The 72,089-nt window shown below is 45.4% G+C and overlaps 1 protein-coding gene across 1 annotated transcript; it reads right to left on the reverse strand.

Moving 5' to 3' along the window:
* Positions 1-377: 377 nt before the first annotated feature.
* On the reverse strand, positions 378-56,977 carry ABHD17C (abhydrolase domain containing 17C, depalmitoylase; the record flags this gene model as incomplete). The annotated part of the gene is given in 5 exon segments (XM_082648095.1): positions 378-1,833; positions 5,721-5,900; positions 56,391-56,772; positions 56,775-56,827; positions 56,829-56,977. Coding segments are annotated over 5 exon segments (984 nt in total). The 3' UTR covers positions 378-1,613.
* Positions 56,978-72,089: the final 15,112 nt, after the last annotated feature.

Below are 72,089 nucleotides of genomic sequence, written 5' to 3' on the forward strand. Positions count from 1 at the left end.
TTTACATCTTGGCTTCTTCAAAAGTTATCTATCGTCTTTTACAGAACAAAAACACACACCTTGAGACCTACTGCATAGCCCAGGGAATTCTGCTCGATATTACGTAACAACCTAAATGAGAAAAGAATTTGAAAAAGAATAGATCCATGTATATGTGTAACTGAATCACTTTGCTGTACACCTGAAGCTATCACAACACTGTTAACCAACTATACTCCAATATAAAATAAAAAGTTTAAAAAAACATATACACTTTGAGAAAGGTAGTGACGTTTGTAAGCTCCGAGGGTTTCTTCTTAAATCTGGACAGAATGTTTTCTTTGATGGAGAGATAAAGGGAAAAAACTGCACGAGCCCGCACATTCTGATCCATGCATCCTTTATTCCGTGACCAACCGCTGTGTCGTATCCAAGCAACAGTACACAAGCTGGCAATCAACCGCAATCCAGCTGTACAACAATCTGAGGCTTACAGTACATTTAAGGCTTTTAAATTTGGAAAAAAAAAATTTTTTTTAATAAAACCAAAGAACCCTCAAACCCAAACCCCCAACCAACACAAGTAGTGTAGCAGTTTTAAGCATCTTCCACTTCTGATGCTTACGGGCGCAACTCCAGTGTCAAAACCCAAATAACTCCTAAACTAAAAAGATTAGTTTAGTGGAATTTTAATTACATAAATTTTTCAAAGCATAAACTTGTCATTTTTTGTCTTGGAAATGTTATAAAATTTTTTTAATAGCAAAACCTAGGAATAAAAACGTATTAACAAAATGTATTCAATCATTTACATTACAAACAAGGAATCTGCAGTTCATTGTTGTAGCCTGACAAAAGAAAACTATCCATTAAGAATCTATGCACAAGGTAATTGCATATATGTACAGTACTTTAAAAAAGCCTACAAGGAGGGCTTTACAGAAGGAAGGTCGGCTAGGTTCTTTGTGAGACCAACCAGACGATCAAAATATTAAAACTCTGTGGACTAGTAATAAATTTACACTTAAAAAAAACCCCAGTTTCCTTTTAAGAATATTCCAGTTATATTCATATGGTTCCAGTTGATGAAGTCGTTCATGATCGTTCCAGTAAATTACCCTTTAATTGATTTGTTTGGGGGAAAGACCGAAGTGTGAACAAAAATTAACGAAGGGATTTTCATCACGATGGTTTCCAGTTACACTATCACAGCTTCACAAATGGATTGGACCCATGAATCTAGTGGCTGAAAGAGAGCTGCAGCTCACATAATGAGAACACGGGTGGAGAGAGGCTGAGTCCTGCGTAAATGAATCCTACGTGGTGGGTAAGGAATAGAAAGGGGTGTGAGCATCTTTTATAGCAGGAGAAAACGGTCCCCCCACTCAGCTCTCATTCCCATTCTGCAAGGCGATGAAGCTGGGAATCACAACTGTTCAGTTTAACATGATGTGTGAGTTAGTAGAACCTCTGGATGTGAAAGACCGAGATGCCCTCAGCTCTTTGAGTAGGACGCCTGAAAAGCTGGGCGCTTCCTCGTGGTTATCCCGCCATGACAGCTATCCAGTTAAAGCATGTGCAAAACCGAGGATTCCTGTGTTCACAGTAGATGAGGTAAAAGCAAGTCATCTTCTTCAGGAATTAGGAAGTTCGTGAGATATGAACTGTTTTAGCCTTTCTAGGTATTGTGCATAAAGCTCTATGTCATTATGGCCAGCCCCTTCGACCCAGAGGGGCTCCACGGCCCGGGGACAGCGCTCGTACATGGCCAGGCCATGGGAGAAATCGATGACCTCGTCCTCTGTGCCGTGAATGACCAACACGGGAGAGGTAACTTTAGATATCTTGTCAATGCTGCAAGACAGGAAAGGGGGAGGGGGAGAAAAAGGACTCCTTTAGTTATGCTCACAGACGACAGACATCACACTTCATGGAACCGAGGCGGTGTTCACAGGCAAGGGAGGTAAGCACGCGAGGGTGTTTTCCCCCCTCACTTTTCTAGTAATTCACTTTTTAAAAAATTAATTTTGCATTTTGCAGTAATTCTGGATTTACAGGAAAGGTACAAAGATAACACAGAGCTCCTATCCACCCCAACCCCTTTCCCATAAGGCCAACACCACGCGTTACCCATAGTACATTGCTCAAAACCGAAAACCAGCGTCGGTACATCACCAAACTCCAGACTTTATTTGGATTTCATGAGTTTTTCCACTGAAGTTTTTCCACTTTTTCCACTTTCCATGAAGTTTTTCTGTTCCAAGATCCAACTGAGAATACCACACTGCAGTTAGCCACATTGTGTTTCTGTTAAAGTATTTTATTAAAAACAGAACTCCTAAATGTCGTCAGACTAGCAATCCAGTAACTACTATTTCTGATATATTCATATTTTGGAGAGAGGATTTTTTTTTTAAATAAACAAGCTAGACCTTAACATAGCAGAATGAACGCCTCTTTTGAAATCTGAGCACTGACTCCACGGCCACTCAAGTTTTCAGGACTCTTTCCGTGTAAGCCACCTTCAGCATCGATTAACAAGATCCTCAGAAACCTCATTTCATAGAAACAAATAGCTCATTTTTAAATAAAAACCATACTATTTAGCTTGAAAACTTAATGTACAACATCTAGATTGAATTCTGAATGATTTCTGACTGTTTACAAAAATCAAAGCTACCCACAAAGGATGAATATTTGAGCATCTCCAAAAGAATGTGCTGCAGACTCTGAAAGCGTTTCCCAAAGAGGAATTAAGAAGACTGTAAACCTTGTTGGGCTGCGTGTGTAGGCAACTTCTCTGACAGAGGTAACTGTCATTTCACCTGCAAACACATGGAGACAGGCGACCCTCTGTCCATTCTGGCCTCCTGCCAGAGACCCCCTTACTGTTGACTTTCTGTATCTGATTCTAGCCAAAGTTACAGAGGGATCAAATTGGTACTAACCGTAGGGATCATTTTGTTAAAAGTCATAGCTAACGTTTACTCAGCACTGACCACAGCCAGGTGCTTTGCACTTTACATACAAAACCGCATTGCATCTCCAATGAGCCACAGTGAAAGAGGAAGGACCATCTCTGTTAAACCAAAGAGGTAAATTGAAGCTTGGAGAGATCATTAAAGGACAGACATGAGGCTGTGGTGATAGTACAGAGCTCTGACATCCATTACACATTCCAAAGATCTACAAACAGCTGTCACAGAGCCTTATTAACAACTCAGGAAGTTGCCAGCCACCTCAAGACATCCGGGAAGACAGCAAAATCTCATCAGCCATGTCATTTGCCAAGATCAGGGCCACTGTGGAAGGGGTCAACTTTGCAGATTAGGAATCTTGTTTAGAAATCTACTTTCCTTTCATATTTAAATTTTAAAGTGACTTCTTCTAAGAATGCAATAGTCCAGTTATATTCAATTTAAAAATCTATTTACTGACAGCTCCATGCTGCATGAGTTAGGAGACTCTCTGCAACCTGGAGGATGGGTGTACCTGAGGTTAAATGCCACCATCTGATTCTAAATGTAAAGGAGGTAAAAGAAAATAAACCACCAACCAAATACTGATCAGGACTCTTTATCTCTAATTTTTTAATACTAAAAAAGAAATGAGAAAGTGCCTTCCTTTGAAGACCGGGGCAGGGACTTCCCTGGTGGCGCAGTGGTTAAGAATCCGCCTGCCAATGCAGGGGACATGGGTTCGAGCCCTGCTCCGGGAAGATTCCAAATGTGGTGGAGAAACTAAGCCTATGAGCCACAACTACTGAGCCCGTGTGCCACAAACTACTGAAGCCCGTGTGCCTAGTGCCCACAACAAGAGAGGTCACTGCAATGAGAAGCCCACGCACCACAATGAAGAGCAGCCCCCACTCGCCGCAACTAGAGAAAGCCCACGCGCAGCAACGAAGACCCAACACAACCAGAAATAAATAAATAAAATTAATAAAATTTTTTTTAAAAAGAGAGAGAGAGGGACACAGACACAAGTGTGCATTTGGTAGCAATGGACACCGTAAGAAAACATTCCCCAAATTCAATTAATGATGAAAGTCCATGTGACTGTTAATGGTTTGAAATCTATCATATTAATACTTTATGGTACTGAATAGGATGAATGGCCTTTTCTGGCTGTTTCCACTCACCAACCTTAATTAAGCAGCTTAAACCGCTTAACTTTCTACGCCTCAGTTTCCTAACTATAAAATGAGTCTTGTGAGATAAGAGGCGTGAAATGTTTAGCCGTGGACTGGCAGATCAGACAAACCCAGTAAAGACTAGTGGCTGGTTTCCTATTAATGAATAAGCTATAATTAGTTGTCGTGGCTGTACTTTAAGGTATACGCTAATTTAAGAGTCAGGGGGGAAACCGATTCATTTTGTTGCCAGGGTAACTCCTAGCATAGCTTCCCGCAAACATGCTAAATATCTCCCTTTCAACAAACCGGCCTCTCAATACCCATTCAGCGCAAATAAGGCCACATTCGAGTCGCACATGGGCCCTACTTAGCATTCTCAGCCACGCCACTGGCAATTTGCAGTTCGTTCAACTTTCCCATGAAGCTGAACTTCCTTGAACCCGGTACAGGGTGCACAGAAATGAAGTTCACCCAAGGTGTTGAGAGAAAGTTTCTTCCTGTGAAACAGGCCAGTCTGTGGAACAGATGTTTATGCAACCAAATGATGTTCTTTTTCTCTCCCAGCAATAACAGAATGACAGCAATGAACAGGTCCATCAAAATCCGAAAACTGTACATTCTTCTGTTGAGGCTTTTTCTACAGTGTGGCCGTGTGAGTCCTGTTGTCAGAACCTCGGTCCGTTTAGCAACGTACCATGGGCAAATAGTTTTTAGCAAATACTGTCCTCAGCTCAGATTTTAAAAAACAAGCAGACGTTTTCAAAGAGAGGTATTCAAGAAAGCAGTGTGCTCGCTGCTTTTGCATGTATACACAGCTGCCCGTTTTTCTTCCTTCTATTAGGGGACTAGAAGACAGCAGGGACTGGGGCGGCAGGGGCTCTGCTGCCCCTGGGGCGCCGGCAGGAGGGGGCCCGGCTGTGGGCTCTCATGCACACGCTTCCAGCGGAGGGTGCCGGCCCCTCTGCAGGGGAGGGGGTCTTCAGGCACAAGTGGGCGGCAGGAGGAATGAGTGGTCGCACTGGTCTGGGGCGGTGGGGAGGGGAGGGAAGGACCATCCACTTACACGGTCCCTGCAGCCCATTACCAGCTTGCAAATAGCTCACGTCACTTTTTCTCTTACCTATCGGCCTGACTGAAAACGTAACAGAAATTTCAAAATTGGGGATGCTTGCGGTTTTTCTTTGAGTGTCTAGACCATGCTAATGGCCTCATCACAGATTTTGCACTTAGCTCTCGTGATTCAGCAATACATGTCCATCTGAGCGAATGAAAGAACACTGGACTAGATGTTCCTTTAAGACATGCGGGCACTTTTTTTTTATCCTGCACGTCCAGCTAAACCAATTAATCCTGGATATCGGTACAAGCAAGGTCCTTATACATCATCTGGTAGATTGTTTTACAAATGAGTCCAGCCCAGAGGACCAGGTTTCCGGCTGGTGTACATGTCATATCCACCTCCACGTTCCCTGAGGAGCGCAGCACAGGGGCTGACGTCCGGCTGCATTCAGGAGACATTTATTAGTAGCCCACAATTAACGGTGGCATCTGATGTGAAGCTGGGTCACCGGACGCCTTAGCACTTGTTGGGCAGGAGTGAGCTTACCTGGGGAAAGCATCAAAGCAGTACGTTTTCCTGGTATCGGGAAAAGCCACGCGCAATCCAGACATCAGAGGCGAATGGAGAATTACGGCTGCACACTCGTACCTGGAGGCCAGGTCTACCGTGGGGACAGTCCCAATGCTCTGACCATACAGGATGATGTTCTCGGGGCTTACGCCATACCTGGAGAAATCAGAGGGCACGGGCCGTTAGCTGATGTGTGAAAGAAAAAGAGAGTGAGACCAACACCACAGTGTCATGAACTCACAAAACTCCCACACCTGCCAGTTTAGAACCACATCATCTCACGGGTACCCTATAGCTGAAGATGGATGTGAACGCCACAAAAATGTTAGGGGCCTATCTCAGGACTAAGTGACTGAGATTCTGTCCTCCACAATTTTTGCAAAAATAATAAACATGCCATTTTTTTCTAGAAATTAACTACATGAATGCATCATAAACTTCACTTCAGTGTTCCCAGAGTCATTTCATTTCCTACTCTCCCCTCCTGAGTTTCTCTGACCATCCTAAATGTATTTCTGAAATAAAAACAGAAGCATGTTTGCTAGATCATAATATTATTAGAGTCCTTGAAATGAGGTTTTAATAAAATACAAAAGAAATGAACATTTATCATCAGGAAAAGGTACTGGGAGACAATTAATTTAAAGGCAAATATATTTTCTATAGCCTCTCCTTGGGGTTTAACCCTTCCGAGTCTTTCAATCCATCAATGGTCTCCTCCTCCACTGTCCGCCAAGGTTTAGCTGGGTAAACAGCTGAGTGGAATACAGGCTTCATTTCCTGGCCTGTCTGGCAGCCTGGTGTGCAGACGACTAAGCTTTGGGCGTGGGCTGTGAGCAAAAGTGACATGGACAACCTGCAGGCCATAACTTTAAACGGAAGGCTCCACGCCCTCCCCTTCCCGTCGGTGGGGAGGAGACGTGATGGTGAGCTACCCTGGCCCAAGCAGAAGGACGAGCATCCCATATGTGATGGAGGAACAAAACAGACGAATCCCAGGAATACAGGTACGCTACATATGAACCTACAAAGGATATCCAGAATATATTAAGGGTACGTAGAAATAAAGAAGAAAAAGACAGACCAAAGAAATGAAGACATATCGCAGAAAAGAAAACATGATGCCTAATAAACACGTAAAAAGGTGTGATGCTTGAGCTTCCCCGGTGGCGCAGTGGTTAAGAATCCGCCTGCCAATGGAGGGGACACAGGTTTGGACCCTGGTCCGGGAAGATCCCACATGCTGCGGAGCAGCTGGGCCCATGCGCCACAACTGCTGAGCCTGCGCTCTGGAGCCCACGAGCCACAACTACCAAGCCCGCCGTGCCACAACTGGTGAGGCCCACGCACGTGGAGCCCGTGCTCCGCAATAGGAGAGGCCACCGCAGTGAGAAGCCCGCGCACCTCAACAAAGAGTAGCCCCCGCTCGCCGCAACTGGAGAAAGCCCGTGCGCAGCAATGAAGACCCAACACAGCCAAAAATAAATAATGATAAATAAAAAAATTTTAAAAACTTAAAAAAAAAAGATGTGATGCTCAACCTCGTTAGTATGTGAACATGCAAATTAAATCCACAATTTATTTTTTTACACCTAAAAGGCAAAAACTAAAAAGTCAGACAATGTCAAGGGATATAGCAAGGACATGGAAAAGTGGAAGTCTGTGACATTGCTGCAGGAATATAAATTGGCATGAGCCCTTGGGAAGATAATGTGATATTATCTGCTGAAGTTGAAGGCTATAACCCAACGATTCCAACTTCTTTGCATAAATACCTACTGTAGTTTACAGGGCAGTAGGACGTGCTTTCTTTTCTTTCTTTTCTTTTTTTTTTGCTGGGTAATGTAGTTTTTTATTATTATTACATTATTATTTTTAATTGAAGTAGTTGATTTATAATGTGCCAACGTCTACTATACAGCAAAGTGACTCAGTTATACACATATACATTTTTTTTAATTTAAAAAAATATTTATTTATTTGTTTATTTTTGGCTGCATTGGGTCTTCGTTGCTGTGCTGGGGCTTTCTCTAGTTGCGGCGAGCGGGGGCTACTCTTCCTTGCAACGCACGTCCTTCTCATTGCAACAGCTTCTCTTGCTGCGGAGCACGGACTCTAGGTGCACGGGCTTCAGGAGTTGTGGCTCATGGGCTCTAGAGCACAGGCTCAAGTAGTCGTGGCGCATGGGCTTAGTTGCTCCGCGGCATGTGGGATCTTCCCAGACCAGGGCTCGAACCCGTGTCCCCTGCATTGGCAGGCAGATTCTCAACCACTGCACCACCAGGGAAGTCCTATACATTCTTTTTTTAAAATATACTTTTCCATTATGGTTTATCCCTAGGACATGCTTTCTGATAACAGCCTTCAGTGAAAAGAACTGTCAGTCTAGAGCTGAGGCGGGTGGCAGGATTTCACTGAGCTGCCTCCCCCTCAGGCTCCCTCAAACTTCACAGGAAAATGGGGGCCCTTAGGAAGGAATCTGGGGAGGGAATGGCTATTTCTGGCTGGTAAGTGCTGTTCTGTGCTTTATAGAGAGGCGACATCTGGGCTGTGCCGAGAGGGGCGGACAGGAGCTGAACACGTGGGGATAAAAAGGACCGTCAGTAAGCAGCATGAAGTCACACAGGGCCGGGGTGGAGTCCAGGGAGCAGCTTGGGGGGCTGGAGGGCTGAGGCGAGGCTGGGCAGGCCATCAGGGGGAAGATAAGGAGGTAGAGCTTGTCCTGGAGGAGGTGAGGGGCCACTGGAGACGTTCAGGTCAAGGGGACAGGAACAAGGCTGTGCTTCATGAAGATTCATCTTCCTGCAGCACGCAGGGCATGAAAGAGCATAAAAAGGGAGCAGGGAGATAGGTAAGGGACTATTAAGAATCCTACAGGGAAGGGGAAACAGGAATGTAAAAATTGAAGACAAACAAACCAACAAAAAAGAGATGCTCTCCTCCCCAGACGCAGGTAGGAAATCACCTGCTCAGAACGAGGATGCACCCTCTCTTTCTACAGGGAAGTTTCTGTGTGGCCCCAGCCCTTTGAACTTTGACACCATCTAATACAACTGTGCCTGTGGAGGGGGCTCCCAAGATGCACGTTTTGTCTGACGTTCTTGCCTGGGCTTCATTTCAGTTGGAAGAACAGGTTATTAAAAAACGGTTGGGCTTCCCTAGTGGCACAGTGGTTGAGAGTCCGCCTGCTGATGCAGGGGACACGGGTTCGTGCCCCGGTCCGGGAGGATCCCACATGCTGCGGAGCGGCTGGGCCTGTGAGCCATGGCCGCTGAGCCTGCGCGTCTGGAGCCTGTGCTCCGCAACAGGAGAGGCCCGCGTACCGCAAACAACAACAACAAAAAAATAAGATTAGGGGTCTCCTTCTCCCCCCACAATTTGCATCAAAAGTAGGCTATGACATCCCAAAGCACGAGGGCCATGGGATGCTGCATGTGGCGGGGTGTGGAGGTCAGAAGGCACCTGAAGGTAAGAGCACCTCCAAACCTCACATGTGAAGTGTAGGGTCTTTCCACAGTGGCCGTCCCGTGGCAGGATATTTTGCTATTAATGATAAACAAATAGATCATAAATCAAAAAAGGAAGAGGAAGAGGAAAATGAAAACTGAATGCAGTTACTGAAGGACAGAGGATTAAGAGATGATTAATACTAAAAATCAAAAATAAAGCAGAAGACTTCCGTATTGAAATGGCATCAGACTCGCCCATACCTTCTTTGATCAAATTTGTGGAATGATGAGAATCACAGGATAACCTATCCCAGTAATGAGTATTATCGTTATAGTCGAACCTATTTTCTCAGTATCTTTTTTTTTTTAACATCTTTATTGGAGTATAGTTGCTGTATAACAAAGTGAATCAGCTATGTGCATACATATATGCCCATATCCCCTCCCTCTTGCATCTCCCTCCCACCTCCCTATCCCACCCCTCTAGGTGGTCACAAAGCACCAAGCTGATCTCCCTGTGCTATGTGGCTGCTTCCCACTAGCTATCTATTTTACGTTTGGTAGTGTATATATGTCCATGCCACTCTCTCACTTCGTCTCAGCTTACCCTTCCCCCTCCCCGTGGCCTCAAATTCATTCCCTACGTCTGCATCTTTATTCCTGTCCTGCCCCTAGGTTCTTCAGAATCTTTTTTTTCAGATTCCATATATATGTGTTAGCATATGGTATTTGTTTTTCTCTTTCTGACTTCACTCTGTATGACAGACTCTAGGTCCATCCACCTCACTACAAATAACTCACTTTCATTTCTTATTATGGCTGAGTAATATTCCATTGTACATACGTGCCACATCTTCTTTATCCATTCATCTGTCAATGGACACTTAGGTTGCTTCCATGTCCTGGGCTATTGTAAATAGTGCTGCAATGAACATTGTGGTACATGACTCTTTTTGAATTATGGTTTTCTCAGGGTATATGCCCAGTAGTGGGATTGCTGGGTCATATGGTAGTTCTATTTTTAGTTTTTTAAGGAACCTCCATACTGTTCTCCATAGTGGCTGTATTAGTTTACATTCCCACCAACGGTGTAAGAGGGTTCCCTTTTCTCCACACCCTCTCCAGCATTGATTGTTTGTAGATTTTTTTTTTTTTTTTTTTTGCAGTACGCGGGCCTCTCACTGTTGTGGCCTCTCCCGTTGCGGAGCACAGGCTCCGGACGCGCAGGCTCAGCGGCCAGGGCTCACGGGCCCAGCTGCCCCGCGGCATGTGGGATCTTCCCAGACCGGGGCACGAACCCGCGTCCCCTGCATCAGCAGGCGGACTCTCAACCACTGAGCCACCAGGGAAGCCCCTGTTTGTAGATTTTTTTGATGATGGCCATTCTGACGGGTGTTTTTCTCAGTATCTTGATACTGTGTTTTATATCCTGCTCCATGGACCTTGGGGGCCACACTGAATAAGTAAAGGAGAAATGGGCACAGACTCAAGGAGCAGAGGTGGGTGTGTGGTTACTGGAACAGCCTTTTCTCTTGAGGGCCCTGAATCTGTCCATCCTCTGAGATCATGATCTTGAAACGCCTTATGGAGAAGCCTGAGTATTTCACTGAAGGACCCTCAGCTTTCAGCTTTCCACTCACAGGCACCAGGACACACCCAGTACCAATCTCAACAAATTCCACCTTTGACACACAGACATTCGTAGCCTTAATGACAACAAACACTTTGCAACTCAACGCTTTCACTGGAAAACTTCATCACGTAAAACAGTAGCCATTAAATAGGGGAAAACATGACAACTGGCATGACATTAAAATAAAGAACATCCGGTCATCAGAAGACATCAGTAAGAAAGTAAAAAGGCAAGTGGGAAAAGATATTTGCCACACGTATAACCAACAAAGGGCTCACATCTACAAAATATAAAGAACACATCAGTGGGGAAAAAAATGACCAAATACAGAAAAGCAGCATTTTACAAAATGGGCATTTCATAAAAGAAGAAATCTAAATGGCAGGGAGGGAAGAAAGGGAGGGAGGGAGGGAAACTCAACTTCATTAGTAAAAACGAAATGAAATTTCACCAATGAAAACCACAATGTGGTACTAACAAAAATCTAAAAGTTGACAATATCAAGTGTTGACAAAAATGTGACCACAGGAACTTTCATTCACTCCTGATGGGGTTGTTAAGTTGATAGAAGCCCTTTACAAAAAGTAAAGGTGAAGACATAATAACACGTACACAGTGACCTAGCAATTCTACTCCCAGGTATATTCACCACAGATTAGAAATGTCTTCAAGACCATTTGTGAGCGGTTGGAGACAACCCTAAGGGGTGTCAACAGGAGGGCGGATAAGTGGATGGGGGTGAAGTCGTGCCACAGAATATCACAGGGCAACGCTGATGAATCTTAAAGGCTTGCTGTTAATCAGAAGGGACAGACACAAAAGAACACATGCTGTACAACACCATGTGCAAAAAACTTAAACCCACCCGAATTAAACTTTACTGTCTAGGGATACTTAACTGAAAGAAAAGCAAGGACGTGAAGCCCTAAAAACCAGGATAGTGGTTAAGGATGGGGGAGGGGAACGGGTAATGGCTGGGAAGAAGCATGTCATTTTGGGGGGCTTATGAATCGCTGGTTATAGTCTATGTCTTTTTTTTTTTTTTTTTTTTTGCTACGCCACTCGGCATGCTGGATCCTAGTTCCCTGACCAGGGCTCGAACCCTCGCCCACTGCAGTGGAAGCATGGAGTCTTAACCACTGGACCGCCAGGGAAGTCCCTATAGTCTGTGTCTTGTCACGCGTGTTCCTTTTACAGTTCATTAATCCAGATATATACATCTTATGAACATTTCTATCTGGCTACTTCTATCTGTTATATTTCGCAACAAAAAATATTTTTAAAAAGTTCGCCAGATATTTCAGATATGGAGACAACCCTCCTCAAAACTGTTACAACTCATGATAGATTTTGTGCTAAAAACAAATCTCCTAAGGAAACATGAGGCCATTAAAAATTATGTCTCAAGAGCTAATGTGGGGAAAACTCACGTTGAAATGTTCCATAAAAAGCAGCCTACAGAAAACAGGGTCACAACTATGTTCCTTCCAACAAAATCTATATATGGAAAAGGGACTTGAAAGTAATATATTAAAATGATAATAATGGTAATGTTTCTTCTTTCAAAATTTCATTTCTAATTCGGGTAATTATTAGGTAGTGATTTGTTAAAATAAATAAATAAAGGAAACGGTATTGCCGGGCCTTTTTGCATGGAGTCAGCAAGCTTTCTTTACAGTGTCTGTATTTGAAAAGGCTTTGAAAACTGCAACATGCTAGTGTTGTGTTCAGACTCGTCAGTATTACATTGAGGACTTTTCCACTGTTCTTCCCTGTTTATTAGACTGTTTATGATACTGTCTGACAACACATGAGATGCCTGGGAGGTGGGGATGGGGGCTAATTCTTTGAAGGTATGGAAGATTTTCGGGAAAACTCTAAGAGGCCTCTGTTCCAACACCCGCCGCCTGCAGATGAGGATGTTGAAGTGGAGGGTCCTTTTCATGGTACCACTAGGGTGCTGTTTTTGACAAAAAAAAAAGCCAGAAGACTGATGACCTCTATACCAATGGTTCCAAAGTGAGAAGTATCTGAATTTCTTGGGACTTTTTAAAAATGTAAATTCCCCTTACTTAGAAATCTTCCATACGTAGAAATTCCAGCGGGTTTGTGGATTCCTCAAACTAACCATTGTTTGATACTGAGTAAAAAGGGTCAGACCAGATCCTATAGACCTTTTAGCTCTCAAATTCAATGAAAAGATAAAGGATAAAAAGAGAGATGGTAAAGGGAATCTATTACTAAGTCCGTGTGAAATACAGGGCATTTAAAGACCACAGCTTTTCACAAAAGAGCAGGATTTAAGTGCAAAGTATTTTCTTCAAAAACATCAACAATCCCAAAGTCCAAAACTTTTATCCTAAGGTAAAACAGATGTTAAACCCTCCCAACCTGGAACAGGACAGTTTTGTAGCAGGCAGACATGACACACAGGCAGGCAGGATTTTCTGCATTTTTACTTAGAATTTGCTATTTTCGGGTATGACGATAGCAAAACATTAAAAGTGATTTCTTCTCGCTCGTACCACCTTTGTGGGCAAGACACAGGGACGGGAGGAACAGCAGCAACGGCCTACAAACAATGTTTTCTTCAATGCGTCCAATCCCCAAGGCAGGCTTTTACAAGTGAACTTCTGCATTGCTCAGCTACAAACACACTAGTCGCTGGGTGGGTGACTTCAATCAGGAGACAAGGACGCCGTCCCTCCCGTCCTACGCCTACCAGCTCTCCTTCCTCTGCTGTTTCCCCCTGCTCCCTGGCGTGTCTGGAAGAGGCACTGCTTTTCCATCCCAGGGCTAACCTTCCACCTGAGCGCTGGATTCCCACCCTCCCAGGACTTTGAGAATTTCATCCCCACCCACGCCGAATTCCAGTCTTATTCCCAACGCACCACACGTCTCCAAGTCTCTGAATCTAAGAAAGGGCCTGTCTTCACGGGTGCTTCATCCTTTAAGTGATGGCCCCATCTCTTGCCTCTGCTTCCCTACTGCATCCTCAACCCTAACAAAGGCCCCTGAAACCCACCCTCTCCTCCCACAATGTCCCGAAAGCTGCTATCAGAAATGCCGGGTCCAACCCGCTTTTTCCCCTTCCTCATCCAATTTTTTTTTTTTTTTTTTTGGTGGTACGCGGGCCTCTCACCGCTGCGGCCTTTCCCGTTGCGGAGCACAGGCTCCGGACGCGCAGGCTCAGCGGCCATGGCTCACGGGCCCAGCCACTCCGCGGCATGTGGGATCCTCCCGGACGGGGCACGAACCCGTGTGCCCTGCATCGGCAGGCGGACTCTCAACCACTGCGCCACCAGGGAAGCCCCCTCATCCAATTTGACTTCTCCTCGGCAGTTCACGCTAAGAATGATGCCTTTCTTCTTCAACTCCATTCCTGGGCCTCTGAGACATTGAGCCGCTCTTAGTTCCTCCCCCGTCCCCACCACCAGCGGGCTTGGTCCCTTCCCTGACTCCACTCCTCCTGCTGTAGACTTCCTACTGCATTCTTTTTTTTTTTCTTTTTTCTTTTGTTTTATTTTAAATTTTATGTGGCCGCACCACACAGCATGCGGGATCTTAGTTCCCCGACCAGGGATCGAACCCGTGCCCCCTGCAGTGGAAGCGCTGAGTCTTAACCACTGGACCGCTAGGGAAGTCCCCTTCCTATTGCACTCTTACATGTTGTCTCCAAATGATTTCACTGAATTCCAGGCCTCAACTATTAACTCTCTGCTGGCGATTCTCAAATATTTACTTCCAGCCCTGGCCTTTGTCCTGAGACAGAGCAGAATGCCCCCCTGCCTGAAGGGAAGGGAGGTGGATCAAATACAACGTCCCTTGTGCCCGCCTTGGTTCTCAGTGCTGGCCCTGACCTCACGCCTCATTCCATCTTCCAGTGATCCTGGGAGGGGGATATTCTTGTCCCCGTTTTATATCTGAGGAACTTGATAGTAAAAGTTAAGTAACTTGTCCAAGGTCAAGTGAGTGGGGAGGCTATGAATTTAATACTGTTATCTGTGATGGATAAATTCCAAACTCAACGTGTCTAAAACCAAATTCGTTACTTTCTCCCCTCAAAACCTTCTCAGTAACTCAGTCGTCAGGTAGAATTCTAAAAACTATATTCCCCTCTGTTGCCAATCCAGTGACCAAAGTCAGGATGAAGACAAATTATGAAAAGGAGTGGACGGTGACATGACAAATTCAGCTAAAGATCTAAACTTACTTCTGGCAGTGACCGATTAGCTTGTTGATTATGCAAACTGTGGATTCGTTTCTACACCTGGAAGATGTCACCTATTTTTTTTAAATAATGCATTCAAAAAAGTAGTTACTGAGCACCTCTTTTGGACTAGGCATGGAACCTCTGGGGGTGCAGAAGGAGCTTATAGTCCAGTTGGGGAGGCAAGGAATGTATACAAAAGTATGGGGAGACAAGCAGAAGCCAGGTCTAATTCTGAGTCATTAGGACACAGGATGTCACAGCAGATGAGGCAAGAGATTCAAGGTCAGGCCAGGGTAAAAGCCATGTGGACAAAGGCCTTCATTTGCTATGAGTCAACTACAGCTATATTTGCATGTCAGACAGACACACGTTCTAGGCAGACTCTCCCTGGACCTCCTCATGCAATCTGCAGGCCTGACTTAAATATGTAAGTAGGTGTTGTCTGCACATGGATCTCTAGGGAAAAGCCATTCTTAGCCAGTGAGATTCAATGCATTCATCTTATAGCAGAGTCTCAAGTTAGTGCATCATCGTCTCCTGCTGGGGTACGTCTAGGACTACCACAGCCGGCCCTGGGGACCCACGGCAGGTCCCGACACTCAGATCTGACCCTTGGCGTGCGGCTATATGGAACGGCTGAGACAGGTATCTATACAAGAGCTATAATTGGGTCTGGCGGTCCTGATACTAATGATCAGAATTCCAAGGCTGCCAATGAAGAGGCCCTAGTTTCACAGCATCTTAAACATCAATATCGTACAAAACAAAGGTCTCCATCTCTAAGAGTTTCCTCTTGAGTACCATTCCTTAGCCCTTCTTTGACTCGATCATAAGCTCTAATCCCTCAAATTTCTCCCAGGCTAGAATTCTGATTCTGTAAGTCCCATACCCAAGCACAGTCCATCTGGTCTTCAATTCCCAGTGTTACAACCCCCAGAATCCTGGACCTCCTGACCATCCTGCTTTTATCAATCCCCAGCCCCCAGACTTAGGTGAGAAGAACTGCCAGAGGAGAAGGGGTGGGGGTGGGGCAGGCGGTGGATGGATCCTCTTCCCACCACAGAGACCACGGCTCTACCCAAACGGCCAGAGCACCAAGTACCTTAAGTCCCCTACATATGAACCCTCAAGTTGCGAGCTTTCAAAGATGCGAACCAATCACATACGTTAGTTCACGTGTCTGGTGTATATTGTCACATGCGTGCATCCTTTGCAAGTGGCTGTGCTTCTGTGTACTTTACTGTAGGGTACTGTACAGATTCCAGTAGCACAGTTTCTTTATTTCAAGCCCAGGATGTCCAGAGTCAAGCGTCAAAGCAACGGTGATGTAGCTGGTACTACTGTACTTTTCAAGGTACTGTACTGTAAGATTAAAAAGGTTTATTTTTTGTTTGTCTTTTATGTATTATTTGCGTGAAAAGTATCATAAACCTATTCCAGTACAGTACTATAGAGCCGACTGTGTTAGTTGGGTACCTAGGCTAACCTTGTTGGACTTATGAACAAATTGGATTTATGAACGCACTCTCAGAACTGAACTCGTTTGTATGTAGGGGACTTACTTACAGCCTAGAAGATGGAATTCATGATGCTTCTCATCAGAGTCTACAGATGAGCCTGAGAGGGCTCAGAACCCATTAGGTCTCGGAACTAACATTTTTTCTCTCTAAGGAGCTCGAGACATAGCATATGGTGCTGCACAGGGAAGACCAGCAGGGAAGAGTCCCAGAGCTAAGTACTGAGGTCAGGATGAGCTACAGGTCTGAGGAGGTGGAGGGGGTGAAAGCTGTTGGACGCTGTATCTAGGGGTTGGTTAGGCAGCGGAATCAGGAAGTCTGCATGTGTGGGATAGGTAGGACCAGAAAACAAAATAAACAAAAGCAAACCTAGGCACAGACTGGGCAGCAGGGTTTCAGAAGTCAGACAGGGAGCTGGTAGAGCCCAAAGGTGTCATCTGCAGAGGCGCGGATGGACCTAGAGACTGTCACAAGAGTAAAGTAAGTCAGAAAGAGAAAAACAAATATCGTATAATATTGCTCACACGTGGAATCTAGAAAAATGGTACAGATGAACTTATTTCCAAGCAAAAATAGAGACAGGCACAGAGAACAAATGTATGGACTCCAAGGGGGGAAGGGGGGGGATGAATTGGGAGATTGGGATTGACATATACACACTACTATGTATAAAATAGATAACTAATGAGAACCTACTGTATAGCACAGGGAACTCTACTCAGTGCTCTGTGGTGACCTAAATGGGAAGGAAATTTAAAAAAAGAGGGGATATATATATATACGTAGAGCTGATTCACTTTGCTGTACAGCAGAAACTAACACAACATTGTAAAGCAACTACACTCCAATAAAAATTTAAAAAAAAAATCTGCAGAACACGTATGTGACACCAGCAGTTTAAAAAGGAGGAAGAAAACGCCCACAGAGGAAAAGACTTTAGTAAAGAGAAAACTCAAGCAACAGCTCACCTGTAAATTCGTAGAAATACTTGGATGACCCAGAGTGAAGGGGGCAAAAGTCAGGGTGGGTTCTGATAAACACATACTAGAAAACTCAAAATGCAGCGCAGTAACTAAGGCACGCCACGTGAGTTGTTATGTGGGACCCTGGGGGTCAGGATTAGAGAGGGCTCCCAGGTGGGTGGTGGGTTTGGTGGTCAGCGAAGGCTCTGCTGCCTTTCAAGGGATGGTGTGAAGGGTGAAGTGTTTCTGCGTCAGGGAGCGGTGCTCAGTCAACTTTAGCTATAGACGACCATGCCATTCTTTAAATGTTCTTCGCCTGTGGCTGCCCCAGTATCACACTGGCCAGATTCTTCTTCTCGCTCTTCTGTTTCCTTTGCTCACTCCTCTCTCTTCTCCCACACTTACCTGGGCATCCCTCAAAGGTCAGTCCTCACCCTCCTCTGGAATCTTTTCCTATGTAGGCCCTTGTTGAACTCTCCCAGTGCCAGACCCTAGCATAGCACAGCGTCTGTTCTATAGTAATCGTGCAATAAATACGTGTTAACGGAATACACGGGTGGCGAGGGTTTCTACAATGTGCTGATTCACTCCCGATATCTCGCCTCTGCTCCAGCCCCCGGCCCCTCTCCTTTCTGTTGATATTTCTCCCTGAGCATCCCAGCACTGCACACTCAACACCTCCCAGACTGGACTCTTCCTAGTCTCTCCCCACATCTTTCCATTTCTACCTATCGCTCTACCCTCTACCTCACAGGCTTAAGAGTTAGGATGAACTTCAGTCTTTGCCTCTCACACAGACTTTGTCACTAAGCCCTGTCACTTCTATCTTGGAGACGGTTTCCAGAGGATCACGTTTCTGACACCATTTTTGTTGCTCTGTGGTGGCATCTTGTGGTCAGTTGATCAGGAGCTGCCTGTCGGTTCCGTGTAAGAATGAGCACTGCCCCATGATGAACATCCCCACTGGTACCCAGGGTCTGTTCCTCAGAGGTCTTCCTGGAATCCTCACCACCACTGACTGTCCATCCCCATGGTGCGTACCTGCTCCAGTGGGTCCCTGACTGCTCAAACTACTCACCTCTCCTGTCCTATCCTTTTGGTGTCTGTGTATCATTTTATATGGCTGGTGAGGGGGTGGGTATCCTAGTTCCTGACCACTGACCTCGTTTCCACCCACCGCTCACTCTGACTCCTGCTAACTGCTTGCACTTAGCAGCTTCCATCCTGGCCTCTCCCTTCTTCCCAGGGCAGAACCTGGGAATCTCCAGGCCTAATCAAGTCCCATTTCTGACTTCTCCTCTGCTCTCCCAGACCTGCTTTCTCCCCGGTTCTATCTATACAAGCTGCCACACTCATGTCACTCCCCACGCCAATCCATCCTGTAACTTCCCATCAGGTAGATCTTCCAAAAACCTTTTGTTGTGTTACTTTGCTCATCAAACCCTTCGGCAAATCACCAGCCCTGGGATAAAAACCCATGTCCTTAGAGTAACCTCCACAACGTGGCCCCATCTTACTATTCCAACCCTTTCTTTTCTCTCCAAGTAAATCTTCCGCTCCTGCGATTAGACTCCCCACTGCCTCATCACAGCCCCTGAGCCCCTGTCTGGACTGTCCTCACTCCTCCCCACAACCTAGAAAACCCTGGGACCCTTCAGGTCCATTCAAGTCCTACCGCCTTCAGACAGTTTTCCCAACCACCCCAGTCTACCTGTGGGGTTTTCTTTCCTGAGCCATTCACTTGTGCACCAGGTCAACACGAGGTTGTATGTGATGAACCGTTTTGTGGCATGTCCTATGTTGTCAGTGAGATTCTGAGCTCCCCAAAGTAAGTAAAACTGTTTATCTCTTTGGGAACATTAACAATACCCAGGGGACTTCCCTGGCGGTCCAGTGGTTAAGACTTCGCCTTCCAATGCAGGGGGTGTGGGTTTGATCCCTGATCGGGGAGTTAAGATCCCACAAGCCTTGTGGCCCAAAAAAACAAAACATAAAACAGAAGCAATGTTCTAACAAATTCAATAAAGACTTTAAAAATGGTCGTTAAAAAAAAAAAAAAAAAAACTAAAACAATACCCAGGCTCAGGGATCTGGAGGCATATCTTGCTTTGAATGGAATGTGATTCTGGCCAAAGGCTGTTTCTGAACAAATTAAAACTAGATCTCAGATATAGTTATCATTCCAATGGATAGACAATCCACTCCAAGTTCATCATCTTCTTGGGGATCTGGACAGGAGCAGAAACGACCTCTTCACTGCAAACTAGCAAAAATGAGTCAGTCCCTGAAGGATGACAGTAATATTTAGTGAGCACTCATGTTGTTTTAGGCATTACGTAAGATTTACTTAAAACACGACACAAGGAACTGAAGTCTCCCAAATTTTGCTAGGGGAAAGCCACGACCCTGAATGATTACTTTCCATAACAGGCAACGCCGGGTGTATAGCTACCCCCTTGGAAACCCACAGTGTTTGCTCCCTGCCTCTTCCAAATGTCTAGCATCTTCCTGCAGTCACCAGCTATGCTGAGCTCAGGCTGACAACACAAATTTAGGCTTTGGTTCCCACTCAGCATATAGGACATGTCCCCAGGAGCCTCCACAGCCCGTACCCAAGGTACAGCAGCATCAGCTGCAAGAGCAGGCGCTGAGGTAGGAGGTGCCCACGGAGGAGGCCGGGAGCGCCCGGGGGACAGTGTCCAGCGGGAACGCTCCCTCCACTCATAAGGTAAAACCTGTTTGTTTTTGTTTGAACGTAAGGCTTGCTCTTCTGTCGACAAACACGGCCAAGCCGAGTCTCCCTAAGACACACTGCATCCTGTTTAAGTTAATGGGCCTTGACTTTGCCCTGTGTCAAGAGCATTTCCATTTATCTTCAGATGAAGCATGGCTGGCACGGTTCCACTGACTTTGAAGTCTATATTTTAAATATTTCAGAGCTAGAACTCCTAGTGGAAATATCTTTAGACAGAGAACGAAGATAAATACACAAGGTAACGTGAAAGTTAATTGAAGGATGAGGTTTGAGGATACTGGGAAACCTAATAAACTTCAGAGCAAAGCCTCAGAGTAAAAGGACTGGCTGGGAGGGAAGCAGGTGGGTAAACATGGCCGGATGCAAACACAGACGGCCTGTGGAACTCTAGCCTTCAGGCACAGAACTGGGAAATCCATCTTTTACTTTCTGTAGCCAAAGCTTAACAAGTGTGTGATTTATATTTTAATCATGAGGAAGATAAAAAAGTATCAATCCGCTGGAACATGCCTATTTTTCCTTTTGAAAAACACATCTTTGTAGCTTTAGACTTTTTAAAATGTTACACTGATGTTTCACAAACAGATTTCTATTGGTCGTTAACTCCAGTGGCAAAAGCAAAGGAAACACATTTTATTTTTTTGGCCACAATGTGAGGCACATGGGATCTTAGTTCCCCGACCAGGGATCGAACTTGAGCCCCCTGCAGTGGAAGCGTGGAGTCTTAACCACTGGACCACCAGGGAATTCCCAGAAACATATTTTAGAGTGAGTACCTGCTGCAGTAGCACTGTTTGAGACAATTAAAAGTTTTAAAGGTTAGTGATGTCAGTTGATTTGCTTCCTTTTTTCCGACCGAGGGAACTTAGTTAAAAAGGACATTTAAAAGCAAGATAATGATATAACTGTGCAAGTTCCAAAAATCTGAGCATGCTCAAGTATTCTCTCAACACTGCTTATAAAATAAAATGCACCAATGCAACATTAAAAGTAGCCTCCTTCAACGAAATAGTGCCATTTGCAGAGCGTGGCAGTCTAATCGCAGGCGGTAGGACTTGAATGGATCTGAAGGGCCCCAGGGTTTTCTAGGTTGTGGGGAGGAGTGAGGACAGTCCAGACAGGGGCTCAGGGGCTCAGGGGCTGTGATGAGGCAGTGGGGAGTCTAATCGCAGGAGCAGAAGATTTACTTGGAGAGAAAAGAAAGGGTTGGATAGATTGTCATCAGAGTGAAGTTAAGTCAGAAAGAGAAAAACAAATATCACATAATATCACTTATATGTGGAATCTAGAAAAATGGTAGAGATGAACTTATCTGCAAAGCGGAAATAGAGTCACAGATGGAGAGAACAAACTTACGGATACCAAGGGGGAAGGGCGGGTGGAAGGAACTGGGAGACTGGGATTGACATATATACACTATTGATACCATGCATAAAACAGATAACTAATGAGAACCTACTGTATAGCTCAGGGAACTCTACTCAATGCTCTGTGGTGACCTAAATGGGAAGGAAATCCAAAAAAGAGGGGATATATGTATACGTATAGCTGATTCATTTTGCTGTACGGTAGAAACTAACGCAACACTGCAAAGCAGCTAAACTCCAATAAAAATTAATTAAAAAAAAAGTAGCCTCCTTCACCTGAAGCATCAGTGAATGTAATGGGGATAAATATGAGCTCCTAGGTTATTCATCTTTGAGGAAATGAAGAAGGAAATGAGATTCAGACCAAGCAATAACACTAAAACCAAGCGTAAGTTTAGGCAACATGAATATTATGGTCAGTAAGCTCATCAAAGCACAGCGAAGGGAATGGTCCAAACTGGGGGCCAGGAAATCAGGAAGCACAGAAGTCGAGCTTGAAGCCAGTCACAAGGGAGGGGATATTTGAAAACATCCAGAGAGGAAAGGCAAGAGCTGAAGGGGAGGAAGAGCATGCTGCAAACATGGACGGCAGGCTGGCCTGGCTGGGGCGAGAGGCTCACCTTGGGAAGCAGAGGGCCATCCAAAGGAGGTGGCGCGTACTCTGGAAGCATCTGGGAAATGTGCACAGGGTCCCTGAGAGGATGGAGACGTGACAAGTTGTGCCGCGGGAAGGAAGAGAACGTCTGGACAAGACGTGCTCTGAGTGGCTCGCAGCAGGTGTGTATGTAGCAAGTCGTGGCAGGGAAGGGAGAGACTTGAAGATAATTCTGCGGTTGAGGGTTGGAAAATGGGCACAGAGAGAGAAGTTGAGAGGGATATCATGGGTGGTTGGAATTTCGTTTTGTTAGAACATACGTTCAGCTTGGGAAGACACTGAGTTCCAGGTAACTGTGGAGCATCCTAGGAAGGCAAATACAAGTCAGACTCTCCGGGTTCCTTATAAGAAAAATCTTCCTGGGACTTCCCTGGTGGCGCAGTGGTTGGGAGTCCGCCTGCCAATGCAGGGGACACGGTTCAATCCCTGGTCCGGGGAAGATCCCACATGCCGCAGAGCAACTAAGCCCGTGCGCCACAACTACTGAGCCTGCTGCTCTCTAGAGCCCCTGAGCCACAACTACTGAGCCCGTGAGGCACAACTACTGAGCCCGTGCGCCACAACTACTGAGCCTGCTGCGCTCTAGAGCCCGTGAGCCACAACTACTGAAGCCCATGTGCCTAGAGCCTGTGATCCGCAACAAGAGAAGCCACCGCAATGAGAAGCCCATGCAGCGCCAATGAAGAGTAGCCTCCACCCTCCCCAACTAGAGGAAGCCCGCGCACAGCAACGAGGACCCAATGCAGCCAAAAATAAATAAATACATAAATTTATTTTTTTTTTTAAAAAGAAAAATCTTCCTGAATTGTACTGGGGTCTATGCTAGATAGACGATCCCCTGAGTGCCCCTCATTGTGCCTCCTGCCAGGAAGGCGAGCAGCTGGAAGGAGGAGTCTGGGAATATCTGTCCAGGCCAGCAGCTGCAGGCGTACCTACGCCTGCAGGCAAAGGCTCTGTGGGACCAAGCGGCCCAGGTCCCATGGAGATGGACAGATCAGACACATCAAACCTTACATCTGTAGACGAAAAGATACTGTGCCCTTTTCTTCAACGGACTGTGATGACAACGACACAACGCACAGAACAAGGCCATTCCAGCAAAACAGAACTCTCCAGGAGGCATGGTGTGGCGATGCGTGCTCAGTCAATGGAGCCTTTCCTATAGGTACTCATGTAGTTCAAAACATATCAAGACATGCATTATCTAATTTTTGTGAAACAGCAGCCACCCTCGGATACGGTGTTTCATTCTATCCTAGGTTTGAGAAGTTTCCTTCCAAATGGTGGTGCAGGGAAGGGCTTTCTGTGCCAGGTCTAAACGCACCTTCAAAACAACGTCATTCTTTATGACATTCAAGACTGTTCTCTCCTCTACAATACTCTTTCTCTGTGTCAAAGCAAAAACAAAACAAGACTTGGCATGATTTAATTCTTTTAAAAAACTACTTTTCAGAGGAAAAGTTACAGTCCTAAAGAATACAAAATCAGGGCTTCCCTGGTGGCGCAGTGGTTGGGAGTCCGCCTGCCGATGCAGGGGACACAGGTTCGTGCCCCAGTCCGGGAAGATCCCACGTGCCGCAGAGTGGCTGGGCCCGTGAGCCATGGCCGCTGAGCCTGTGGTCCGGAGCCTGTGCTCTGCAATGGGAGAGGCCACAGCAGTGAGAGGCCGGTGTACCAAAAAAAAAAAAAAAAAAAAAAAGAATATAAAATCAACTCTCTTTAGCTCTGTTACAATGAAAATAGAATAATTTGCTTGAACTTGTTTGAGTATACTTGTGCATGAAATTGTTCTAATGATAACTGGGGCTCTTTTGGCATTCTGTAATTATCTAACATGTTGGAAAAGCTAAAAAATGCTACCTTACCCCCTACAGCTGCAAAAATACCTGTGAAATGGTTACAATACCACCTACCCTACAGTTTTTGAGAGGATTACACGAGCCGGCTTATGTAAATCATCGGGCACAGGCATCTGATTAAAAAAGCCATTTAATAAATGTCACTTCCGTCCATACCAAATACAGATTAAAAACAGACCCTTGACCAAAGTAAAGCCTTCAAGGATCTCCCTATTTCACACCCAAGAAACACAGCCGAGACTAAGGGACAGAGCTCATGAAATCTCTGGGATAGGGAAAAACATTTTTTAAAAATCTAATTTAATTTTCCACTTGAGGGCCAAGGCTGAAAGTCATTTCTTAGAACTAGAAACCCAAGAATCAATTCCTAATTATTTTATCTCACTGTAAGGTGCATTCTCACAACAGCTGTAGCACACAAGACACTAGATGGTAGGTGTGTCAGCTCCGGCTCACACTGACTTGCGAACGGAATTTGACAAAATCCCTTTAGTTCCGACGCTACAACTGCTGAGATGTCCGTAGAGATGTTCTGAAAAGATACAGCAGGTCAAAAATGCTCTCTGTCCCCATTAGGTGACCATCCAAGAATGTCCTACTGGAGCTGCAGGTATGAACACAAGTCCATTCCAGACCCCCTGGCCAGAGTGACTGCTTCTGGGAGAAGCAGCGTTGGAACCAAGACGGGTCAATGAGAGTCCCTCCAGGATGTCTACGCCCTCTTCTGCCAAGCCTGGGGGAGATCACCTTTGTCACCACACAGAAAGAACCTCCTCAAGAATCACTACAAACAGGAAAGCAAAGCCGAGAGAGGGAGCAAGTGAGCTGAGTCCTGAAGCTACCGTTCGTTGTTGGAGACCCGGCACTTGGTCGCGCCTGGCCAGGGGGCTCCCAGCGTTCTGACCTGGGCGGAGCTTACATTGTTCTCTCTTGAAACTGGGCTAACATGAGTCTTTGGTGAGCAACTCCGAGTGTGTAGTCACGACAGTGTGGCTGTCTGGGGGCGGGGATGGAGGGTGGAGATTTGCACAGCGGGTTAGAGGAGTAGGCTTTGAAATCAGACGACTCAAGGTCTGGAGCCCGGCTCTGGTGATCCGACCTCTGTGCAGTCTTGTTCCCTGGGCCGGAAAGGGGTGTAAGTTGCCTCAGGCCTGTGGTGACAATTAAATGAGGTAATGAGTGAAACTCCACGGACTCCCCTCTCCTCCCCCTTCTGGGCTGCTTTCCTGTGTCCACATCCAGACGTGGCACGACTGGGAATTGAACATGACCCACGACGACACCTAATCTGAAACCAGAATGCTGGTTCGCTCTCGCTCATCAGCTAGGGCTTGGCACTGTTTGCTCCCTTAAATGTTTTGTGTACACTCAAAATGGAAGTCTGTTAAATAAACACCTGCCTTGGGCAGACCCAGTGCAGTCCTCTGCCCCTCCTTGACGACATCTTCAGTTCCCTTTTCTCTTCAGTCTAATCCCTTCTTTGTGCCTGTATTTTTTCCTTGTGTTGTCTACTCTTCACTCGGCTTCCAGAACCGTCCATTTTCTCCCCCGTCATCCTTCTTAAAAGCGGGAAGAGTTCACAGCATCGATTATGGAAATAACTCAAACCACAGGACAGGTGGCTGGAAAGGCCCTTGGAGATCACACAGATGGGTCCCTTTAAGATAAGGAAACTCAAGCTTTGAGAGAGGTTAAAACTTAACTCAGAACTGTAATTTCCAAGACAGCTGCTGTGAGTACATTATGGCTCCAGAATATGGACAAACTGGCGGAAGAATTATGAATCCCACGAATTACAACCAAGCTGGCAAAAGCATCACTTAGTGGAGGGGGCGCAGCGCAGCTTCAGAATCAGGCGGAACTGTCAGAATCATGCTCTGGGTTTTGGTTGTCTCGTGCGTCAAAGGAGGCTCCTACCTATCAAGGCTGGTGTGGTGTGTAGCTGCTCGATCATGTCAGTTATCACCCCCTTGTAACTCAAAGGTAAAACAATTTGGAATTAGCACGTCCGGAGCACCAACCTAAGCATGTCTGATATAAATACTGTTTCAAAAAGTGAACATTCTGTGTAATGGGTACATAGTTTTCATCTGGGACAATGAAAGTTCTGGAGACAGATGGTGGTGATAGTTTCACAGCAATGTGAATGGACCCAATGCCACAGAACTGTCCACTTAAAAGTGGTTCCAAGAATCAATTTTATGTTATATATAGTTGGTCACAAAAAGAGTGGGAAAAAAGTGAACAATCCTCTTACATCTGACTTCTACTGATTATTTCCTTATTACAGAGTACTCGCTCTCCTGAATTCAAAATGAGATTCTTAGGGAATTGCCTGGCAGTCCAGTGGTTAGGACTTGGCGCCTTCACTTCTGGAGCCCAGGTTCGATCCCTGGTTGGGGAACTAAGATCCCGGAAGCCGTGTGGTACAGCCAAAAAAAAAAAAAAAACCAAAAGAAAGAGAGAGAGAGATTTTACTACAAAAATAAAGAGTAAATATAGTTTGCTTTTTTTAAATTGTCAACTCTCTAGAATCCAAAGGCATTAAAATCTATCAGTACCATGAAAAAAGATTCTAAAGATATGCATGTCACTAACACTTCTACAAATCGGGCAGAATATTCTACTCAAGATCCAGCTTCAGGGAAGCCCAGTGGCTATTACGAAGCTGGGATCCAGGGACAGCTCGATTCTACTTGAGCACAAAAACCAGGCACGAAGACCTTGTTATCCTTTCCATTTTATCTTTCCACCTTGCCTGGATTTTTTTTTTTTTTTTTTTTAAGCAAAACAAAGAAAAACCACTGCTTAGCACAGCCCAACAGTACTGCCATCCTTCTCTTCTGGACATGAAAGGCCTCCCTCGGGAACATCACGAGAGGACGCCAGTTCGGGAGGTGGTGATGGAGAGAGACGCCTCTCTTTTTAGCTGCACCTTTCATTTGAATAACACCGGGACAGAATTCCAATTCTATATTTGAACACTCAAGGGCTGTTGTCAGACAGGTCGGCTGCCTTCTGAAATATCACCCCCTTGTCTGTCAAGGACAGAGGATTTGGGATGGTAGGTGCCGGATCCAGCCTCCCTAGCCTCCAAATAGCAGACAGCGTCTGTGTGACTCAGATCTTACCCACACGGAGTCTTCATTTCCTTTCTCTCAAGTCAGCCTAAAATACGGCCTTGAGGTAACGTCAACATTACATTTTAATCAAAATACTATGTAGCATGTAAACACAGAGGCAAACGCCATGTCCTTATTTATCGGAAACAGGAAGCCTACCTTTGGCCACTACGAACAATGTGTACCGTAACATTACTAATTCAAACATACCCAGCTCGGGACTTCCTTGGTGGTGCAGTGGTTAAGAACCCGCCTGCCAATGCAGGGGACACGGGTTCGAGCCCTGGTCCCGGAGGATCCCACATGCCGCGGAGCAACTAAGCCCGTGCGCCACAACTACTGAGCCTGCGCTCTGAGAAGCCCACACACTGCAACGAAGAGCAGCCCCTGCTCTCCACAACTAGAGAAAGCCCACACGCAGCAATGAAGACCCAACGCAGCCAATAAATAAATCAATAAATAATTTTTAAAAAATACCCAGTTTGCCACATTCCATTCCATACACTTCATGGTAATCTGTTCTGATATTCTTATAACCCAGTGTTTGGAGTTCTTTTTGCAGGCCACACAAGCCCGTAATAACATGGGCTCTGAAGTAAGAAACTGGCAAGTTTTTTCCCCTTAAACCCACACGTCAATCCATATTCTCTACCTTGGTGTCCTGCATTTTTCCCCTTGCGGTCATGGCTTGTCTTCGGCAGGATATAAAATACTATGTGTCTCTTATTTTAGATCACTTTGGAAACACACAGACTTCATGCAAGCTGCATGCCAAGGACGTTTCAAACAGGGACAGATGTGGACCCGGGTTTTCGTTCTGAAATGCAACTGTTTGGTCATTGTAGAAACTGAAGACTGTAACAACTCGATGCATTTATTATACACAGTAAGGAGCCTGGTGGGGGTGATCTCTATCCCCATCCAGCCAATGGAAATTCAGGGAGGGCAGAGCAGGCCAGGCCACCAGAAGAAGTGGATCCCCTGTGCTATGTGGGGCATAGGACCTCAGGACCCACCGGCGGACACTGGGATTAAGATGCTAAAACAAAGGATGGGAGGGCTTTCCTGGTGGCGCAGTGGTTGAGAGTCCGCCTGCCGATGCAGGGGACACGGGTTCGTGCCCCGGTCTGGGAAGATCCCACATGCCGCGGAGCGGCTGGGCCTGTGAGCCATGGCCGCTGAGCCTGCGTGTCCGGAGCCTGTGCTCCGCAACGGGAGAGGCCACAGCAGTGAGAGGCCTGCGTACCGCAAAAAAAAAAACACAAAAAACCCCACAAAGGATGGGAGATGAAGAGTGGAGGATCAGAAACAGTTAGGGGTACCCCTAACTCAGGCAATGCTCCTAGAACCTCAGCTGGATCCACCTTCCTTTCCTTTGTTCTGAGCCTAAGAAATGTATTCCACCCCTCTGAGCGAGGCTGATCTGTAAGCTCCGTATGTCTGCTCCTAGGCACTTACCTTGATTCTCTCTTGTTCCAGTTTTTATCACCCCATCATGCCAGTGGTCCCCTGTTCCAAACTGGCTTATCTGGCTGGGTTCTCTCTTCTCTCTAAGCCCACTGGACCTCAAACAGTCCCCGTCTCTCTAAAATTCCATCCAAGACACCAATGGGCAATCTCTTTCCTCAGTCCTGGAATGTTCCTACGTTACTACTTCTAATACATTTGACTCCCTGTTGACAATTTACCACGGTTTGTGAGTTCCCATCAAGTCAATGCAATTTGGAGAAGGAGAGTTTTGACCTCAGAATTGCAAAGCTCGTCAAAAAAATGTTTCACTCAAGACTGGAAAGAAATCAAAATGATACAAATCTTCTATAAAGTATTAACCATGCTTTCGATACTAGAGCTCTGTCTGTACGCATTTTTATCTTGAAAAAGAAGCTAATTTTTACCCTCTTTTACAACATATCAGAATTCCTCAGATCAAAAAAAAACAAGTGAGAGTATAGCCAAAATGTTTATGAAAATATTAAGATTTTATTACAGTTTCAAACTTGCTACTTCTTTGGCACAAAGCAAAATTTATGGGCAAGGTTATAAGTTTTCATAAAATGAATATTTGAATCAAGTTTTGCATAAGAAATATGTCAGTTGAGTGGTCCCCATTCCCACTGGTTACATACATACATGCTGACCCGGTTCTACCCCAGGACAGAGATAGGGAAGGGGATAATTTATTTCTCAAATAATCACTGAGGGACCGCTATGCATCTATGGTGCTCCAAGCTAAGAGTATAAGAATGAGCAAGATTTGGGTTTTGCCCTCGTGGGGCTTATAGTCTAACAGTGTGATTATGTAGGTTCTCTTTATTCTAAAATAAGAATGCCTGATTTTAAAGATCTGGGGGGGAGGCAGATCCAGGCCTAATTCATTCCCTTCAGCTGACAGATCAAAAATCCAAGGTACATCACCTGATTGCTAATGTCCCCACATGGTGAATGCCTCCAGGCATTTTCATGGGGGCATTACAGGGCCTTTGACCTCATTTTCCAAGGGGATTAGGCCCATATTTGCCTCCTCCGCCGTGTCCCCCGTCCCCCCCTCACCCCCGCAATCACTGCCACTTTGCCCTGCAGGCTTGGGTCATAAATCACACCCCATCAGGCCAGACCACAGGTGCTCACTCCAGGGGAGGTTGGCATCCCATCTACCTGTGAACAATGGCCAAGAACCACTGGGGGGCTGGCTGCTGTCCAACACTAGAAGGTACTTGGCAGACAGCAGGATGACCCAGGATGAACCATGGCGATGATGATGGGGGGGGTGGGAGGAGACATACCTTATCTCTCAATCTCACAACAACCTGCACGGTGCCATGAAGGTGCTATCATCAGTTCTCTTCATCTGCAGTTCTGGGCGTTTGGTGGCTTTCACCCAAGGCCATGAAGCTTGTAGGTGGCAGAGCCTGGCTCTGAACTCACATCCAATGCTTGCCTCCAAAGCTAAGCCCCTCTGCCCTGAGCCCCACAACAGCTAGAGAGGTGTGGCAGCACCCACACCGTCCGGTGACGGCCGGATGAAATCAGGAGTGCAAGAGGCCTAACGACCCTCCTCCTTCACCAAGGTACTTAAGGATGTCACCTGGCCCTTCCCCTAACTCCACACTCATGTCTTGAAATCATGAAGCACCTGAACCTTACTGGAAGCCCCAGAATTCATGGTGCAGCAGACATCAGCACACACATTGCCAGCCCAGTCCCTGGTTCCACGACCTCGGGAAGTCTCAGACCCCACTGCACGTAGACCTGAGAATGACAGGCTTTGGACCACTGTTCTCACAGGTGCTCTTTCATTTCCTCCCTCCTTTCTCACCCAATACCTTCCCAGTTCTCTCAGGAAAGTTACCTCTATTTACGGAGACTGATTCTATTCTAATTTTTAAAAGAATGCTATATTAGGACATTGATTGTTAAAGGATTGGGAGTGACTCAGAAGAATGCGTACCGTTCAACCCTTCCAGGGCAGAGGCTGGCTAAGCCTCAGAGCACATTCTTCAGCTAAGGCGCAACGAACACAGGAGGGGTCACCTGCCAAACAATCGGACAGTTGGAATTTCTCAACTCAAATTTTTCAAATAACCAGATACTACAACCCATCCTCCGCTGGCTAACTGCCCAAATCTCTGCCTAAGTGCTGCACGGACCCACACAAAGCAGTTCAGATCTCTTGCCTGGAGGGAGAAGAAAGAATTAAAGCTGAGCTCTTCCAGGACTTGGAGAAGACACCGAGGCAAGTCTTCCTAAGAATTCATCGTAGCCACGAGAACATTTTCAAATGAGTCAACGATATTTTGATTTTGCACTTTAAATGTTTCTCTCTGCCTTGGACCACAAGATTTGAACAGGGTCACATATGACCTCTGATAGAACTTATTTCAACTCCTAATAACAAGCCACTCTAGACACCCTGAAGGAACAGACAATCAGAGGAAAATCACTAGACATATGAAGAAAAGCTCTAAGTTCTGAAAAGGGGCTGATTTGAAGGATCAAAGTAAATAAAAGCTATGACACGTTGTTTGACTGCAATGCAAATAACAACAGAAATGGAAGCAATTAACCAAGAGAGGAGGAACAGTCCATGAAATTAAATATATATATATATAATTTTTCTATACAACTCCTGAATCAAGGAAAAATCAAAACCACAATGATAGACTAGGTGAAACATAATGAGATCACCAGGTATTGAAAGGCAAAATAACAGTAAAATCATCATCGTTGTCTTGCCCATCAAAACAGCCAAATCTATGGTAATGCTAAACTAGCGTATGGAATTCAGAGCTTAAAGAATATGCAGATGTCCACGCTTGCTGTTGGCATGGAGCAGGAATTCGTGACCTTTCCAGGTGAATGTCTGAGGAAGAGATCACAGATACTCTCCGTTCCCAGGGTCTGTTAGTGCGTAGAAACTGCAGAAAACATTTTCTGTATATAGGGGTTAAATGTTTGGGGCAAGTTTTGGTTGGCTAGTTTTTGTTTCTTTTTGAGTCCCCTACTTGCCTAGGACCTTAAATCCAGTAGCGCCTGCCCCTCTGAGTGAAACTCCCCCACAGACGAAACAGTGCTGGGGAGACACACCCCCTTCTAGCTCTTGCAAGTGTTTGACTGTTTGACTGGTTATTCTCCAAGAAACCAGAGTATAAAAACATAATAACAGTGGTTATATAACTAAGCTAACAAGGAAATACTACTTGGTACAGGATTTAAAGACCAATAATGGGACTTGTCATAAAAATTGGCAAAGTACAAGCATGCTTCTCTATTCTCCCCACTCGAAGCCCACTCAAAACAAAAAGAAAAAGTTTTTAAATAAGAAGGAGATGAAAAGAAAAAAGAAAACACTGCAGAGAGCCCAGTGTAGGGGCATCACCATCCCCACAGACCCACCAAGGGCAACGACACTCCAGCACAGAGCAGGCAGAGCCTGTGGAAGGCACTTTTAAATCTCATTTCTGGCTCCATTTTCTGTTTCCAGCCATGTTGTTATTTTTCCCTTATTGTAACTTATCTCCCTTGTTATTTTATAGAACATTCCAAGACAAGGTATAAATAGATCAATCAATCAAAAGTCACTGTAGAGTACAATACCCAATTTCCATATCGATGACCGTGGGTCATCAAAATGATGTATTTTCTGCTCAGGATGGAAAAGTACATGAACTATTTTAGAAACATCTCATCACAAAGTGTAAGTTTTGGCGCTGAAAATAATGCACACCAGACCGCTCTGAAGCCCTGCGGCCGAGCACCAGACTGTGGATCCCGTCTCCGCTGTCTCTGACCAGTGCCCAGCACACACCCCTCAGATGCCTTCTGAGCGAGCGGAACCCCTTAAGAGTCCCAGGTCATCCAAGAGGACAGGCCTCCCTGACGGCCAATATCCGGTTCGCATCATCTGTGGGACTGAATTAGGAGGGACAAATACTATTAACCATTCCAAGCCAAAGCATCTCCTTCTGTGGTGACTTCATGCGCCCCAAGAAACCTTTGGTAATCTAGCTTCCTCTGAATTTCCCCTCCATGGAGACAATGAGTTCTAACAATGCAAACATCAGCTTCACCTAACAGTTCTTACTGACAATTAATAAAGTGTCTCACGGGAGTCTTTTAGTGTGCCCTGGCCAAGTCTGATCAACTCTGGAAAACTGGTAAGATGTCCTTCTGGAGTCCCCAGTGTGAGGCGACCCGTTGGCAAATTCTCTTTGGACTGTGGCAGTTCAACAAGATTCAATGAGCAGACGCCCTCACTGTGTGACCTAGTCAGTTCCTGCACAGTATTAGATACCAAGACAGACCGAAAGGGCTGTCAGCACTGACAAAATTACAGGAGTCTCACCTGTGGGGAGGCTCACCTATAGCTGCACGGGCTGTATTCAGGGCAACTCTGGGGGTGCCGCGTGCACAGGCTACAAAGCGAGTGGTGTCCCCGGGGTCGTGCGATGGGGAAGCCCTGATCACTAGCACAGGTAACAACACTGGTAGCTCAAAGGACAACTCCTGGTTTATGAAACTGTAATGAAGGAGATTCTTTTGGCTTCTAGTTTAAAATGAGGACCCAAGCCCACGTGTTTGCTTCTCAAGTCCACTGAAAAAGAAGTATAGAAGTTCAGAAAGGAATAAACCCACAATAGCAGAGACAATGGGAAGACGGGGCAAAATCAAGACACAGAAGAGTTCAGTACATTCCTAGTGACAGGAGAATGGAAATGTGTGGTAGAGAAAGTTGTCCAGACGCTACAAGAGGGCTGCAGGGAAGGCGGGGGTCACCTGAGTCACAGGAAGGCCTGTGGCTCAAAATTAGCACGAAACTGAAAATAGGTAAGTTCTGGAAAGTCTGCATAGGGAATTACACAGTCTACTCCCCTCCCTAACACAGAGTTTAAATCCTCTGGGTGAGCTAAGACTTCTAGTTGGTGCTCCCACATCAAGCCATCCTCATCCTGGCATTGGAGGGTCTCCTTCACCTGCCCAGGCTGACTTCCCTCTCAGGGGCGAGGCCAAGAGGGGAACAGAGCTGCTCACACCATGTGGAGGAAACCCAACCTGATTATCCAATCTTTCTTCCTTCAGTAAGAACAGATAACCAAAAATGATGATGATGATGACAGCTAACATTTACTGAGCATTTACTATATCCCTGGCACAATTCTAAAAACTTTACAGGTACTGACTCATTCAGTCCTCAACAACAGCCCTAACAGGGAGCTACCATTATTATTATTAAAGTGCTTTATAAGGACCAAAGGCAAAGCCAGGATTCAACCCGAGTCTGAGCCAGAGACCAAGCTCTTAACCACTAAGCTAAATTACCAACATATAAGGAAAGCGAGCAGCACAGAAGACCCAAATGTGTCCTCAGAAGAACAGACAATTATGGGACCAGCATTTAAGGCTTAAAAAAAAGAAGAAAGATACATTAAAAAAAAAAAATCTCACAAATCTGAGAAAATATATCCATAAAACAAGAACAGTATGTTAACGAAAAAGTCAAAGAGGAAAAGTGAACTCAGAGATGAAAAATGATGGCTAAAATAGAAAATTTAACTCAGAGGCTAGAAAATAAAATTGAAGAGACCTCCCAGGACATCAAAGTAGACAAAGAGATGGAGACCATGAGCGGACAAAGGGGAAAACAAAATCCAGGAAGTTGGAGTTAACAGAAGCTATACTCACAGAGAACTAGGACAATAGACAACCTTGACACTGTAGCAGTAAAGGTCAAACTGACAGTAAGCGGGAGTTGAGGGTAAAGGAAGGTGAAGAGAGTTCAGATACTGACTAAAGTGGATGGAGCTGGACGTAAAGTTTAAGTATATTATTTAAAATCACGAACACTGCCAATGAAGAACCAAAAACAACTACCAAACACCAAAACTAGCAAAAAGAAGTCATCAGGACTGGATAGCTAAAAAAAGTTCTCATGTTTATTAGCAGGAAATCAACAAACACTGTCTAGAGTTGCTCCTGGGTGCTGGGGGTATGGAGGAAGAGGGGTCACTATTACTTTCCACCATAATCTCTTCTCTCTTTTTTTTTTTTTTTGCGGTACGCGGGCCTCTCACTGCTGTGGTCTCTCCCGTTGCGGAGCACAGGCTCCGGACGCGCAGGCTCAGCGGCCATGGCTCACGGGCCCAGCCGCTCCGCGGCATGTGGGATCCTCCCAGACCGGGGCACGAACCCGTGTCCCCCGCATCGGCAGGCGGACTCTCAACCACTGCGCCACCAGGGAAGCCCCAATCTCTTCTCTTTGATTTATATTGTCTGCATATGTTATTTCAGTAAAAATGTTAAATTCTGCCATTAAAATGTCATTCACCTCTTATGCCACGCATTACTAAGTTTTCTCGCCAGCATGCTGGCATAACTTGGTGCCTAACGATATATGCTACCGTATTTACTGTGGTATACTCTCCACGGGTACCCCGATGGCACTGGCTTTAGAATAAATGAGGGGTGCGGTTTGAGGAAATGAAACGCAGGCGTTATTCGGACTGATTCTCAGAGTTATTCTGTCCCCTCCTGTGCCTCTTTCTGCCCTTCACAAATCAACTACATCTCCAGCTGAAGCAAAATGACGGCACTGGGTTGGCCTGGTGCCGCAGTCCTCCAAGTCACCAGAGTCTAATTTGCTGTCCTTGCATTTAAGAATCGGATCTAAAAATCAAGACTGAATATTAACAAGGTCAATGGCAAGGAGATACCATGGGCAAAGCATAGGGCCTAAACTTACAGGAAGAAATTTAAATAAATATGTTTAAAATCTTCAAAGGTGGTGTAAAACAATTAAACAACAAGCAAGAGATCTGATTTGGCAACAGTGCATGTGGGTGGAAAAAGAAATTGACAGGAGAGTCTTAAAATTGACAAAAAGGGACTTCCCTTGGCAGCCCCGTGGTTAAGACCCCGTGCTTCCAATGCGGGGGGGGGGGGGGGGGGCGTGGGTTCGATCCCTGGTCGGGGAACTAAGATCCCACGTGCTACGTGCTGCACAGTGCAGACAAAAAAAAAAAAATCAAAAGATTGGAATGAGGCAAAATTCTGAGTGGGCTGTGGAGAACGCTTCTGAAGGCTATGTTCAGTTCTAGAATAATCCCACTTTCCTAACCTAAGCCACCTTCCTGACAGACCACCCATGTAGACTTCTGTGTCCTATGGTGACGATGAACCAGCTGGTGGTTCCGTTAGACCAGCAGCAGCCTTACTCAGCGGTGTGTGTGAAATCATCGGAATATTTTATTGCAACCACTTAAGGACTCTGTTCTAGGGCATCTTAAGCTCTTCAGGAACCCAGACAAGGGGAGAGGGTGGGGCTTCCTACTTGGATTCAACTTAATTGCTCTGAAGAAAAAGGGGTCAACTGCCAAATAAGGATTATCAAACCTCTGTTTCAACACGTTTTGCTCATATTTTATCAAACGAGTGGAAAATGGAAAAAATGAAAAGAGCTAAGATTAATAAGCACAAGTCTCATAAACTTAATACAGTTGAGGCAAGGATGAAAAGTATTCGATGGACCAAAGCTTTGATTTTTTTTTTCTTTTTTGTCTCCATCAAATGGCCTCTGACTGAGAGTATATGTTCAATTGTAAAGGGAAAAAAGAACACTTACAGAGCAGGCATGGGGCTTCCCTGGTGGCGTAGTGGTTAAGAATCCACCTTCCACTGCAGGGGACACGGGTTCGAGCCCTGGTCCGGGAAGATCCCACATGCCGCGGAGCAACTAAGCCCGTGCGCCACAACTACTGAGCCTGTGTTCTAGAGCCCGCGAGCCACAACTACTGAGCCTGTGTGCCACAACTACTGAAGCCCACGTGCCTAGAGCCTGTGCTCCTCAACAGGAGAAGCCACCGCAATGAGAAGCCTGCACACCGCAACGAAGTGTAGCTCCCACTCACTGCAACTAGAGAAAGCCCGCATGCAGCAATGAACACAGCCAAAAAAATGAATAAATAAATTTAAAAAAAAAAGAGCATGCATGAAAAGCTAGCAATAAATGGAAATTGAGATATAATTCGGGAATTTTATAAAATGAATTTTCAAAGAATGCAATCCTCCACATAACATAGAAGTCTATCATTGCGCTTGATCCGATATTTTCAGAGATGCGTGCTGCCTGTTCATAGTTAGGCTGTACCAACTGGTGGGTCTAGGCCCTGAGAGGGAAAGTTTCATTGCACTTCTCTCTGGTCAAACCCCATCCAAAGTACTGCCGGTATAACTCTAGGCCTGTCTCAGAAATGTCGCTAAACAGGAATGCATTCAGAGGAGGACCAGGATGGTGAGGAATCCGGAAGCAACGCACACAAAGCGTGCCCCAAGGAACCGCGGATACTTAGCCTGCAAAAGAGATGAGCGAGTGTGAGAAGAATTTAATCCAGCTGACACTGAGGCTCTACTTGTGCTCGATGCTGCAGGCAATTCAGACCTGAAGGAGATGCCATCGTTGCCCTCATGGTGGTGTCCAAATATCTGAGAAATGTTGTGTGAAATGACAAGCAAGCATTGGGACCAAGGAGAGAAAAGTAAAAGACAGAGTGGAGCTGAACAGAGGAAAAACTGTTCTTCTTGGAAGGACTCGACTGCTGCTATGCAGGTATTAATTCAGGTATTCATTCAAACATAAAGAAGGAATTACTGGCAAAGATGAATTCAGGATTCGGGTGGTTGGCTACCTGGGAATGGGAGGCGGTTGCCAGGGGTCGGCGAGAGTGAGACAGGGACCAGATGGTTAGAAGTAAATTACTGTCATTTCCCTAGCTTTTACCGTTTACGGTAAAGCTCTGGGACACTTATTATTAAAACAAACATTAAACAAACTAATTAATGGATAGCAGAACATAAAAGTGTACTAAGAACCTAAGATTATGATGAATCAAATTTTGCACTTGATGTTAGAAATTAAAATAAATTCTTTTTTTTTTTTTGCGGTACGCGGGCCTCTCACTGCCGTGGCCTCTCCCGTTGCGGAGCACAGGCTCCAGACGCGCAGGCTCAGCAGCCATGGCTCATGGGCCCAGCTGCTCCGCGGCATGTGGGATCTTCCCAGACTGGGGCACGAACCCGTGTCCCCTGCATCGGCAGGCGGACTCCCAACCACTGCGCCACCAGGGAAGCCCAAAATAAATTCTTAAATAATGTATGAATTAGACTAATTGACCAGCTCCTAGACTTCTAGATTTCAGACACCAGGCAAACTGCCCCTTCCTTCCCTACTCCAGTAAAATGGGGAAATGATTCAGGTTGCCAAATAAAATATTTTTCAAGGTGATTTTAACAACAAAAGCAAGAGTGGCCAAAACCTCAGAATATCCAAACTTTGAATACATCCAGCTTCAGGAAACCTGCATTGCCTTTATTTTTCCTATTTTGCTGTGAAAAATAAGTCAAAGTGTCTTCTTACACCACGGATTGGCATTAGGGGTCCACCAGACCACATCCATTCTCAGGTCCCTTCCGAGAATCATCTGACTGTATGCCCTAAGGGTCTACCTGGCAATGGAAGGTCAACACCTTATAATCCGTTGATAAATATAATGGACTTACACAGCACAGTTAACCGGAGAAATGACCATGCCCTTTAGTATCTCTGGCCATAATTCGAGAAGACTAAACTTTAGTGGGGTGGGAGGAGAGGGGAAGGATTTAAAATGATTTTTTTTATGAATGGTGTCTTATGCCAGGGATCCACTCTGCTGAGAAGCCTCTAGATGCCCTGGACATAACTCTTCTACTGCAAGAGCCTCTCCTTTTAGGGTTAAAGAGACCTTCTCACTTCCAAGAAACTGTAAGGGACCTAGAGCCTGATAAGAACCCACAAAGCAGAGAGGTTTCCAACAAGGTCAGAGGACTTACCTTACTTGTTGTCCCGTGGTTGTTGAGACAGAAGCACGTCCAGATCCAGTCTGGGGTTAAGTCAGTAAATCCTTATTGAAAACTGCCAAGTACTAGGCTCTTGGGCAGCTGGGTATGATAAACACCCTATATCCGTGGAGGGGGACCTGACTCCAGGAAACCATCTGCAATGGTAATTCAAGTTCTTGAGGATAAGAACCCCATTCTTAAGTTATCCCTCAGGGCCAGGTCCATAAATACCAGATGGCTTTTTAAAGATTTTCACTTCCCATCTAAAACGAGAACTCCTGCAATTCCGTAGGAAAAACTGGTCCAGCTTAAAATGCTCAGGAAGAAAACACTGCTCTGTTATTTAAAATAGGTCATAATGGCTCCTTAAAACCAATTTCGGGAATGAAAAACAGACGAATGAGAAAGAAAACTCAGTTGCACTTTTAAAAAAATAATAAAAGTAAAAGGGTCAAATACAAGAAGACTATGTTGCCGGACCATCTGTACACGACTGCTTTATGTACAGACCGACAGAATCATTAGAAAAGAAACTACAGGAGTAATTACTAATGGCAACACATTAAGAGAGGCAGCCCTGGAACATTTTGTAAAGTCTAAAGAAGTACACCGAAGCCTTGCACTTACTACTTCACAGCCACGTGGGGTGACGTGAGTCATTCACTCTCCCTTCCCTTCCTTCTACCTTTGGATCGAGTGGGGGTAACAGTATCTGTCCTATCTTTCTCACAGAACTATTCTCAGGAACAAAGACCGTGTCTGGGATGGTGCTTTGGAGATTACAAAACCCTCGAGAGAGACAGCAGGCTATTTCTCCGATCTTTGAAGGCGATCTGCTATAAACTCCTTCATTTCTTTCCCTCTTCCTTTTCAGCTTTTTAAAAACCCATTTGATCTAACTTACATATAAAGCACTTTACACTGACTCATTTCTTATTCATGACAAACACTACTACATATACTACTATCATTTCTCCATTTTACAGAAGAGGAAACTGAGGCACAGAGGAAACAGCACAGGCAGGATTCAAACCCAGGCAGTCTGGCTGTACTGTCCTTGCTCTGCACCATGCGGCTCACCTGAAGTTATCGAGCGTTCTATTGACTAATCTTCAGCCATCTTCATTTTATCAGGATCATAAAACAAAAGGCAACTTCGTGAGAACCATCTCATCCAAGTGCTGAAAGGAATCTGAGTAGACATCTCAGTAGAAAAGAATCATTTCTATTCTTCCTTTCATTTGATTTCCAAAGGTTCAGGAGACATTTTTTGTCTTCAGAATACTGTTAGACAAAAGTACAGAATTCTGTGTGTGTGTGTGTGTGTGTCTGTGTCTGTGTCTGTGTCTGTGTCGGGAGTGGGGCAGTGTCACCTCCCTAAGGGTATTCAAAGTCATCTTTTAAATGCAAACTAAAAATTTTTTGGTACTATAGAAGATCTGGTAACAAGGCAAGACTGTACCAAGCATCTAGCCCAGTACCTGACACATCAGGGAATTTGTCGAAGGATTGTCATTTCTGAAAATATTAATTTCTCATCATGCTCAGATCCTAAAATTCTGAGAATAGAAATCAAAAAATATTAGGTAACGGTATTAATCTAGTGCACTGGTGTCTAAACTTTTCATCATGCACCCTTTTTCATAAAAATGAGAGCATGTACTCCTGGTGTGTGTGTGTGTGTGTGTGTGTAGATAGATAAAAATTTATATGTACATTAGTGTTTTAAAACACTATATAAAATCTTATGAACATTTAAAACAAAAACATATATTGAAAAATAGTAAATAATGAGCAGAAATGTAAGTTCTGGTATTTTCTTTCTGCATCCCAGTGTACAGTCTTGAGCACCTTGAAAGATGCTCACCCCCTACCTACCCCATCACCTTGGGAGACTCGTTACACAGGGAATATTGTGTGATTTTAGAACAAGAGCTCCAGGGTCAGGATGCCTGGGTCCACATCTTGGGTCGCCTTTTAACTCTGTGTGACCCTGGGCAAGTCATTCATCTTTCCTGGTCCTCAGTTTTCAAATCTTTAAAATGGAGATAACAGTCCCCACCTCACAGATACGTTGATGCTTAAATAATGTAATGTGTGAAATGTGCTTAGCACAAAACAGCCAATCAATGAATGATGGTTAAACCAGAACTGACATTTAATGCAAACCTCCTTTTTATAAATGGAGAAAATGAGGCCCAAAGACATTACCTGACTATCCAGGCCACACAGCTGGGTATCTCAATGGTTGCCTAGAAGCTACATCTCCTAGCCCCACACCAGTTCTCTTTCAACTGTACCCCACTAATTCTAGATAAAATGGAACATACCCCTGGGGGTCCCCAACTTATTCTCTCTTTACAACACTGATATTGAAAACAAGGGCCAAGATTCCAGTGCCTTTCCTTTGATAACTATTGGATATTAAATCTATTTAATATCTCCCTTAAACCTGTTCTCACATTGCAATCCATACTCCAATGGTGTGACACCACAGCACATCAGGAAAAGCTCGAGCCTGCAGCTAGCTCATCACACGCCTGAGTGCTAATACAGACAGCAAGAAGATATTGCTGGGGAAGCAGACAGCTAAGATCTGTGCATGTCAATGATGCAGACTTTTTCTTTAAAAAAAAAATAAGACCTATTATAAAGTAATAATAAAAGAGTAAGGATGGGGCGTGGGTTGAAGTACAGATGCTACAAGAATGGCAGAATGTTGATAGCTGTTGAAGGTGGGTGATAAAGACATGGGGTTTATTTTAATATTTTATTTGCCTTGTATACCATAATAAAGTTAAAAGAAAAAACAAAACATGGCAAGGGAAAAAAAGTAGCGGGTGTAGAGGCCTCAAGGACCATGAGGAAATGAAGGCGATAGAGAGGCAGTCAGTGGACTTTGAGAGACGTTTTTTTCCAAGTCTGCATTCTCTTAATTGTCAGCTGAGATGAAATATACAAATATTCCTCAATAACAATAACCACAACCACCTTTCCCAAGTCTTAGAAAAACATGAGATGGCCATCAATACAGGTATGGAGGACTGTGAGAATTCACTTTGATAGCAGACAGACTTGCATCCACTCTTGGCCCATCAATGACAAAAAAGACAAACGTCCCCCCATTGCCTCTAAGTACTCCTCTACCCTTCTTGGAATGGTCCCACAGACAGGTGTCTCCGAAGAAAACAGCTCTGTCTTCCAGAAGGAGGGCCAGCCATGAGGAGGATCGGATGGCGGGCTGCCGGGAGGATCTCAGTTCCCAGGGTCCCTTATCGCCCCTCTCTCTCCCCTGGGCTGGGGTATACATTCACACCCAACCCAGGAAAGAGGCCTCAGCAGGAAGCTGGGGTGGCCACAGATACCTGAGGCCCAATCAAAGGAGATTAAGACTCTGAATCTTGAACCTGAAAAGAAAGAGGGCTCAGTACAAACACCACCCCTCAGGGATTCTCACCATTCCTTTGGCTGACACTGAAGGGTCTTCTGTACAATACACAGGGTGTTGTACTGGGGTCTCAGTGTGAGCCAAAAGAGTCAGAACCTGGCCCTGTCCTCAAGGAGATGGCATTCTTGTACAAGAGTCAGACAGAACAAACCAAAAGACCAGGTGATAAGAGCTGGAGCAGACATATAATCAGAGCTCTGGGAGCGGAGGAAGGGCCAGCCGCCTGGATGGCAAGGCTTTGTAGGGGAGATGTGTCGCTGGGGGCGGGGCGGCGGATCCTGAACAGCCTGTGCTGGCCAGAGAAGGGCATTCCAGGTAAAGACACAGAAAGGCCAAGGCATATTTTTTCTTTCATAAGCATACAGGCAGCAGTCTTTTACTCCAAGTAGCACTTTCCAGAAAAGAGGTGCTGATGGAAGAGAACAGCTCCTAAGAGGTTTAGATTCCAATTGTCTGGGCTGTTAATTAATTAACTTTGCAATCCTTTAGTAAAGGTGAAGATGGGAGGATCACTCAAAGATAATAAAAGAGTGGATTTTAGAAGATACAGATGCCTATAAAAGTCCCCCAGAAACTCTTGCCCCAGTTTCATTCGGTTCAGAGAGAAAACACGTGGAAATAGACAGGCAGGAGGAATTATGCAAATTAAAACTGTAATCTTCACCACACTTAATCCTGCAAAAGTAATTATGGTGCTCTCACATTTTACACATCAAGAAACGCTGGTCCAGGATTTCCCTGGTGGTCCAGTGGTTAGGACTCCGCACTCCCAATGCAGGGGGCATGGCTTTGATCCTAGGCTGGGGAACTAAGATCCAGCATGCTGCACGGTGCAACCAAAATTTTAAATTTTTTAAAAAAAATTCTAAGGAGGAAGCAATTATGATACAGCTGTGAGCCATTCTGGGGGTCCTCAAGCAACTTAAATGTCTCAGTATTCCTCAAATACAGACCACCCGCCCTTTGTACCAGGCCTGCTGATATAAAATGCTTTAATCCAGATCTACTAGATCAGAATCTCTGAGGGTGGGGTCCAGAATCCATTTTAGCAAGGCCCCCCAGGCATTTCTCACACTAAAGTCTGTAAACTCATAATCACCGAGTCATCCATTTATTTACTCAACACATATTCCATAAGCGCTCATTATTGGCCAGACAGCGCTGTCCCAGGTACGCACAGATGTAAGCTAGAGCTGGGCAGCGGATGGAGCGTATGGAGAAGGATGTGAGGTGCGGAGAGCAGGCTGTCGCAGGAAGCCCAGGGAAGCCCTAAAATGATTTTTAAATGAACGTGGAGTCGTATGTTTAATTGGAATACATTAGTTTTTCCTACTAAAAACATCAAGAAAACCCTAGAAAGATGTATTAAGAGCAGATGAAGCTGGTCTTCCATGGTGGCGCAGTGGTTAAGAGTCTGCTTGCCAATGCAGGGGACATGGGTTGGAGCCCTGGTCCGGGAAGCTCCCACATGCTACGGAGCAACTAAGCCCATGTGCCACAACTACTGAGCCTGCGCTCTGGAGCCCACTATCCACAACTACTGAAGCCCACGTGCCAAGAGCCCGTGCTCCGCAGCAAGAGAAGCCACCGCAATGAGAAGCCCGCACACCGCAAGGAAGGGTAGCCCCTGCTCTCAGCAACTAGAGAAAGCCCGCGCGCAGCAACGAAGACCCAATGCAGCCTAAAATAAAAAATAAATTTATTTAAAAGAAGATTTAAAAAATCATTTTATGTAGCCTTGTTATATGAAATGTTTAGAAATGATTAAACACGTAACTGGTTACGTGTATGTACATATACATGTATGTAAATTTAAATGGTATGAATGTTATGACGATAGTAATCGTTAAACAACATAGCAACCAAAAACAGAGATTCTGAAATATCCTTGCATTATTTATGACACTAGGGATAACTCAAACTGTTTTAGTTAAACCAGCGCACAAGAATCTTGCTCTGGTATCACAGACCTTTGCAGTCAATATAATTGTCACTGCACATGGTCTGGTTCTGTCTGTGACCATCACTAAGAACAGTTTTGGGTAAGCTGGAATTCTCATGAGATTACCAACTATAATAACAGAGGTGTTGGCCGGCAGAGTTATAATTACCGTCTGGAAACTCACTCTTTGTAGATATATTCTGAATACAGGCTTGCTTTACGTTTTCCCCCCAGTGTAACTGCCCAGGTTTCATTTTAACCGTTTAAAAATGTAAACTGAAGGAACAAACTAATAATCAGCACTGGAGGTTCCTTGTGCTCCTTTTTCATTTGACTCGGTTAACAAGTAACCTTGAGGTAGGGCTCCTCTCGGTGATTCAGCAAGTCAATGTCATGCAACAGTTAACAGTCTGAGCATTGAATGTGAATGACCTAGACTTCCTGGAAACAGAGGTCTCCAGTTTCACCATGGTGCCACGGTCCTTTAACACTCTGAAGTAAATCAATATTGTAGAAGTCATCAATGAGCTCCATTTCACACAGCCTTGAAAACTCAACAGGGATCTGAGGTACAAGGCGTCACGGAGCATTCATATTTTAGGAGGAAACGTGCATTCAGGTCCCTGGGCCAACTTTAGGAAAAAAAGATAACTCTTATCTGCTGAAGGCTGTCCCATTAAAAAAGAGCAACCAGAGGGCTTCCCTGGTGGCGCAGTGGTTGAGAGTCCGCCTGCCGATGCAGGGGACACGGGTTCGTGCCCCGGTCCGGGAAGATCCCACATGCCGCGGAGCGGCTGGGCCCGTGAGCCATGGCCGCTGAGCCTGCGCGTCCGGAGCCTGTGCTCCGCAACGGGAGAGGCCACAACAGTGAGAGGCCCGCGTACCGCAAAAAAAAAAAAAAAAGAGCAACCAGAATGTCCTAAGTGGTGGAGAATGAGGGAGTTCCACTTCCTCATTCTCCCCATCCCTGACTCTGTGTCTGAGAAGTCTCTGGTTCCGCCCAGAACACAAGCTCAGCTCCTGAGCAGCTAAGCCTGGAAACAGCAGGGCAGAGGGAAGGGAGCAAAGCAGGAAGCGTTTGCAAAGTAATTGCAAGGTGTTGGATTACAGGTAAGGTTTCTTCTCCTATTAAGGTCTCCTTTGGGGATATAAACACCTTGAAGTGCTATCCGATTTAAAATACTAATGCACACCACTCCCCGGAGCCAAAACATCATACACAGAGCCCTCGAGGTCAGAGGAACAAATTCAAAGAGCCTCTTCCCCCTTAGCTGCAAATAAAACGAAAACTCCTCTACAGTTCCTCTATAGCCACGCCCATCAAGCTCCCTCGCCCTGGGTATTATTTACATGTATGGAGAAGGGGGAAGGGAGCAATTTCTTTAACACCTGATCTAAGCGTCTGGTCTACAGCATGATCTGAGCATCTGGTGATTACAGCTCTAATGCTCTCAACGATCTTAAACAACAACAGCTTCCCATTTTTTGTCCCCTGACGATGCGGAAAGCCTCGTGTGCTAGAGCATCTGACATGAGGTCTTCGTTGTTATTGTTATGATTGTTATGATTATTATGATTACCATGTAGGGGCAGAAAAGTTTTCCCTTCTTCCTTTCTAGGTTCTTTGGCTCATCTACTAATTAAATTGAAAGAAGACAGATTAACAGGAGAAAGGCAAACAAAAGTTTAATAACAGGCATACATGGGAAAGACCCAGGAAAACTGAGTAAGTCTCTATGGCAGAAGTCTGTACCTTAAATATCTTCAGCTAAAGCAAAACAAGACTGCGGCAGCGATCAGCTCTGGGAGGTCACCAGGAAAAGCAGAGGAAACAAAGGTGCGGTTGTTATGCAGATTAAAGTCCTCACCTTCTGCACTGATAAGAGCTTCTAGAGATAAGGTCGCGCCCCCTCCCCCCCCACCTTCCTGGAGCAGCTGGGGAGACACCCTTACAAATGGAGATTTCCCTTATACATGTAAATGTCTCTTACAGAAAGGTAACTTCTGCTCGGGTTTTCCAAAGCTTCTCCTGTGGCTACAGTTTCTTAAAATAATCAGCCTCAAATAATCCTTCTGCCAAAGAGACACACGTTGCAGTGGCCAAGTTTGCGCCCCTACAACCACCACTGTTATTACTTTAACTGAGGTTCAGAAACTTGCCTGAGGTCTAGCAGTTAATAAGTGGCCCAGGCAGGACCTAAACTCAGGTGTGTGACTCCAAAACCTCTGCCCATGACCATTAAAAACAGCAGAGAGAGTGAAGGCTGGCAGCCACACTCCTCTTCAGGTTACCCTTGAGGTTAACCCTGCCTGAGCTACTCTGATGTAAGAGCCACAAATCGGTTCCAGCAGTAAATCATCTCAATGAAGAACTGAATCATTAAATCATTTCAAGGTGGGGATCTCTTGTGACTCGGCGACACAGGAGTCCGCTGGCCCCTGCAGAGTTGGGGGCCTCCCTCTCCCCGCCCCCTTCACCCACCGCCTCCCTGTCTCCTTTGCCCCAAGGGCGGTGCAGAATTCCGTTCACACCACAGACCGTTTGCACAGCAGCCCCCATTGCAGGGCGGATGGTGCATCTGCTGCAGGGCAGAGAGGGGGGAGGCAACTCGAGAGGAGAGCCCTATTTTTCCACAGTCTTCCGTTTCCAGGCTCACAAAGGGAGCGACACGCCGGTCATGAGGCAACCATGTCAGTGGTCTACTGACCTGGTTTAAGGTCTCTTAATTATGATCTATTCTTCAAGGTCCGTGCTCTCTGGCCAGTCACAGGCTGGGGCACACAGGGCCTGAGTGAAGAGTGGAGACGGCCCCGGGCAACCCCCTCCAGAAGTGCTAGTGATGGCTGTGCGGGGCAGTGCCCATCCCAGCCACAGCCCCACCTTATCCCCAAGGAGGGAGCCCTGTTCACTTACAACGCCTCGGCCCCGGCCATCACTATCCCGGGGTACAACTGAGGGACTCAAGAATGGGAACGACGCTACTATACATAAAGTCGATGATGAATGGGAACCTACTGTATAGCACAGGGAACTCTACTCGGTGCTCTCTAATGGCCTATATGGGAAAAGAATCTTAACAAAGAGTGGATATATGTATATGTACGGCTGATTCACTTTTCTGTACACCTGATACTAACACAGCGTTGTAAATCAAATATACTCCAATAAAAATTTTTTACAAAAGAAGAAGAATGGGAACGTGGTATCTAGAAGCCAGAGGGAGACCAGTTCCTGGGCAGCTGAGTCGGGGGTAAGCACAGCTGGGGTGAAGTTGATGCGCAGAGACCAGGAACAGGGAAGAGGCTTGCTGTAGAAAGAGCAATGGACCAGGCATGCAGAGAGAAGGAGCTGCGAGGCACCAGCTCACACAGAGGAAGCTGAGAGCGTGAGGGCCAAGGGCCAAGACGGCTTTCGAGTCCCCAACTTCAGTCCCCGGGAGGCTCAGGAATCTTGCAAGTATGAACATGGCTGTGTCCTCTCAACAACTACTCCCCATCTTGGTCCACGCTAACGGGTTCCTGGCCACCAAAGACCTTCAACTAAAACCATCTACATACGCGTATAAAAAAAAATCTTCCCTAGCATACTCTTTTCTTCAAGTGTTAACCAATTGTAATTGTGGCCAATCTTTTTTTTTTTTTTTTTTTTTTTTTGCGGTATGCGGGCCTCTCACTGTTGTGGCCTCTCCCGTTGCGGAGCGCAGGCTCAATGGCCATGGCTCACGGGGCCAGCCGCTCCGCGACATGTGGCATCTTCCCAGACCGGGGAACGAACCCGTGTCCCCTGCATCGGCAGGCGGACTCTCAACCACTGCGCCACCAGGGAAGCCCTGTGGCCAATCTTTAACTGAAGTTTCTAAGTGAGTGCATCTCAACCCTGGCTGCACACGTGCACGCACAGAAGCACACACACGTGAATGAATACATGCTCACTTATATAAATGTACACACACAGATACACACACACGCATGTGTCTAGATACACACACACACACACACACACACACACACACACACTCTAAGATAAAATCTACCTGGAACTACTGAAGGGCAGCCAGGGTTGAGATCCACTGTAGAGACTTGAATCCACCAAGTTTCTCCGTGTAGTCAGGGAAAGCAAATTCAAAAACATGAGGTACTTCCTCTGAAAATCATGAAACACAGCCTTACTTAAAGAAGGCACCTCAGAAGCCATGTACAGTAAGTCCCTACATATGAACCAGTTCCGGCCCGAGAGCATGTTCGAAACAAGTCCAACTTGTTCATAAGTCCAACAAATTTAGCCTAGGTCCCCAACTAACACAGTCGGCTTTCTAGTACTGCACTGGAATAGGTTTATAATACTTTTCACACAAATAATACATAAAAGAAACACAAAAAATAAAGAAAACATTTTGACTCTTACAACACAGTACCTTGAAAAGTACAGTAGTACAGTACGACAGCTGGCATCCAGAGGCTGACATCTAGTGAACAGGCAAGAAGGGTTACTGACTGGAGGAGGGGGAGGAGGTGGGAGATGCTAGAGCTGAAGGATCGTCAGCAATAGGAGATGGAGGGCGAGCTGCAACGTCACTCACATCTGACGTGGATGGCACAGGTTCTGGTTCCTTGCTAGAACCAGATGCACATTCGCATCTTTGAAAGCTCGCAACTTGAGGGTTCGTATGTAGCGGACTTACTGTAGTTGAATCCCTTGCCTTTAAAACAATGGAATGTAAAGCCCAGAAGTGTGGAGCGTCTCCCTGCATGAGTGACATCATGGATTAGAGGGACTGCTGGAATTAGAACTAAGTTCCCTAGTTCAAAAAGTTTTGTGTACATCTAATTTTCGCAAATTAAGTCTTTTACAAATCAGCAAACTATTATTTAAAGCAATCCTGAAAAAAAAATCATTCTGATATCCAATTCACGCTCTCCTAAGTGTATCTGTGTTGAGACTTTGGATTCTTGTACCTGAAGCTTCTTCTTTTTTTTTTTTTTTAACATCTCTATTGGAGTAGAATTGCTTTACAATGGTGTGTTAGTTTCTGCTGTATCACAAAATGAATCAGCTATACGTATACATATATCCCCATAGCCCCTCCCTCTTGCGTCTCCCTCCCACCCTCCCTATCCCACCCCTCCAGGCGGTCACAAAGCACCGGGCTGATCTCCCTGTGCTATGCGGCTGCTTCCCACTAGCTATCAGTTTTACATTTGGTAGTGCGTATATGTCAATGCCCCTCTCTCACTTCATCCCAGCTTCCCCTTCCCCCTCCCCGTGTCCTCAAGTCCATTCTCTATGTACATGAAGCTTCTTAAAATGGAGCAGATTTATGGCCTCCAACACTAGCGTAAGCAAAATCCAATAGAGAAGGTAAATCTGCTGCCACGATGAACAGTAAAATTCCTGAAGCCAGACTCCTGAGTCTTACGCGGGGTTATTAATATGGGTACAGTAGTTACTAAATTTGGAGAGAGGGAGGGAAGTGCAAGCAGTAGCAGAAGGTCGGGAGTGAACTTAAGGGTTTGCCCTAAGTGACCTCACGACAGTATCATTCTAAAGACTTCTTCAGAAAATTAAAAAAAAAAAAGAGGGGGCTCTTCCACTAGTGCAATATGCCATTGCACTAGTAGAGTTTTCAGACTGAATTTTAGAAAACTGAGCCTCCAAGATTGCCCTAAATAAAAACAGGAAGAGGAAACCCATTAAGGAGTTATTGACCATTAACACAGAAACATGGAAAGGCTTGTCAGATCTTTGGCATCTGGGTTACTAGAAGAAAGGAAGGCCCCTCAAAAAATAGAACCATGGGAAAGTAAGCTTTGGTGGGACAGGGGTGACAGCGCAGATTCTGTTGTGCTAGAGGAAGAAATCCTGCCTGATGGCATGGCGAGGGCAGCCTGAAGAACCAGGTACAGCCCGAGGGCACTGGAGAAGGGCGGTGGGGACATTAAAGAAAAGGCTCTAAGTGAACCCCCAAAACACACGTCACCGATGTCAGTTTCAAAAGGTCTCTTCTTAGGAGTTGCGTTCTTCCTAATGGGATATTTTCACACTGACTGCCTTGAACCGCACGCTGATAGTCTATTTCCCTTCTAGAAAGATCATTGTGCATTCACATAACACATTATTTATAACACATTCTGTTTTCCTTGTCGCTAATCAGTCAAACTCAGGAAGAAATCATGAGCATTCTTCCTTTAATGGCACCGTGGAATTAATTCCCTCTGAGAAAACTGAGAATAAAGAAGTTAGGTCATTAAATTCCACACTCTCGGGAAAGTAGTAACTGTTTTGCTGCTCCCAGGAGAAATCCATCCTGAGTCGTAACTGTAAACAACATTCACAACCAACAGAAGAAGGTGCTTTTCAAGGCCCTCACTACCTGAGGATACCCACGACAGCCTTCCCATGACTTAGGGATTTTCCAATTACGGATCCTGTGAATCACAGATGCAAAAGTTATAAAAGAGCAACACACGGCTACATATTCAAAATGCCTCTAAAATTTAGTCCATCCTTTCACACAAAAAAGACACAGTTTGAGATTAACGATACTCAAGCAAACCTTAGTGTCTGGTACAATCACAGTATCAATATATGTGTGTTCAACGGTTAATGGTTTATTACCTGAAAGAATGAATGAGTGAAAGAAACAGTAAGTCTCTTGTAACTTGTCTTTTGTACCCAGGCATTTAAAGTTCTTTTTTTAACCCCAGCCTCTCGGCTTGCGGGATCTTACATCTTAGTTCCCTGATCAGGGATCAAACCCTGGTCCTGGCAATGAAAGCGCAGAGTCCTAACCAAGAGACCGCCAAGGAATTCCCTGAAAGTTCTTATTTACCTTCCTCTCTCTGCATTTGCTTTCTCTGATGAGGTCAATTTCTCTGCCAGTGTTGCCAAATGCCTCTCTCGTCCACAGTCATTGCACAAAACAACTTCTGTGAATAGTGATGGGAAACACTAATAACATATTGAATCATAAATGCCTCTACTCTCCTGTTTCTCTAGATTAAAATGTTCCAGCCAAAATTCTGTCTAACTTACACCTCATCCTCTGGGTTATTTGCTTGTTTGGGTTTACACCTTCAAATCAGCTTGATTCACTCCCTCTTGAATCACAGGTCCCAGTTCTGCAGCCTAAATCAGCTCACATCCGAGAAGACCCCTGAAGGATGTGTGCTGAGGAGGCTTAATCCGCCTACTTAATCCCACCTTAACCAACAGGCAGCCTTTACTGCACAAATTAATCACACCAGCTCAAATGACGACACTACCCTCCAATAACGCTACATTGATTTTCACAGTGTCCTTTCTACAAATATTTCTCAGTGATTCCAATTCATTCCCTCAATTGCTCGGAGTCACAACATGCTTATAAAGTGTATTAGTAACTCAAATGTAAAACATGCCCTAACCTTCAAGGCCTCCACCATGTTTAGATTCTCAACTGTCTCTCTCTGTTCTAAAACCAACTGTCGAGGGGCTTCCCTGGTGGCACAGAGGTTAAGAATCCACCTGCCGGGCTTCCCTGGTGGCGCAGTGGTTGAGAGTCCGCCTGCCGATGCAGGGGACACGGGTTCGTGCCCTGGTCCGGGAGGATCCCACATGCCACGGAGCGGCTGGGCCCGTGAGCCATGGCCGCTGAGCCTGCGCGACGGGAGCCTGTGCTCCGCAATGGGAGGGACCACAACAGTGAGAGGCCCACGTACCACAAAAAAAAAAGAATCCAGCTGCCAATGCAGGGGACACGGGTTCGAGCCCTGGTACGGGAAGATCCCACAAGCCACAGAGCAATTAAGCCACTAAGCTGTGCACTGCAACTACTCTACAGCCCACAAGCTACAAGTACTAAGCCTACGTGCCACAGCTACTGAAGCCCGTGCGCCTACAGCCTGTGCTCTGCAACTGCAACAGGAGAAGCCACCGCAATGAGAAGCCTGCGCATCGTAACGAAGAGTAGCCCCCGCTCGCCACAACTAGAGAAAGCCCGCGCACAGCAACAAAGACCCAATGCAGCCAAAAAATAAATTAATTAATTAAAAATAAAAAAAACCAACTGCCGGTAGGCTGAATATTGTGTTTGTGTGTGTGTGTGCGTGCGCACGCACGCGTGCATGCATGCACATGTCCCATATGTTGAAACCTAACCCACAGGGTGATGTTATTAGGAGGTGGGGTTTTTGAAAGGTGACTAGGTCATGAAGGTGGAACCCATATGAATGGGATTAGTGCCCTTGTAAACCAGCCCAAGAAAGCTCCCTTGCCCCTTCCACAGTGTGAGAAAACGATGAGAAGTCCGCAACCAGAAACAGGGTTCTCACCAGAGCCTGACAATGCTGGCACCCTGATCTCAGACTTCCAGCCTCCAGAATTGAGAAATTTTTGTTGCTTTTAAGCCACCCAGTCTATGGTACTTTGCTACAGCTGTACGAACCTAATAAAACACCAACTTACTTCTTCCATGCTGAGTCCATGCTCTCCCTGGCTCTTTCAAATCCCACCTCTCTTCTACACCCTTTTCAGTCATTTTTCAAATGCTTAAAATAATCATCTATTGGCCAAATAGCAATGACCACCTTTTTGCCTTAGAATTTACTTCCTCCCCAAACCCTTATTTTAGATTACTGGCCCACTCTACTGCTCATCATTTAGGGAATTTGCTACCTTTACCCATGGAAATACTAGGTGGTATTTGTGTTTGAAGTCCTTCATCAAGGACTGGGCAGCTCACTGGAGCATGCACAGATAGTAATGGAGAAAGGACGAAGAGAAATACAAAAGGGTTACTGTCACTCTTCTGTTCAATACAGATACTTCAATGTTGCAAACATGGGCATATAATAGATACAAAGTGGATCAGACCTCAAGCCAACACATTGTAACCCCTTTCTTTGCCTATGGTTATGCCCATGGATATCAAACCCTAGAGGTAAAACAGATGCAACTCTTTGTAAGAAAATTAGGAAAATTTGAATCTATCCCATCTATTTATGGGGCACCCATGTGTGCAACCCATTAAACGAACATTTAATGAGTGTCTCTTATCTTAAGGCACTTTGCCGGTTGTTGGGAAAACAGAAGACAGGGAGGCCTTGCCCTCAAGGAACTTTCAACTTAGTGGGATGCAGTCACACAACAGGACACAGCAACACAGTGTGATAAGTGCAGGTAAAGGAGCTGAGTACCAGGTGCACAGGAATACCAAGGGTCCCAGACCCCAGTCAGGATCCAGACAGGATAGAGAATTCAGGGCATAGGAAAGGGGCATATACAAAAGGCCGGGTGTGAGTATGAGGAGGGAGGGCAAGTACTGGGCTGGGTACTTTGCGGGATGCACGGCACTGACACACACATCTTACATTCCTCCTGGGGGAATAACACCTGAGTGCTGAGATGGAGATGACTTAGGACAGGGTGGGCTCTCCAATCAGTGTTCGGAGCAGTGTTCTGAGTGTCTCTTCTCATCAGGAGATCAGAAAAGAGAAAAATCCCCAAGGAAGACATGAAGGCTGGGGGTGCAAAACGGGATCTGAGGCAGCCGCGGAACAATGGGTACATGGGGCGGGGGGGGGGGTGGGGAGATCCTGCTGCCATGGCAATCACCTGAATGGAGCTGTACATGGGCAGAGAAGAGGGCATCTTCCAGGCAAGGTTAGAGCAGAAAAACTACAGAGAGCCGAGAGGAGGTGGTTAAGGGACTGCTTAGCTTCTGAGTCAAGTAACTCCTAGCCTATTAGAATAACAGAGACATGTAAATGCACCTCTAGAGAAATCTGATGAATAGGACTGCATGGTGTGGAAAGAGTACTAAACTAGCAGTCAAGAGACCTACTGCTCTTCCCCAGTTCTCCGTCAAATGAGGGTGCACAAGGACAGTGTCCATACGTGATATGGGAAATAAACTTAGTCCTTTACAACCAGCATTCTTTTTCTTCTTCTTTAAAAAAAAAAATAATATGAAATAAAACAGAATATAGTGGGACTGCCCTGGTGGCGCAGTGGTTAAGAATCTGCCTGCCAATGCAGGGGACATGGGTTCGAACCCTGGTCCGGGAAGATCCCACATGCTGCGGAGCAACTAAGCCCGTGCGCCACAACTACTGAGCCTGCGCTCTAGAGCCCGCGAGCCACAACTACTGAGCCTGCACACCACAACTACTGAAGCCCGCGTGCCTACAGCCTGTGCTCCGCAACAAGAGAAGCCCCTGCAATGAGAAGCCCATGCACCACAACGAAGAGTAGCCCCCGCTCGCCGCAACTAGAGAAACCCTCGCGCGCAGCAACAAAGACCCAACACAGTCAAAAATAAATAAATATATTTATTTAAAAAAAAAAATAGTCTGCATGTGTATTGCCCACAGGCAAAAATATTGTTTTGTGAGACATTTGCTTCTGATATATAGACACAGATGTGTATGTGTGCGCTTGATCTAGATGTAAAATGTGTTTCTTATTGTGGGGTCACAAACCAAAAAAGTTTGAAAAGCACAGGACAAGAAGATGTGAAAGGTTTCTTCAAATCCTAAGATTCTCACTTAGCCTTTAAGTTCTAACCTATTTTACAGGTGAGTAACTCAATCTAGACATGAGTTCTGGTATAAAGTTAAATAAATCCCGGGCAAAGTGAAGCTATACCAGCACATAATTCAAAATTTAACCTTACCTAAAACAATGCCCTTAATTAAATTAAATATGACAAGTCTCCAGGAAATAACTATGCCTCACATATGTTGTAACACAGACACACCTGCATATTCAGAGCAAAGGGTTAGCCTTACATCTGAAAGGATTTCATTCTAATCCAGACACGCATATCTGAAAGGATTTCATTCTAATCCAGACAGGCACATACAGGAACAGTGTTCTGCAGAAATTTTATCATAAAACCTATTCAAGGTAGGATTTTAATGTTTCACTTTAAAAAGATCTAATGCCAACCCTTATTTTTAATACCTTTACCAACAGCAAATTCTAGCAATCTATTGATTGTGTGTGACACACATACTTTTGAAACCCTTTACTGGAACAGGTGGCTTTTTAACTTGTAGATTCTGACTCAGTGTCTCTGCCTATGGTACCATCTCAGCCTAAACCACTTTCAAAAAGCTATCATCCAAATGAACTTCAGGACTTCAGGAGAACATGAATAAGCAACTTATTAAATCCTAAGTACTTCCCTGTTGGACAAGTCATTTTCCCAGAAAGGCACAGGGTAATTTATGAGCATATGTATGGAGACAAAGATCACTAACGTTGGCAGTCTGTATGAGCCGAGCAAACATTTTAGATAAAGACTATACGTGTCAAGAGCCGTAACAGTGCCAATTCAACTTATTCTGGGGACTCTTTCATCTGAAGCAATCGGATGTCATAGGAGACATGATCTCAGGTATTTTCACCATCCCTGCTACCAGGTGGCTGGGGCAAAATCATAGATACCCAAACCGGGCCACAAACAGGTGACACGGCTTGCCCACTTACCAGACTTCTGCCTCACTCGGACTAACACTCAAGTTTTGTTTGCTGGTCTTACTAGGTCTAGCCCTGAAACCACGCCCCCAATTTCTGCCTTGCACATAAAAGGCCCTTCCTCGATAAAATACTTTGTCGTTCTCCTGTGAATGCTAACTCAAGGTCAAGAGATTCCCCAAACCCTGTAACGTAAGATTCCAACTCATCCTGGGTTTTTACTGAGGCTCTGAGGAAGATGCCAGGCCCACAGGCACGAGCTAACTCCCTGCCCGCAGTGCCAGCTACTCAGCCCCACCAGGAGGCAAACTTCACACCACCCGACCCTGCGGCTGACTCCACGGATGCCCAGACACGGCCCCGCCGAGCACTTTACAACCGGAACGTCTTTTGGAAGTCTTCCCGTCTCGCCCCCTGATTTTACAAGGAAGGAAACAGAGGTATGAGACTCGCGCGCCTTACCCAAGGTCACTTCAGCCTGAGGACCTCCAGCCTCTGGCTGCCAGCTCACACAAACTAAACGCGAACCAAGCTGTTTCTGCCCGGTATTTAAGCACCCCAACGTTGCCACTTTCGGTAACCAGAACCACAAAAGACCCAGCCGGTGGATCGGGGGCACCCGGGCGCGCCAAAGCAGGCAAAATCCTCCGAGTCCGAACTCTCCAGGAACCCGAGGGCTGGCGGAGTTTTTGGAGGGGGTGAGAGAAAGCCAGGGAGCGAGAAGAAAAGAGAATCCACGGCGGCCGCGGGGCGGCGGGTGGGGTGGGGGGGTCTCTGCTCGCCCACAGCCCCGGACGAGGGGCCCCTTTCCTCTCAGGCCGCCCCAGAGGCCCCCAGGGGACCCCCAGCCCGCCTCCCCGCAGTGGCAGGCCAGGCCTGGCGACCACCGCCGGGCTCACCGGGTGCGTAGCGCCTGCCACGCGGCGTCGATGTCGGCGTAGAGGTTCTTCTCGGAGGGCTTGCCCGAGCTGACGCCGTAGCCTGAGTAGTCGTAGGAGAAGATGTTGCAGTTGATGCGCGAGCCGAGGCCGATGTAGAAGCTGCACATCTGGCCGAGGTCCACGGCGTTGCCGTGCGAGAAGAGCAGCGTGTAGCGGCTGGAGGGCGCGCAGCGCACGAACATGCAGCCGAGCCGGTTGTCCCGGGCCGTGCGCGAGAAGAAGACCTCGACGGCGTCCAGCTCGCGCTGCGAGTACTGCCAGTCGGCGCGCTCGCTCAGGTGCAGGCTGCACGCGCCGGGCCCCGAGCCCGCGCCCTCCTCGGGCTGCTGCGGCGCCGGCTGGGCCGCGGCGGTGGCGGCGGCGGCGGCCGAGGCCGGGGCGGGGGCGCCGGGGCCGCGCTGCTCGGGCGCCAGCACCGTGTAGGTGGGCTCGGGCGGCAGGAAGGCCAGCTTGGCGGCGATGCGGCTCGGGCAGGGCGGGCAGCAGAAGAGCCAGCACAGCTCGCCCAGCGAGAAGCCGTTCATCCTGGGGCCTGGCTCGGGCATCGGGGCGGCCTCGAGCCCGCCGCCGCCAGTACGGCAGGCAGGCAGGCTGGCTCGGGTGCGAGGGCGGGCGGGCGCGCGGCGAGGAGCGCGCGAGCAGAGCACGGAGGGCGGCTGCTGCCCGCCCGCCCGGCGGCAGGAGGACGGGGGGAGGGGAAGTGCAGGAGGAGGGAGGCGGGGCCGGCCCGGCGGGCGCCGAGCTTAGAGTCGGGGCGGGTCAGCGCCGGCCCCGCGGGCCGGGCGAGGCGCGGGCGGCTGGGGCCCGCGCGCTGCACACAAAGCGGGCGGCGGCGGCGGCCATGCCGGCTCGAGCGCACCGCCCCCAGGCCCCCGCTCCCGCACGACCGCCGCCGCCGCCGCCGCCGCCGCCACTTCCGGGTTACCGAGCGCCCGCGCCCCGGCCGGGCCCCGGCGCCGGGCTCAGCATCTGGGCGGGGCTCCCCGGCCACCTCCTCCGACTCCGCGTGTGAGGGCGCGGGCACCTGCTCTGGCCTGAGAAGCGAGTTCTCCTTCCCGGGACGGACCGGGGCCCGGAGCATGGGGCGCCCGGCTTAGGTGTCTGCGTGGGGGGCAAGGGGGCAGATCCCCAGAGGGGGCCCTGGAGGGGCCGCCGGCACCTTTAGCCCCCTGGGAAGCACGACCTGGGGCCGACAGGGGCTCTCCGGGAGCGCAGGGACCCGGAGGAGCGGGGCACCCGGGCGTAGGCACGTGGGGCAGGTGGACCGATCCCCAGGCCGGACAGTGGAAGTGGCGCGGGTATCCTCCCCGATCGGACCATTCCCCTCTCTCCCCTCCCCCTGAAATTCCCTTCCTCCAATCCCAGTTTTCTCATGCATGGAGGTTCTTGGGAATCTATTGAAAATTTAACGAGTGGAAGAGAGTTGGAATGAACCTGAAATACTTGACTCTTTGGGTCCATGGTGCTTTCTGAACTGCCTCTTCCCAAAGTCTCAGGACCATAAAGGGTACTGGTGGTGTGGGATAGAGCGGCGATCGCTGTATTTTATTTCCCTGTTACAGGAGGCTGTTTCTGCACATGTAGCCACAGTATTGCTTTCCTAGGGACATGACTGGGCCTTTAGTAAATCCCTGTATCTATAAAAGTCAGCTACTATAACAGGGCCGCACTGTATAGTTAGCAATATATCACGTGGCCGTTGTCATTTCTAATCCCACGGGCAGTAGATTTTCTAGTAGCAGCTAGGCGTCCTTTACAGTGCTAATTTCTCAAGGCTTGTTTCTCGGGCCCCGGATTTTTAATGGTCTTAATCAGGAAAGATTTTATAATGATTTAAATCCATTGTAATCTTGGCATGCACCTTTAAGTGATTTTTTCCCCCCTCCAAATATTACTCTCAGTGCCTTGAGACTGAGTAAGCTCCGGTGCCAACTTCGCAGAGCCTTCTATCCTTCCTTTCTCCTCCTGAATTGGCAGCTAAATTCTCTTTCAGGAATTGACAGGAGATACCCTTCCTGGACTGCCAGCAGGGCAGCGAAACACATGGAGGTTGCCAGCATCACCACTCTGGATTTGTTGTTTTAACTCACAGACATCCAGGAGAATTTAAACATTGTTGTGGCTTTTGTGGAAGGTGTTTTTAAAATTTATTTATTTATTTTTTTGTGGTATGCGGGCCTCTCACTGTTGTGGCCTCTCCCATTGCGGAGCACAGGCTCCGGACGCGCAGGCTCAGCAGCCATGGCTCACGGGCCCAGCCGCTCCGCGGCATGTGGGATCTTCCTGGACCGGGGCACGAACCCGTGTCCCCTGCATCGGCAGGCGGACTCTCAACCACTGCGCCATCAGTCGAAGGTGTATTTTTGAGCACCTTCATCTAAATGAATTTACCCATACTGATTTCTTTTTTCTTTCTTTATTTGGCTGTGTTGGATCTTCACTGCTGCACACGAGCTTTCTCTAGTTGTGAGCAGGGACTACTCTTCGATGCGGTACACGGGCTTCTCATTGTGGTGGCTTCTCTTGTTGCGGAGCACAGGCTCTAGGTGCACAGGCTTCCGTAGTTGCGGCACGCAGGCTCAGTAGTTGTGGCTCACGGGCTCTAGAGCGCAGGCTTAGTTGCTCTGCGACATGTGGGATCTTCCCAGACCAGGGATCGAACCCGTGTCCCCTGCATTGGTAGGCAGATTCTTAACCACTGCACCACCAGGGAAGTCCCCATACTGATTTCTATAACCTTCAGGACCTGGTTTTAAAAGATTATTTCTTCACTAAAATATTAATAGCTATTAAATGTTTTTGAAACAGTCCAAAAACTTGGGCTAAAGAAAACTTGGTTGGCAAAGCCTGTTCAGACTAAATATTTGAAGTCTTATTTTAACGTTATTTGCACTTGGTGATGTTTCATCCCAAACCAAATTTTATCTTCTGGAGATTAGGTTTCCCTTTCTAAAAAGCTTTATAACTTGCTACTGTTTAGGCACTTTGTTTCTTATATTCAACATATACTGATGTAATGTTTTTCATGCTCACAGCACCTAGGATGTTAGAACTTTTGTGCTGAAGCTATAAAGATAAGACAGCCCCTGCTTTCAAGTACCTTACAATTTAATTAAAGTTTTGGCAGAAGATTCAGAACACTTTTCCCCATGCATTCAAAACAAAACAAAACAAACAAAAAAAACCCCCAAATCCCTGTAAAAGCTAAGGAAATGGTTTTGAATCCTGGTTCCATGGTGATATTTCTGTGGGAAGGTAAGGTGATAGCCAAGTGTGTTACTCCCTAGTCTTATTCAGAATAAAATAGGATTTGGGGAACTGAAATGAAAAAGTGTTTAACATGCCCCTTGGTCAGTCTTTCTCCAATACTGCTCTCCTCATCTGTCTTTTGATGGGACCTGAATAGCATGGCAGTTCATGAAAGAGTGAGAGTCCCAAGTTGATGTGTCTAACGTGCAGCTGGTGGAAGAGACCAGCTTTATATTCCAGATGGCCTGGTAATAGTAGTGTTAATATTGTTAGGAAAATTTTAAAGTCAGATATTTGTTTTTTTACATCCCTAAAGGATTTGTGGAGTGTCATGGAGTATAATACCAATAAATAAATAAAAGCCTGGTTTTTATTTTCATCCTCTTGGAAGGCTACACAGAGGTGGATTCAAAGAGCATTTATTGTGGGAGGGAGATGCAAGAGGGAGGAGATATGGGCATATATGTATACGTATAGCTGATTCACTTTGTTATACAGCAGAAACTAATGCACCATTGTAAAGCAATTATACTCCAATAAAGATGTTAAAAAAAAAACAAACAGAGCATTTATTTCCCTGGAGAGTATGTTGGTTCAGGTTTGTGGGAATATTAAATTGAGACCCTCTTTTAAGTGAAATTGCCCATATTGATTTCAATAACCTTCCAGACCTGGTTTCAAAAGACCATGTCTTCACCAAAATCATTTTTAGATGTTTTTGAACTATTCAAAAACTTGGCTAAAGAAAAAATCTGGTTGACAAAGACTGTTCAAACTATGTATTTGAAGTCTGTTTTTAAGTTATTCAAACTTCATGAAGTTTCACCTAAAACCAAAATGTTATCTGTGCCATAGAATAGAGCTCCCAAATGTTTCTCACCCCATGCCACACACAGTCATGGTGAAGTTTGTGTGGCCCCTTGAGACAATGCCCCCTCCCACCCGGGGGGCTCAGCCTCCCCAGACAGAAGGGGTTCAGTATCTGCACACCTCTCACACCCACAACAAATGTGGCAGCGTGCCTTGGCATATTGGTTGGAGAACTTCAACATGCAGCACAGGAAGAATAAATTTGCCCTATAGAATGCAAAAGTCAGGGATTACTAGCTGTTCACTTTGACCTTAAAGAATGTCTCTTTGGCTCTTCCTACATTTTAGTAGAGAAAGACGTAAGTTTGGGTCTAGATCAGCAAACGTATTTACTAGCTACTTACCATGATTCGGTCACTGAGCTGATGTGCAGAATGCAAAGGTGGCTAAGACACAGTCCCTCCTGCCCTCAACAAGCTCATTGGTCTGCTGCTCAGACTAACTCTGCATCCTGCTAAGCCAGTCTGGGTCAGTAAACTAAACGATATTCCAAGTAGCTAAATGCCTTGGTCTCAAATTATTTAGTATTGGCCCTTTACACATTGAACTTTTCTACCAGATCAGTCCGCTTGATTTTGAGTGGGTCGAGATGGCCTCAGTTGTGTCAGCAGTGTAGAGGAGAATGAGCCATTTTTCACTGACCATAAGAGGAGGATATTTATGCTTCAAAACTGAATATGGTGGTTTCGATGGAAGGTAAAAGAGAAATCTAAGATACATTGCCCCCCAGGAATTCCCTGGCGGTCCACTGGTTAGGACTCGGTGCTTTCACTGCCAGGGCCCTGGTTCAATCCCTGGTCGGGGAATTAAGATCCCGCAAGCCGGGTGGCACAGCCAAATTAGGGGAAAAAAAAAAAAATGAGTGCCCTGTTTTACTTCTGCTTTTCTTTTCTTTTTTTAAATTTAGGACTGGATGCTCTGTGAGGGCAAGGGTCATACCTATTTTGGTCACCACCGTTTCTTCCATGCCTGGCTAAAAGAAGATGCTCAGTAAATATTTATTAAATTGATCGAGTAAAGAATGAGTGAGTGATTTAGTGAGTGCATCAAGAGATCAAGACTGTACCTTCTGTCTTGGGCAGTATTATTGAAGGCTTTGTGGAAGACACAGAAGTCCAAAGCCCATGCCAGCATCCCCCTGCAGGAATAGACTACACATGTCCTCCGTCTAAGGAGTTGCGGCATTCTCCCCATCTTTCTTATCAACAGAGCTCAGGTTTTGTTCTGGGTAACAATGCTCCCAGTTAAGATGCACAGTCACCTGGCCTCCCCTGCTGTGAAGATGGCCATGGGACACAGTTCTGGCTAATAGTCTCTATGTGCAGAGCTTCTGGAAAGACTTAACAGAGCCAGACTCATCTGGAATGTTTCTCTTTGCCCTTTCCCTTGGTTCCCACTTGGGTTGCAGGCATTATTATTATTAGAGCTATGGAAGCCACCTTGCCACTATGAGGGTGAATTTCATAGTTGAAGATGGTGGAGAAGAAAGATAAAATTCTAGATCCTTCGTGGCATCGTTGAGTAGCTGCCCGGCTTTGCCTTCATCTCGGAGGCTTCTTATTCTGTGAGAATGATAAGTCACTTTATGTAACTGCAGTTGAGTATTTTGTTACCTGTAGCCTAATGCAATAATTAGGAATCGGACTCAGGAATCAAAAGCAAAAGATCTTACGTTGTTCTTACCTGCTTTCTCAATAAAATCAAAGAATATTTGTTGATCAACAATGGAATAGTTATGCCTGAATCTTGCTTTTTCCCCCATTTAAAAAAAAAATTAAAGTATGCCTGAAGATGGGATAGATTTTTGAGACGATATCTATTAAATGCATTGGAAATGTGAAGAAAATCAAGCTCATAATTTTGAAAATAGTATAGATGACACTTGAGGCAATTCCAGGAAATCTAAGCCCGTGTTAATTAGGGGAAGCGCCCACCATTCAACTAAAAGCTTTTGGAGGCAAAGTATCTTTTCCCAGAACCTTTTTCAGCCTGAGGGCTCTTATCAAAAGTGTTGCAAATGAGGTCACTGGAACCCAGCTGGGGAGAGCTCAAGAGATCCATGAAATGCTGAGAAAGCACTGCAGAGATAAGGATTGAAAGAAATAAAACACCAGCCACACACAGATAGGTGTTTTCACAGTTCCATTCTTCTCACGGATGATTAGGTCCTCAGACCTGCATTTCTAACTAGTCTCATCCTATCACCTATTCAGGATTCTTAATAGGAGGTCCAGAGTCCCTGAAATTGATCACAGAATTTGGACTTGGTAAGATACTTGAAGATAGGAACTGTGTCCATCTTGCTTTTCCCTGTACAATCAGCACCAAACATTATGTCCTAGCACGTAATAGGAATCCAAAACATATTTACTAGTTATTGGAATTCAATTTCTAGTAATTTCTAATTGCTTTTTTAATGTGCAAAGATGTAATAGTTAGGTTATATAAGTGATTTTCTTTAAATGGGAAGTGGGAAGGAACAGCCTTTCTTATGCTGAGCTTGCAAATCTAATTTTAAGGTGATAATGAACAATATCAAGGCTTCAATTTTAAGGTTTTGGGTGTTTTTTTCCAGAATTTTGGATAATTGCACATGAAAACCGTGTACATGAATGATTGATCTATAGTGTTATTCCAGGGAATTTATAATAATGAAAGAACATACTCAAAAAAACAGTAATACTAGCATAAGACCGGACAGATCTAGCTGTCTGTAAATATTTCAGGTGTGATAAAGTTGATATTTCAAATTTGTAGGATTATATTAACTTATTTCGATAATTGATTAAATATTTGAAAAAAGATAAAGTTCAATTCTGATGGATCAAAAAAATCAAAAATTTTTTAAAAGGAAATCAAGACAACTGGAAAATACAGATGAAAATTTATATATTTTTGAGCTTAATACCAAAGGCAGAAACCACAAAGGAAAAAATTGGTGATTTGACTACGTAATTTTCAGTCTTCTATATACTGAAATATTTACAGATGAAATGAGATGATGTTGAAGATTTGCTAAAAAAAAAAAAAGAAAGAAAGAAATAGAAGAAAAAAAAAGGAAACAAGATTGATTAGCTATGAGTTGATAATTGTCGAATCTGGGTGCTGAGTTGATGAGTACATGAAGGTTTCATATACAAGTCTCTACTTTTGTATATATTGGAAATTTCCCATAATAAAAAATTTACATTTTTTTGATTTTTAGGATTTTGAAAAACTAGGCCAAAATATTTGCCATGAATTCATTTAAAAAAAAAAAAAAGACAAAACACCCCAATGTGGAAAATGAACAAAATATATGAACAAGCATTTTATAAAAAGGAGTACAAATAACCAATAAGTATATGAAAAAAGTTTAGACGCAGTTTAAAAAAGCAAATTTTAAAAGTTTACTTTTAACCTTGCATTGACCCAAATTAAAAAAAAGAAAAAGGAATAAAAAACACTAGTGCTCTGTTGGATATGATCTAGAAAAGGAAGCACTCTCAGATACAACTTTCTGGTGGAAGTATTAATTGATATAACTTTCTGGAAGGAAGCTTGACAATATATATCAAAATGCTTAAAACAAGTCAAATTTGTAATCAAGTCATTCATGTTGAAATTTAGCCTAAGGAAATAATCCATTTTGTGCAGAGATCTTTAAGTACTAGGATGTTTATGACAGCGCAGTTTAGAAGGGCAAAAAAAACAAAGCAAAACATTGAGAACATCAAAGTCTAAAAAAGAAAATGATAGCACATTCAGGCAATAGACCCATATGTGCCATTAAAACTGAAATGAAAGAACCATATTTGTTATCATAGGAAAATAGCCACAATATTTTGAGTGAGAACAACACAAAAATATGTACAACAATAAGTAAATATACTTTAAAATTTTAGGCCCAGAAAAAAAATCACTGGTCAATGCGATTATGGGGGTTTTGTTTTGGTTTGGTCGGTTGGTTGTTTCTGGTAGATGTGTATATTCTTTTAGTTCTGGGCGTGTTTTATTTTATAACTTAAAAGGAATAATAAAGGTTATTATACACCAAACCGGGGGGAAAAAAGGAGGAAAGAAAGTACTTTAGAATAATGAAAAACGTTCTTCTGGCTAGTTTAAGATTCTTCAAAAATTAACATCCCAAACATAAAGTAATTTTCCATTCACATGAGAACAAAATAATTTTATTACAATTGAGTTAAGCAGAGCTCTACCGAGACTTACTATGTGCCAGAAATATGGTGGTTTCTGCAGGAAATACAAAGATGAACAAGATAACCCACACCCCAGCCTCAAGAACCATTTCTTCTTCTCTCTTGGAGTCCATATTATCTGGTTGCACGGGCTTTCACAGTGTTGGTACCTGCCTAGACCAGGAATGTGCTTTTCTGCTCCGTGGTGAGTTCTTCTTTTGCAGCGGGTTTACCCTCCTTCTCTCCTCCCTTCTCTGCCTCCCTTCCCTATGATGAAGGTGGTACTCACAGTGACAGCACTCCAGGTGAAGAGCCTGACCTCACAATTCTCTGTTGCCTCATGTCTTCTGACCAGGTTGTCACCACCTGGCCCTTGTTATCACGTGGCACTGTTTCATTTCCCGGGAGGTTGCCATTCCTTTCCCTGACTACAATTTCCTGTTCCTTCACCCTTCTTCTTCCCTCCCATCGAACCTCTTACAGATTCTCTTGTTAACCACTCCTTTGACCGGACAGCCCAGAATGCTTGTTCTGACCTTTGTCCTTTTTTTTTTTTTTTTGGCCATCCCACATGGCTTGTGGGGTCCTATATTCAGTATCTCAGATTCAGACAACCCTCCCTTCCCTGCCCCAAGCTCCACTGTCCAGCCTAGAGAACTATTAGACCCAAGGAAGAAGGAGCAAGGGAGTCAGAGTTAACTCAGCTTAATGGTAGCAGAAGCGCCACAACAGCTCTTGCCTTGATAGAATAGTGGTTGCCAGGACACTTGGCTCCAGAGATTCCATTGCTCTGGCTGGGCAAGTCCAGTCCTCAAACATTTGAACTAAAGACAGTGTCTTCTTGCCTTTAGTCCCGTTTCTTAGCATCCCATTGACCTACCCAACTTTACCCAGCAGGCCTTTGCTTTTCGGTGTGAATGCTTAACCACCACTGGCCTGTCCAAATGACTTGGGACTAACTCTCAGGTTCTATCATTGGATACTGGTCCATGCCTAGTTTCTCCATCTGGAAGATCCAGAGAACAGGAACAGCCAGTATCCCAAGTATGTTGAATGATTTAGATTAAGGCAACCCACATACAGTATGATTAAAGAGCACTGTGGAAATGTCAAATGCTATAAATATGGATAATATAATAATAACTGAGAAGAAGCTTGGTTAATTGAAGCCAGTCCCCAGAGCTCTCCTGTAATTATGGTATGATTGTATCTGGTATGCCCTGAAGCATGGCAAGGACATCTTATGCAAGCAGGCAAGTCAAATAATTTGCATCCCACTAATTTCTGAGATATAGCTTAAGCCCAGGAGATGACGAGATGCATTCTTAAGAGTTTTGATAAGTCAAGAGAATTTCTTGACCTGAGCACTGTGTCTGTCTTTACAGCATATAACCTTATCACCAGTTGGGAATTCTAAGAGACACTGAACCTCTACAGTTCCTCGGGCCCTCTGCAAATCCATCTGAGTGTAAAATGCTAGGAAAGGTTTTTCCCCAACCTGAGCAGCTGAGAAAGAAAAATAAAAAGTCAGGGATGAGGGATATACACTTTTAAGGTCAATAATTTCTAAATCAATAACTAGGACTCCAATGTTTACAATAATAATACAACTCTTGTTGAAATATTAATAGACATCTCCATTCTCCGTTTAGCTCTTGATGGTTGCCACGTCCCCCAAGAAGACAATTATGTTCTTACTTGGACAGACTAAATACTCCAGGGCACCGAACCTTATAGATTTATTTATTTAAAAAAAAATGTTGTTGTGGAATAAGTATGAATGGAATTGGTGTTTTAAAAAAAAACGGTACATATTCTTTAGTCTGCTTCCAATTCTCTTTCACAGATATGGGCAAATGCATCATATCATTCTGAGGGCTTCTCTCTGGATAATCTCAACTTCTAAATCATGAATAGTAGCCCACCACTTGCCCCACGTCTTTTTTTTTTTTTTGGCTGCGTTGGGTCTTCGTTGCAGTGTGCATGCTTCTCATCGCGGTGGCTTCTCTTGTTGCAGAGCACAGGCTCTAGGTGCTCGGGCTTCAGTAGTTGTGGCTCATGGGCTCAGTACTTGTGGTGCACGGGCTTAGTTGCTCCGTGGCATGTGAGATCTTCCCGGACCAGGGCTCGAACTTGTGTCCCCTGCATTGGCAGGCGGATTCTTAACCACTGCACCACCAGGGAAGTCCCTGCCCCCACATCTTTAAATTGCTCTTCCACTTGCCTCCCAGACATCTCCATTTGAATGGTCCACAGACGCCTTCTATTCAACATGTCCCAAACCGAGCTTTTCTCCCCAACCCGCATTCAGTGAGCCAGAACCTCCTCCCATATTTTCAACTCTGAATGACAGAGCCAGAAATTTTGATATTGTCTTTGATTCCTTCTTCTTTTTCACTCTCTATTTCCAATTGACCTGGGTCTTGACAGTTCTAATTCCTAACTGTGCTTGAATCCATCCCTACCATAACCCAGGCTATGATCCTTTCTTGCCTAGATTGCTGTCTTAGCTTGTAGTCTCTGCCTCAATTCTTGTCCCCCATAAAATTTGATCATGTCGTGTCTCTGCTTTGAATCCTGCAATGGTATCCCCTTGATAGGAAAATAAGGTCTAGACTCCTTCATATGGCCTCTGAGTTCTTTAACTTTGTCTCTAACTACTCCCTACCTCACAAGAACCTTCTCTCAGTTCCTTAAATAGGTCACCCTCTCTACCTTCAGCCCCACTAGACTGTAAGCTCCAAGAGGGAAGGAACCATGTTTGTCTCAATTATCATCACATCTCCAGGGCCCAGTGCAGTGTCTGGCCCTCAATATACGGTCATGCTCTGTGGGTCTGCAGCGCTAGTCCAGTTTCCCTTATAACTGGTCATTTTAAAAGTGTATACCCTTTTTAATCCTCATATTCCTATCTTGAGCTCCTATCACACCAATTCAGCCTATTCTTACAAGACTGTATTTACTACACTACATCGTGATCTCAAATCCACATTACCAGTGAAATGTGCGTTATTATGCAGGCAGCAGAGGTTGTATGTGGCATTCATATAATTATTCAAATAATTTTCTGGTGTGAATCATGTGGTTCTTCCTGTATACCTTGAACCTGTCTTCCACCGTACCTGGTTTCACAGGTTTTCTAGGTTTTTGTCTCCCTCTTCTTCTTCTTTTTTAAAAATTATTATTTATTTTTTTGGCCACACCGCACAGCTTGCAGGATCTTAGTTCCCTGAGCCCTCGGCAGTGAAAGTGCAGAGTCCTAAACACTGGACTGCCAGGGAATTCCCTCTCTCTCTTCTTCTAAATTCAGTCAAAAGCCCTTCTGATCTGGTCACATTGTCCCCATGACATAAGTAGTCATCAACCCTCCTGAGGGGCATTCCCTCCCTAGTCAAGTGTTCGTCCACTATTTCAAAGAAGGTTGATGTTTGACTTTGTTGCAATGTTATTTGAAGACTCTGATACTCAGAACTTTTTCCGTTATGACTAAGAAATTACCCCTGCTTTAATTTCCACCATTCTTCTTCTTTGAAATAGTCAACCTAGGAAGGGAGAGTTTTACACATTCTCTCCCAATCCCCCCACCCCGTACTCTTCCAGCCAAGAGTAAAGATCTAGGAAACACATTCCTTCATGGCACCCAGCCTTGAAGCCTGATTCTCACACACTTATGGGAGAACCCTAACCATAGATGACTTAGAAACCCCATTTCATTTCTGAAAGTCTGATGAGACAAAGTTTAGTTTATTTTCTTATGAAATCTCTCTTAAAGGGATCATGAATCTATCCAATTTTAAGCAACATATTATTAGGAAAATAATGTGAAAAGTGTCTTATCCTTCACTGTGTCAAATAAAGAGAAGAGATAGATTTTTAAAATACATCAATCTGTCCTGAGAATGTAAAGAGGAAAGCCTGAACAAATTCACTTTTTTTCTTTTTCTTTTTTTGGCCGCACCTCACAGCTTGCAGGATTTTAGTTCCCTGACCAAGGATTGAACCTGTGCCCCTCAGCAGTGAAAGCTCAGAGTCCTAACCACTGGACCACAAGGGAATTCCTTTTTTCTTTTTTTTTTTTTTAACAAATTCACTTTAGATGTCAATGTCTTCAAGGTACAGGGGGACCAAGATGATGGCGTGAAGATGATATAATTGGATGGAATGGATTTCAAGAGAGGTCCTCTTCTCCGTGATCCTTCAGGGCTGTTCTCTTGCCAGTCTCTAGCCCTGGATAAACACAAACACCTGTCTCTTTCATTCTTCATCATGGGCCACTGAGACTTGCTATGACAAACTGTACTGGGTTATGCAATGTCAAGTGTGTCCTCAATATCACTCACAATCCTTCCCACTCCTTCCTTGTTGAGGTCCTGTTCCCACCCTGACCACACCTGGGTATTGCATGCAGTCTGGAACCACACATCCAGATAGTTCGAGACAGGCTGAAGCACGCTCAGAGGCTTAGCTACTCACACCCTGCCTTCTGAAGAATTCTTCAAAGAGCGTTTGATATTCTTTTTTAAGATTTTTTTTAATGTGGACCACTTTTTAAAAGTCTTTATTGACTTTGTTACACAATTGCTTCTGTCTTATGTTTTGGTTTTATGGCCACGAGGCATGTGGGATCTTAGCTCCCTGACCAGGGATTGAACCCACATCCCCTGCATTGGTAGGCAAAGTCTTAACCACTGGACCGCCAGGGAAGTCCCTTGAATGTTTGATATTTAGACTGAAGAACATGAGAGCTGATTTCAAAAGTCCGATTGTCCTTCTGGAGGTTCCTAGGGTAGAACGTGGAGTCCCCGGCATGAGTGGCAGGCAGCAGGATTCAAGGGTCAGTCTAAGGGAGAACCATACCAGAGCTCTCCAAAAGTAGAATGGACGTGTCAGGAGAGAGTTCCCTTTCACTGAACCTGATTATATCAAAGTTCAATCTTCAGGGCTTCCCTGGTGGCGCAGTGGTTGGGAGTCCGCCTGCCGGTGCAGGGGATGCGGGTTCGTGCCCCGGTCCGGGAAGATCCCACATGCCGCGGAGCGGCTGGGCCCGTGAGCCATGGCCGCTGAGCCTGTGTGTCCGGAGCCTGTGCTCCGCAGCGGGAGAGGCCGCAGCAGTGAGAGGCCCGCGTACCACACACACACACACAAAGTTCAATCTTCAGTGGGTGGCTGAACTAGAGTTGGGGGATCCCTTGTAAGCAAGAGAGCCTATTTTGTGTTGTAGCTTTAAAATTTATTGAGACATTCACTCACTATTTTATGTATAGGGGGTACATTCATTATGATTGAAACTGGGTTGCTGCTTGAGGGTAAAAGAATGCAAATCAGAAAAGATCATTATCGTATGGTGTTACAAAGGGTGCGTAAGTCAGTCGGCACAGGAGGAATGAGCACTGCTGGGGAAGGGAGAGAAGATTTTAGTGAAAGAAGTGGGTTTTAAGCTCAAACTTACAGAATTCGGCCAGCGTGTTCATATAGGAGAAGCAGCATATGCAAAAGTACAGAAGAATAAATGTACCAGGTGTATAGACCCCAATGGGTGCAAATGGAAAGAAACTCTTAAAAATACATTTATTGGGGACTTCCTGGTGGTCCAGTGGTTAAGACTCCATGCTTCCACTGCAGGGGACATATGTCCCATCCCTGGTCGGGGAACTAAGATCCCACATGTCGTGTGGAGTGGCCAAAAAAAAAAAAAAAAAAGGAGTTTAAGACCAGATTTTGAATGACCCTAATGTCTTATGGTCGTCATGGGACAACAAAGCAGAGAATGAAATGATGAAGTTGGTGTTGTAGGCAGCTGTGCTGTGTTGTATGAGATAGTACAGGCTTTGGTGGGATCGAGGCTGGGAGAATTCTGAATTCGGGTAGTGGAGCTGGGAATAGGAAGGGTAAGATGGAGCACATGATTATCTCAGGGGCAGAACTGACAAAACTGAGATGGGGGATTGTGAGGAAGCAGGATCCGTTGAATATGACTCAGACATTTCTGTCTGGAGCAACTGAATGGGGGAAGATTACCCTGCAGATGATCAAGAGTTTGATTTTGATCCTATCAACTTAGGGGTACACATGGGACATGCAGCTTGGATGGTCTGATGATGGTCAGAAATATGGAAAGAGAGAGAGGCAGGTAATAAAGCCAGGAGCCAGCATGGAGCAGACCCTCTCTACCCCGGATGCCTCCCTTCCTTTTCCCCTGGAAACAGAAACACCTTTTCTTCTGAGAACAGCCCCTCCCTGGCTACCCTGGAGTCCCAACCATAAGTTGCCAAGTTCACCACATCCCCTGGTTACTATGGCTTCATTCAGAGGTAGGATCAAGACAGGCTAACATGTTGCTAATTCCTTCTCAAGGATTTTCTTTTTTTTAATTTAAAGAAAATTTTCAACATATATAAAAGTAGACAGAATAGCATAATGAACCCCCATGTACCTAACAACCGGCTTCATCAATGATCAATTCATGGCCAACCTTGTTTCAGCTCTATCTTGCTTCCTTTCCTTCCATGTGATTTTGAAGCAAATACCAGATATCTGGGGTTTTATTCTCTGGTATTAGAAAGTGTAGGATATCAACAAAAGATAGGAACTTTTGCAATCATGTTTCTGTCATGTTGAGGAAGCCAGTTCCGTATAAGAGAGGATGACCATGACATAAAATAATAATAATAATAGGGAGAAAGAGTCCTAGCAGCTTTTGAGTCTATGGTTCCTGATGTTCCAGAGGCCTCTCCACCTTTTGGTTGTTCAATCTATGGATTCTGTGAGCCAAAAATCTGCTTTTCTGCCTTAACCAGGAAGTGCGCTGAGTTTCTGTCCCTTACAACCAAGCATCCTAATTAAGACACATCAACATTGCCCTAAGGATTAAAGCCCCACCAGAGAGGGTGTCCTCTCCTGTAAAAACAGCTTCCCTCCACTCCTGAATGTCTACATCCTTCAGCACAAAGGCCACTTCTTAATGACAGCCTCTCTAATCCCAGTAGCAGGAAGTGACCTCTCCCACCTCTGAATCACAGGACACTTCATCTAAGCATCCTCATTTCATGACCCACATTCTCTTCTGTTCTGTAGCTATTTGGGTGGGTGTATTAGCTTACTGCTATGAACTGTAAGCCCCCTGAAAACAGGAACCACGTCAGTAGTTTTTTCTTCCCCATCTCACCTGTCCACATCACTCACAGTGTAAATTTTCAGTAAGTCTGCTGAATGAATGAGGAAAAATTTTCATTTTGTTAAACAAAGGTTCAGTACCATTTAAAGCTTGAGAGAAATGGATGGAAAGAGATTTAGGACTGTTTCTCTGGAGTCTTTTCAAGTCACGTGTATGCAATAGATAAGGAGTTCATAATCATTCAGA

Source organism: Grampus griseus (assembly GCF_964374135.1).
Source record: "Grampus griseus genome assembly, chromosome: 2".
Classification (NCBI taxonomy): domain Eukaryota; kingdom Metazoa; phylum Chordata; class Mammalia; order Artiodactyla; family Delphinidae; genus Grampus; species Grampus griseus.